The sequence below is a fragment of the Scomber scombrus genome, chromosome 23 (assembly GCF_963691925.1).
Source record: "Scomber scombrus chromosome 23, fScoSco1.1, whole genome shotgun sequence".
NCBI lineage: Eukaryota > Metazoa > Chordata > Actinopteri > Scombriformes > Scombridae > Scomber > Scomber scombrus.
In genome coordinates, this window is record NC_084992.1 from 14,833,924 (window position 1) to 14,906,012 (window position 72,089).

At 41.8% G+C, this 72,089-nt stretch overlaps 2 protein-coding genes across 2 annotated transcripts; one reads left to right on the forward strand and one right to left on the reverse strand.

The window, feature by feature from the left end:
• Window positions 1–13,955: 13,955 nt before the first annotated feature.
• Window positions 13,956–41,343, reverse strand: adgra3 (adhesion G protein-coupled receptor A3). The gene is made up of 19 exons (XM_062444847.1): window positions 40,352–41,343; window positions 32,660–32,731; window positions 27,351–27,422; window positions 23,433–23,504; window positions 23,243–23,314; window positions 22,903–23,063; window positions 21,983–22,196; window positions 21,715–21,879; window positions 20,932–21,133; window positions 20,607–20,756; window positions 19,745–19,903; window positions 19,493–19,660; window positions 19,092–19,296; window positions 18,764–18,972; window positions 18,230–18,354; window positions 17,880–18,003; window positions 17,176–17,321; window positions 16,443–16,538; window positions 13,956–15,724 (listed from the first exon to the last, which is right to left on the reverse strand). The coding sequence occupies exons 1-19, from the start codon at window positions 40,558–40,560 to the stop codon at window positions 14,278–14,280; spliced, it is 4,068 nt and encodes a 1,355-aa protein (XP_062300831.1). The 5' UTR covers window positions 40,561–41,343; the 3' UTR covers window positions 13,956–14,277.
• A 1,976-nt stretch (window positions 41,344–43,319) lies between these two features.
• LOC134005784 (cytosolic beta-glucosidase) lies at window positions 43,320–50,430 on the forward strand. The gene is made up of 5 exons (XM_062444777.1): window positions 43,320–43,474; window positions 44,257–44,481; window positions 44,593–45,395; window positions 45,931–46,054; window positions 50,096–50,430. Exons 1-5 carry the CDS (start codon window positions 43,420–43,422, stop codon window positions 50,296–50,298), a joined length of 1,410 nt encoding a protein of 469 aa, XP_062300761.1. The 5' UTR covers window positions 43,320–43,419; the 3' UTR covers window positions 50,299–50,430.
• Window positions 50,431–72,089: the final 21,659 nt, after the last annotated feature.

Sequence of the window (72,089 nt, forward strand, 5' to 3'; positions counted from 1 at the left end):
GGATATGTTTAGTGTTGTGTTGTTGTGGAGTCTATAATAAGTATTGGCAGTTCCCTGTAGGACGTGGAGTTTTTGGAGTGGCTCAAGGCCAGAACAGGCTTTTGAGCCCCCCTCTGTTGGGACGAGAAGAAAGACAGACGGACCCTCCAATTGGCTACTCGTGCCAAGCCTGCTTCCACATATGGCCTGTATGATGTTCAGCTCTGACAGTTGAGTTGGTGGAAAGGAGTATGCTTGTTAGCCATATGCCTAACAAGTATATTGCTACTACTTTAATGTTAGTCTTCTATGTAAAGCTTTTACTACGCATTACAGTGAAGAGTAATGATGGAGGAGTGAGATGTGACGAAGATCACAAACTAGAACTGAACTCAAAAGCACACAGCAATCCATTGTTTACACTTATTAATGGAATGACAATGATTCATGCGGGTGCAGTGATAAATACTAATGAATACTAATTTGTGCAGGTAAGATTTCAAGCCCCAGGATATTTTACCTCAAAGAAAAACAACAAAAAGAAAGATGACATGCAAAACGAGAGCTCATAAACTCATTAACAGGATCTGAATGCCAAGTTGCAAACAGGACACAAACATAGTGGAAAACAACAGGATGCATCTAATGATAAAGGGAATACAACAAATTAAATCTTAAAAGAACTTTGGGACAACAATATTTCCATCCAATCATTCACTTTCTATTGCTGAGCATCCTGAGCACTGGGAAAAATGGTTTACACCCTGGCCGTGATAAGCCATTGTTTGCAATAATTTGTGTTTACACTACAGATAAGAAAGTGATGAAAATTTAATCTCATCAGATAAATATTTGTTCACATGAGATGATGCAGGTCTTATATAATCACTTGAGGCAATCTATGAGGTTTTTATGAAAGCAATGCAATAGTGTTCCTAAAATGTCAGAACTGCTGCCATATAAGCAAACTTAAAATTGTAAAATATGTCAGCAGAGTTTAATTTATTCAAACTATCGGAATTACAAAAAAGAACATTTTAATATCTATAAAGATAAGATAAAACAATAAATTAAAAGTTGATGAGGAATATTGCAAAGTTACGAGAAGCTTCATCCTTCAAAATGTGTTATTTTCTATATTCTGAGACATCAGATCTGATGTGCACTGAGGAGAATGTGGCAGCAGAGTCCTGCCACAAACTATTCAACATTCAACTCCTGACAAAAAGCTGTTCCCCAGAGGTGCATTGTGGGGGGAAAAGTCGTGATTTACAGAGGCAAGACTTTTTTGAAGAAGTGCTCGAGATTTCAGACAGAGAGGTAAAGAGATGTCAGATTCTTCTCTCGGCTTCAGGGAATGCAGTTTATCCTCAATCTGACCTTGGCACGAGGAAAGAAAGACATTTTTAAGCTGAGGCCAAACATTGCCACCCAATTGGCATTGGCTGTTTGGCACTCTATCCAAGGAAGTCAAATAGAGTGAATCAGCAGCATAAACAAGCCTGCGGGTGGGAATATAAACATGAAAGACGGTCCACTTCTTTTAGCCTTCAGCAATCATAAACAAGCACCTTATGTTTCGCTATCCCTCCAGCTGGAGCTACAGCAACAGAGCTTTGTCCCCTCCGTTCCCCCTGTATCCTCACCTCACCCACTTTATTTCCACGTCTCCTTCCCTTCATTCTTCTCTGGCCGGAGTCCCAAGACAGATGGTCCGTGCAAGCAGATGCTCCCCACCCAGTCTCTCGAAGGGAAAAACAAAAGCTGGATCCAAAGCAAACAAAATCTGCTGCGGGGTGCCCGAGTGATGAGCAGGGAAGTTCACCCTGCAATTAATCCTAGATTGACCAATGATCACTTTTTAATCGACAGCTAGAGAGGACGCTCAAAGTTGGTCAAAAACAAAAACAAAAAATCTATCAACAAACAAACAAAGACAACCAACTTGATGACATGGACTACATTTAACCTCATAGCAGTTGGTATGTCATTAAGACCATCTGATGTCCCAGATCTGACTGTGTAATAAGTCAAACTGTCCAACTGTGAATATGTTCATAGAGAGGACATAAAACTAGGCAAACAGATCCCAAATATTACTGATCCTCATTAATATATTTAACACCAAACATTGACAGATTCTTTTAACCTCTCAGAGGTCCAAATAAGATCAAGTCTCATAATTAAAAACAAAACCTATGTTGTGAACAAGCGGTCACTTTCTAGATATGCCTTATTCCTTTAAAACATGCCTCTAATATACTTTAAAAATGTGTTAAATTAAAGGTGTAGTATAGAATTTAGTGGCATCTAGCGAAAATTAAAATGAGTCTTTTATATTGACATAGGGTCCTCTTCATGTTGCACCAACATGTTTCTACTGTAGCTGACAATGGACAAACCAAACACTGACTCTAGAGAGGACTTGCACATTTTTTTGTGAGTTTCACGGTCACTGTAGCTTCTCCTTCATGTTTAGAAAGGGAGGGAGACGGAGGGGTATTCAGTTGATTTCAATCTACAACCTCACTGCTAGATGCCACTCAGTTCTACTAAAGCCAGACCAATATATCAGTCTGCCAATATTGAGATATTAGTATCACCATATATGTTGTCTGATACAAACCAATATACATATTTTATTTTTTTACAAGTTATAAAGGCAACATTTTATTTCCCCTGTGAAGTTTGTTAAGCTGTAAAATATCCTGCCTCCATTACACATCTTTCTCACAAAAGTGTTTGATCGACACATTTAGGGATCATTTCAACAAAACGTGTGTTTACTGGTCCTTTAAGGTAATCTTTCCTTTATACTTTGTGGCTCTTTTTGCCTCATAACAAATCAAACCACACATTTTTTGTTGTTGGTGGAAACAAAAACAGAAAAACTGTAATATCGTGATCTAGAGCTACATACTGTCAGAACTTCTGTCTGAAAAGCTAAAGCACACCGCTCTGCTCTCTGACAGATTTGGAGCAGCTTCTTCAATCGGTACCTTTGCTTCACTGTGATCTCAGGACCCCTGGCTGACAGATGCTGAGAAAACTCACACACTCGAACGTGCACAAACACACATCACATGTGGTCAGTTCTCGACTCCACGGCAGCTCAAAGCCGACGTCTAAAAGAAACAACACACATCTAAACTCCTTGCGTGCCTCTACAAAACAAATACCCACCTTTCTTCACAAGGACTACACGTTCTTCAAGGACTTTCTCAACTGAAACATTTCACACAGAAATGACCATGTGTGTTTATATAAATGACTTGTATTCGATGAGGTATGATTAATTACATTTTTAGGCCACTTTCAGACCTGAAAACCAGGGCATTAATTGGTTTATGCGTTTGTTGATTTTTTTTCCCCATTTGATGGTGACTTCACAGTGAGAATGTTCAATACTTTAAAACCGCAGTCACTATTAGATGCTGCATCCTGAGATCTTGATGACTAAATGATAACATTCATAAATGCTCCAAATGGGTTATTGCACTCGGTTGCATCAAAGCCACAGTACATAACTCATTGGCTCATACATTAAAATCCTGACTCAGTATTGGTGTCCTAAATATTGATTATTGCACAAAGGACCTTATTTTTCTTGTCTGCATAGCTTCTGCACCTTTAATTCTCTACCGTGTGTTTGCATCACTAGTCTCCTTACATTGGATATTTCTTATGTTGTTTCTTGCCAAACAGTAATATGCAAGTAAGTTTTTCATTCATGAAGTACTTCTGTTGGAAAATATTATGCATGTAGCAAGAGAAGAAAGTCTGAGCCTAATTAAATGCAAATCAGAGTAAATGAAGCATTGATTCAACAGCTATGAGGTAATACCTCATGGTAGCATTTCTGTGGTTTATGTTTTATCACTTAATGTTGTTTAGTACTGTTCGAGGCCTTGGATATACAATATGAGGCGTAATTAATTAGCAAAGATAACTCATACTGACACAAAAAATAGGAAATCCATTACTAAAAAACCTGCAACGGACAGAGCTTCTTTCTCAACTATTTATGTGCAAAAGACAAAGGAGCTAGCCGTGGTGCTGAAAGTAGCTCGATCACAAACAACAAACCTTCCGGGGGCTGCATACATCAGAACTCTGAAAACTCGAGAATACGGTGCTGAAAGAGGGAAATGTCTAGGGGAGCCGCTGGCAGTCACCGACAGAAGCTGCAATGGTGATCTGAGAGAGCTGCGGGGCGCTGATGCAAAGAATCACTGCAACGAGGAAGCAGCTCTTGGGAGGATCAACTCACGGCTGGGTGGCTGTAGCATTTTATTATTATTATTTTTTTAATTTGTGGGTGATCTAAGATTTAGCTGGAGAGAGACCGTGATGTGGGAACCCACTGGGGACAGAATTTCGAGAGCGAGGATATAGAAAAGAATGACGAGCTGAGAAAAGGATGCATAAAGAGAAAGAATCATGCTTGGGAGATCATTTAGTTTAAATGCTCTACAAGAACTAGTGATTACCTAGCAGTGGAAGCTACAAACAATGCTGTGGATGTATCCAACCCCCCCGACCCACTATAAACCAAATGACATTTAAACCACCAGAATAATGAGAAACCTCATCAGGATATCGAATTAAATCAGGCAGCGGAGACAGTGGATCAGACACAAATTTCCACACAAATCCAAGTTAACAAGCATCCATTCTTTATAATAACCAGCTCTTGGGGCAGAGGACAGCACTCAGTATCCTTCAGTGACACCTAAAGAGTTCACTCAGTAAAACATCTGTCCTGTAATACCACAGGAGCCTGCAACTGATAATGAAGATAATGGTCTTCAGCACAACTAATGACTTATTCTGCTTTTTTCTTTTTTAAGTGAATTAGGTCTCAATGGGCCACTTAAGGGTTATTAAGTAGCATCTGTCAAAGTCTGCATACTCTTGTTAGTTGGCATAAATTCTGCTACTGAGCCGTTATTTTCGCAGTGGCATACAATTTTGTTCCCCATTCTTCATGTCCTGACTGAGAACTATTAATGCTGAATCAAAATAGCTGAGACACAACAGCTCAAATCTGTTTAAAACCCTTAACGAAGGATAATTAGAAATCAATTAGGTGTGCAAACAAATGTTAACCTGTGCCAGGAGTGATGAGCTGTTAACTGGTCTTCTGGCTTCTAGAGAGGCATTGAGCAGCCTGAGGGGAAACCTATGGACTATAACTGAGTGATCATTATTCTGGATTCCCGCCAAGTACTGTGGAAAGGAGAGCCCAGGAGAGGACTCATGCTGCTGAATTCTATTGTCTTTTTTTATTTTTTACTGTTGCCTGTGTGCCCATAAACTCAATCACAAAAGGGGTTCAGAAGTTGTGTGTGTGCAAAGTGCTGGCTACAGTGGCAGATAAATATGAAGTGAATTCATCCTTTATTCCACCAGGGATTTCTAGACCTTACCTAACACAGCATAAGTGGAATGCCTCATATGTGGAAATCATTCAATAGAAAACAGTGATAAAGAAAAGCAGGAAATTGCTGCTACCCAACTGAATTCTTAACAAACGTGGAAATAGTCGGCATTATATCATTAAATGAACAAAGCCAAACACATTATCATTTTTAAAAGAAGGCAAAAGTCGAGACATGACTCCACAAATAAAGCAATGACCAAAGAAAACTTAGAAATATATGTTGCAGAAGCATGCAGGTTAAATGCTGGCGTGAGAAAAGGTCAAACCAAACTCAATAAAAAAAAAAAAGCAGTTTAATGTTAGCCAGCAAACCAATTAGAACGACGGAACAACTCTTATTGATATGTCCAATGAGAGTAGTCATTAACCGTCAATCACTTCTTAACTTGCATGAATCTTTTACTTAGACCTAATTGGTGCTTTACAGCCTGCCGCCATTCACGTCGCATTTTATTGAGAAGATAGAGTGAAATAAGCAATTTTAAAACATTTTCAAAAGTGTTTCTTGCTGTATAAATGACATGCCGAATTAAGGAGTGGTCCTCTAAACAGGTAAATTGAAGTTATATTCTACCAGACATGTATGTTTGGATGAAAAACCAGAGCCAGTAATAATTAAATAGCTTTTTTTTTACTTGGAGTTTTGCTTGACGTTTTCTCCACGCGTGACCAAACACAACAGAACCATAAAATAGCCAAATTATCGATGAACGCGCCAAAACATGCGACCACTGTCCTACCAGGTGAAGAAACTGCAGCGTCCACCCGGGCAGAAATGGTGTCCACTCTTTTTTCATCCATAGTTTTTGTGTCGAATGTGGACTCTTTGTTTTTGAGGTGAAAGAGCTTCGCTTTGGTCGTGAGCGCTGACTTGTGGACGGCTGGTACTAGTTGCTGCTCATTCAACTCCCAAGTTTCGCAGCGTGTGTGAGAGACAGCGCTGGAGAGAGGCTCGTGCACCCGGTTCTTGGCGGGAGCGAGCGTAAGTGGGTGAGCTTGTGTGTGTGTGGTCTGTCATAGGCTACTTTTGGGGACAAATTTACGACTAGGTAATTGGGTATAGCTTGTCCAATTGGGGACAAAAGCTGTGTCCCCAATTTGGAAAAGGCTGGTTTTGAGGTCAGTGGTTAATGTTAGGGTAAGGTTAAGGTTAGAGTAAGTCTTCAGGAAATGAATGTAAGTGTAATGTCCCCAAAAGTGATTATGGTCTGATAAGTGTGTGTATGTGTGTGGTCTCTATTTCTCTGTGTTGAACACTTTGATTGCTCATGTTTGGTGATATGATTGATAAATATTTAAAACTGTGCCTCTGTTACTTTGTACTTATCAGGGGTTCAATTTAAAGGAACATTTCACCAATTTTACTAATAAAAATGAGTTAACTAGACATGGGGAGCATTAATCATCCTGTAAATATAGTTTTATCTATTGTGGTTTGTGGAGCTTTGTCATGTCTGAAGTCGGCTACAACAAACACCAAGCACATCATACTCACCTGACTTACAGTCAAAAGAAGTAGTTAAATTATGTTTCGTGAGGGTTGTCACTCATCAATGCTGGGAAATATGACAGTGGCATATCCCAGCAAGCTGATTGTCAACCTGTGATGACTCGCATCAAGACGGCACTTAAAAAACAATGACAAAATGTACAAGGCAGAAAGGAACACTAGAAAAAAGACTTAATCATTGCATTGTGTTAAGTGTGGGATCCAGCATTTTTGGACTAAAAGTCAGGATACTTTTTCCATGGCTGATCCAAATTGGACCATTCCAAATAAAAATCTTACCAGATGGTATATGACATAAAATGTGGCATTTCAATCAACTGACATAACCATCATTTATGATCTCTGTTACAGTGTGGCTTGTTTAGCATGCCATAGGCTATAATAGAGTTTTAAGAAGTGGGCTCAGGGACCACCAGGGGTCTTTGTGTTTGCAGCATAAATCTTCTCCAAGCTCGCCACAAACAGTTTAGACTGTTACATAAGTCTACACAGTCATAACTCTTTGGGGTGCCGTGTGATAAAATGTTAGTCTGCAGACAAACACACACATACAGTACCTGCAGTATAAACACTATATCAGCTGTTGGACAGAACAGTATGTCTGCGAACAGAACTGCAAGTAATCAAGTGGAGATTTTCGACACACATTGTGGTTGCACAATAAAAGTAGCTCCACTACCTCACAACAATAAAGACAAACCCGGAATAAACCAGACTGCTTCTTAGCAAGTCAAAACAACTGTCAGCCAGTCAGCCATTTTGAAGATAAGAAAGATTTTGAACAACAGAGCACATCTGTGTTGTGGCAGCAAAGAGAGTCTGCAAAAGCATTATTTAAATGTCTCCCAAAAATACCATAAAGGATAGTTTTCTGTCTCACTATAAAACACACAGGTCACTTAAACACATTAGACAGCTTCAGAGGACATTTGCTCAGCTGGTATAATAGAAAATTGCTGACACTTCACAAAAACAGGAGCTTTACCTTTAAATGGTTTTGATGAGTGTGCGTGCAAGTAGCTTCTTTGAACCATGGTGTAAGACATATTTTTAGATGCACTTACTTCTGGAATATGCATGCATGATATGTACTGTAGCTGAAAAAATTAAAGTATGTGCGTATGTGTTCCACATGCCTGATATGGATTTTAGCAGATTTAAACTTTAATGTTGCCTAATTATGCAGTGACTCATGAGGATTGGTCAGGTTGGCCAAGCTGACACAGACTCCAGACTGCCCAAAACAAGTTAATCATGGTTGTGTTAGAGTTATGTCCTTATATACATCTTAATTCGGTTTATTTTCAACAACTTAACTGGCTTCCAGTTGAGAAAAAGAGTCATATAAATCAAGCTTACCCATAAAATTCTTCATAATGAGCTCCCCAAATATTTGTCCAGCCACTTTAATTTAACTCCCCCCTCCCCTCCCCTTCCTCAGAGGATCACAAAGGAAATATGGCTGTGGGCTTTACTACGCAATTTAATCCTCGACAGTTTGTAAGTGTAAGCAATAACTGTCATCAGGTGAAGCAGTATTACATCTATCTATCTATCTATCTATCTATCTATCTATCTATCTATCTATCTATCTATCTATCTATCTATCTATCTATCATGTCCTAAAAGCGTCTTTCTAAAAGTCTTTTTAATATTAGATTAGCACCAAATTTTACATTCCAACCAACCACTGATATTAACTTCCTTTTGCCCCTAAAATAGTATTCTAGTAGCAGCAGATTGGAGTACAGCGATACAGTAGCATCATCTTTTGCATGCAATTATTATAGTTGGTCTCTTTTACAAGGAAGGGGGGAGTATGAGCTGTATTAAAGGACTATTTTGACATTTTGGGGAAATATTTTATTTGCTTTCTGGTGGAGATTCAGATGAGAAGATTTATACCACTCTCAAAAATATGAGCAGTATAGATGTTCTTACCTAACTCTCTTCCAGAAACCAAACAAGCTTATTTCCCAACACATTAAATGTTTTTCTAACTCTAAAATGACTTTATTTTGTATGTTGTATTTTATTATATCACTTTGACTTTACATTTACTCATTGTCTGAAATTCTCCATCTACATAAAGCTGCATCCCAAACCCACAGAAATACAGTAAGTGTGCTGACAAGACAAATGCATCCCAATAGACAACTGTCAATTTCCAAAGATATGTCCGTGAAGGCCAATGTCTAAAACTGTCACCGCAAACAATGTCTGATGCTGTTTTAAAGGCGGCTATAAATAACAGAACACCTGGACAGAAAGATGAAGCCAAACTCTACTGTGACAGACTGGCACAGGTAGATGGATGGCAATGTGAGGGCATTAATGAGAACGCAGGTCCGCCAACACATGGGGATGAGAGCTCTGCAGATGGCTTGATGTCATCATTATATGGCAGTGTGTGCATGTGTGACTTTATGAAAAAAAATGGAAACTGACATTGGAGAGTGATTGGCCCTCATTCTTCTTGCTTATCATTCAAAAAGTTGGGGGGGGGGGGGATTTATATTATTCAAAACAGAAATTTATCCATTTAGATCAGCTGAGAACTTTGATTTTAAGCATCATATATATCATTATAATATGTGGTTGAAGTCCAGACAAGTATTTTCAGCATGATTCTGATCTAATGATATCATCCAGCAGCAGAGCCCTCCTCTCCTCACACTGCCCCCCCCTTGAGATCATCAAATGAGCATCTATTTTGGTCCTGCTCTCTGATGGTGCCCAAAGTTTAATCACGATATATTTTGGTTTGCACAAGGTCTCTGTGCTGTGTTTAATGAGACTGCGCTGATATTAGAATTCCATCACTTTGATTCATCTAAACATACAGTTAAAATGAGTAATATCTTCATCAGGCACATTCCGGTAAGGAGGAAAAGTACTACAAGTGAAAATACCGAAGTCAAGGTTGAGGTTTTTTTGGCACTACGAGGAGGAAAATGTAACTGATTTTGCAGTCTCGGGTGATTTGACGGAATGAGATGTGGAGTTGCAATCTCTAGTCAATGACAGCTACCATTACTTAAGCTGGCAGTTAACAACCAGCTCTTCTGCCATTTGGACATCTTAAATAGTTTGAATGAAGTAAGACAGAGAGGTAAAGTATTAATCTTATTCAGGCTCAGTATTGAGTGTCACTCAGGGAATCTCAGAACCCTTTAATGCTCTGTTATCAAAGAGAGGTAAGAAAGGCTCCTTATCTGTCTGCTTTTGTCTCATGAGACTGTCAAACATGCTTGAACTTGAAGGACACATTATGACCAAGTGGGGTGGAGAAAAAAAAGAAGTTCAATATCTAAACTAAAACTACTAATTTGATCATTCACAACAAAGACATGACCTTAGAACAAGGCCCTTTTCACAGAGGAAAGGTCTTTGGCATTGCTTTGACCATGAGAATGAAAACTTGAGGTCAGAGTTCACCAAAGGCCGTGACGATTGTGGTCTTTGCCCCTAAAATCACAGACTAAAGAATAACTTTAGAAGAATCTGCATTTACCATCAATTTCAGTTATTTCCATGCGTTCCACTCTCAGTTATTTAAATCAGATTCATAACGTGGGCAGAAAAGTTTTCTCTATTTCTGATTCAGTTTCCCTAAAATGCCTCTTTAGCATTATCAGCATGAAAACCAAGTGGCATCGCAAAATGCTAATTTGCAGACGGTCACATGCTTTGGCCCCAGTCAGGATATGAATAAGCCATTTTCTTGTGGAAAACAATGTGCGAATGTAATATTCTGCAAGTATGAAAAAAAAAAACTGAGATGTATATTTATAATGTCAAAGTATCCCTGCTATGCGAAGGACTATTGTCATTTTCAGCTTAGCAAGCATGTATTTGCCTTATTATATAACTGTGTTAAAGTAAGCCCTGATCTCAGCCTAACTTGCATACTGATGTGGCTTTGCTTCAGTTTCAAATACTTAAAGAGTCCACATAAAGTTACCAAACTGCATTTATTCACCAATTATCTCTGATGACAGCTGCTTGACAGTCGCAATGATCATCAGGAACCCTGGATGCTAATTACTGCTTTAATCTATATGTCAGGCCTCGGAGGTTCATGGGTGATTAGCACACTGCAGGTAAAAATACTTCGGTTCCCCTGGACAGCCAAAGCCAGCTAATTACAATCAGCACAGTCACTTTCTAGGAAGTATCAATCTTCATTCCAGTGGCAAGTTTCCACAACAAAGCCAGATGCTTCCTCCAGACGCCACAAGCAGCGATTGGAAAATGTAAACAGCACATCACTTGTCTGATACTGGTTGTCTAAGGAAGCGTGCTCAGATACGCTCCACAGAGCGAACTAAGTGGAAACTGGGTGGAACCGAGTATAAGAGACGTCATGGAAGGATCATCAGTGTATCTGAAAATAGTCTGTTTATCAGCAAGTGAAGCTTCGGCTGTTTGAATATGATGTTCACATCTCTGATTTATTATTTCTGAGATGTTTAATCTGACCCTCAAACCTGTGAATGAGTCTAAGAATAGATCTAAATGACTTAATTTGTTTTATCTTAATTTATTATCGATTTCTGCCCAAGGTGTCCCTGTGATCTTAAAGCAGAGATACTATCAGTTTATTTGCCTTGATGAGCCTTTCCCCCACACGGCACAAACATCCTCAAACTGTCATTGCTTTTTCACTGACAAACCTCACACGAACTTTCTAACAGATGGAAGAGCTAAAAGAACATTGGTGATTATTTGAAGATCACTCTTGCCTCGAGGGAATCAGCGAGGCTGCCACTAATCAAGGCGTAACTACTCTCTACATAATTCAAAAGTCTTATTATAATTTGTCATATCCAAGATGGCTGGGCAATATATCTTTTCCTGAGTGAAATATGTGTTTTATTAATATGCCATTAATGAAAAATTGGAGCTATTGAAGCTGTGATGTCTGCTCATTCTGCCACTACGACGATCAGATTACTGATACTCATTTCTGAAACGTGCAAAATTGCAGGAATATTTTTCAGCATGACCTTCAAAATATCAAAATGGTCTGTTGGAGCCATGCTGATAATGATGATCTGATATCATTGTGACATCACTTTCAAAGGGCAGTATTTCCCTTATTTAATAAAGCAAAGAAACCCAAGTATACCATGGATCTTTTATAAAGTAAAACAAACACACAATGTGGTATATTTACTCCTACTGTGTATAAATTGAGGTATTTGTACCTCAATTTATGCTACTTGTCCTCCACTGCATTTCAGTGGCTAATTATAGTTACTTTCAGATTATTTTGCATTAAAACATATGGTAGGTTTATAAAAGACAACACATGTTAAAGACTAAACCAGTGATTTTGGCTCATGATGTCTAATTGGGGCCACTTGTCACATTTCAGCTGTCTTTTGCAGTTCTCCCTGTAAATCTCCTAATTGGCTTCATTTAGAAACCGTTTAATATGACCTTATTGAACCTCAATCAAAAATGCAATGATTAAATGATTAAATGTCCAAAAGCTAAATCTAACTTCTTAGCAGAATTCAGGGGGACAAGGAGAAACACTATATAATATTAAGCACTCCAGTACACCACCACCAGCCACTACGACCTCAACAACACAATAAAATAGAATAGAAAGTAGAAAGGGATGTGAGCCGAATAAACAAGTGAAATGTGAGTACTCTGTCCTCCTTGACTAGGAAATTTGAAATGTGCCACCTTTCCATATTTTTGGAACATGCTGACTGGATATATGGGTTTAGCACTCCACTGAGAATCCCTATTGTTGAAGCTCAACCTCCTCCTCCAATAAAGTTCTGGCAATGTCAACAAAAACTGAAAATGTAGAAGCTTCGTAAAAGTAGTATTTATGGCAGAGCTGCTGTGTTGGATTGTATTAGGTTGCACTGGAGTTCCTAATAAGGTGACCAGTGAGTACTTTTAGTTTTTGTACATTTTGCTGAAAATACTTCTGTACCTCTACTTAAGTAATGCAGATTTCATTCAATTTAAATACATTTTAAATGTAAATAAATTGTGTTCCTTACAGGAGCTAATCAGGAACTTACCCTGAGGTTTGCCATCAGGTTTGAAACCACTGACTGAAAAAAAAGTCCTGCTTTGGAGATAGTGCTTCTTAAAAGTTCAATCATAATCAATCATATAGGAAAACCTAATTGATCTAACACAGACCTGTGGCTGCTTCAACTTGTGTTCATTTAATATGTAAAATAAATCAGTGCTGCTTGCAACTAGTATTGATGTTAGCATGAAGAGTGGATGCACCTGTTGTTTATTAATTAAAATGAGTCTTTAACGCTTCCAGGCTTGTTTAAAAAAGAAATGAGTGAAAACAGTGAACACAAAGCTCCATCCCCAAAGTATTTTCTAACACTCCCCACCTACCCTAAATGGAATCAGCTGATCTAGTGTTAGGCTTGAATGGTCTGTTGCTGTTTACACAACCACTAAATCAGATACATTCACCCAGAAAAGTGATTCTAATCCATCTCCAGAGTACTCAGCAGTCAAATCATACTTGCTGTCTGTAATGCACTCTCTCCCCAATAGTGATGTCAAGCTGGGAGTGAAACTTTAGTTCAGCTGTCGGCTGTGGATGAGACAGAATGGAAGGAGGTGGAGGAGCAAGAAAATACACTCCTCTCATTATCCTTTCTTCTCATGGTGGATGTGCTGCCCTGTGAGTCAGCTGTCAATCACAGGCCGGGCATCGAGTCAGCGGGAGCCCAGCATGTGATGCACTCATCAAATCTGACAGCAGCCAGGGAGAAAACACCTACGGAGCCCAAAGCCACTGCAATTAAGGCGCTGTTCCGCTGCAGAGAAAGAGACCTGAGGCCACCTGAAGGTCAGTGAAAAACCCAATTATCAGCTTGTCATATATTGTCAGCAAGAGTAATTCTTAGAAACAAAACAGCTCTGACTCACCTTTGCACTGGCTGCAGAGACCCGAGAAGAGATTATGAGTGTGATAACAAAAAGAAAAAACTTTCAATTAGGTAAATGGAACTTTTTTTTATTATTGTTTGGACAAACTAGAAAATTGAAAAAAAGCCCCTCAGGGTATGAACAGGGCTACAGTTCAGACCATGCAGTTTCATGTACAGAACTCTCAAATGGAATAAAGGAGTTGGGATTAAAAGTTATAAAAATAGACCATTTACAAAAACATATCTACAAAGACAGTTCAGTGGTAGTAATGTGGGTAATTTTTCCAATTATCATTTTCAAAAGACTCTTTCCAAAAAAAAATGTACAATCCAAAAACGACAAAAAAAAAAGGCATTTCACAGTTTGAAGACGAGAGCATATTACTATGCAGTCTTTGGGACGGAAACTGTCGCTACACAGTAGTTTCATGTTTCCACAAGCCGGTTTTTATACTGGCTGCATTCTCTGAGTTAATTAAAGGCACAGGTTGTCCATTTTCTTTCAGTGTGCCACCGTTCTGAGTGATGAGGTTGAGCCCGTATGACTTAGGCTGGGTTTCTAGTTCTGTGCTGCTGGGCTGCTTTATGGGACCAGAGTCTTTACTGGAGCTTGATGCTACAGCTGCAGCCTCCTGCTCAGCCTCCACGGTCACCACTGTCCCATTACCTAGAGTGCTGCCGCCTCCCTTGTCTGCGTAGCGAGAGCGCCGTGGTAGGCTTGCGCTGTCGCTGCTGTCATGCTGTAGCTGGCTCTGATGTCGCTCTCTGTAGGCCATGTAGGCGGCCCGTCGGCTGTTGCGTGCTGCTATGTCATAATGGTGGTGCCGCCTGTGGGGGGCGCCCTGAACGCTGCCATCCACACTAGTGGGCACGTCGTAGGCATACTCTCGCAGCACTGTTAACCGGCTCGCCCGGTGCGCTCGTGCTCTGTTTTTGTGATGCCTGCCTGTGTGTCCGTTAGTGGCAGCTGCGGGATTGTTAATGTTGTTCATCGGGCGGAACTGCACCTCAACTGGTGCAACGTGCATTTTAATTTCATTGTCTACCGAATGCTCAGTCAGGCTGTTGTCCAAAACAGCAGCACCGTTGGCCGTCACTGGTGCCGAGACAGACTTGCACTGAGCTGCCTCTGCGTGCAGATTGGTCAGCTTGCTGCCGTGGGCAGAGTTGCGCACGCTCGGGGCGCTCTTAATTGTGTAAGAAGAGTCTGCGCTGCTGTGACCACACTTTGATGACTCCCCATCTGCCTTGTTAGCAGATCCTGCTGTGGATGTCATTGCCACGCCTGGCTGAGGCAGGAGGACATCCTCCTGTGCGGAGTAGGCTCGTCTCCCAGAGCAACAAGCCTGAGACCAATAGCGCCTCATATCCTGCCTGTTGACACAGTGATGTGCCAGTATGAACGCCCCGAGTGCCAGCGCAGCCACGCCAAACAGGCAGGTGAAAGCTAAGTCAAAAGGGTGGTCCTGTGACACAGCCATGGCTCCAAACACCCAGAGGGCTACATACAAACCTAACGCCCCTGCCGCGCCCATCAGCTGAGCAGGGAAGGTGTGCTCGTTCTCCAGGGCTGACAGGGGCACAGCGTGGGGAGCAGACACAATGGAGGACGCCGCCTCGTGCGACTGGAGCTGGAGAGTGAGGGGGTGGCAGTGGCTGCCAGGACCATCTGGTCCAGCCTCGCTGTTGGCTGAAGCCAGATGCTGCTGCTCTTCTGTCGGCTCCTTAAGCTCGTAACGGCGCTCAGGGTGCCGACGCAACTGGAGCAGGATGCTGAGGAAGTACATGCAGTCCACGAAGATGATGAATCCCACTGGGCCATAAAAAGCTCCGATACTGGGCTCCCATGCCATCCAGCAACTAGAGAGAGAACAGTAAGGCGAGCCAATCAGACAAATTCTTCCATCTCATGCAAGATACGAGTATTTTACAGTCACATCAGTATAATCTACTAGCGATAACTTACAATTTTATTGCAACTCCAAGCAGGAAAATTCAGCTCATTAAAAGAATACTTCATCTTTTCATCTTAATCTGTCATCGTGACTATTTTCTTCACAAACTGAAATGACTCTGGAAAACTTTGGTGTCTGACTTTTACAATAACTGTCCCGTTACATTTAATAACACAGGCTGGATTCGTCTTGCTTGCAAGAAATTAATTAAACTCCAAAGACTTCAGACAGATACGGGTCCAGATTTCTCAATTAGTCAGCCACAATGCAATCGAAACAGCTGCTGCTTGCAAAGAGAGGGAGGGTGGGGGGGTACGGAGAGCTCGCTGTAAACTGGCAGCAGTTGATTGTTGCTTGGATGCACATACCATTAATAGGACTCCATAATCAGAGCTTCAGGGAATAAACTTTCCCTACTTTCATATAAATATACATTTACCAAAGCAGTGCAGTCTGGCCAGTCAATAACAAGCCAATTCCTCCTGAAGACAGAGTGTAAAAGATGAAGCCTCGGATGTGTCTTTATTAAATACTGCTTTCCAGATAAAGTGACGCAGCATTTTTTCATGAGCACACACTGAGGCATAGGAACTCTAATAGCTTTCTATACAGGGACTACTTACTATGGCGCATTGGTCCGGCTGCCGTAGTTTTTGATGTTGGCTGCCGCAGTGATGCCACAAACAATGATGGGTATCCCTCCGCCAATTAAGTAGAACCTAATGGAGAGAGAGCACACAAACATGATCCTGCTTTAATCTTTGCAAGTTGTGTCAGTGTGCATGAACTGGACACTGAAGTTCAATGAAGTACCAGGCCTCTACACTGACACCATGTGGTAATCTCTGCAACACACACAAACACTTACATCCAAAGAAAGTCAAGTGACATACACCAACTAATATCTAAAAATCTAAATTATAAACATGTAAACATCACAGCCGTTGTTTGTATTGTATATAATATTTTGCAGAAATATACTCCTATTTTTCAGTTTTTATTGACATTACAAACACTGGTATAGATTTAAATTGTCAGAGTCATTTTGGGGACTTTTTTGAAGAAGATTTGATTTGATTTCAGCTTCTAAAATGTGAATTGTCTGGTCTTCTATGAGCGTAAACTGAATATCTTTAGGTTATGGACTGTTATTGACAAAACATTTTTCACCTTTTTCCAACATTTCATGGACCAAACTAATCAGTTAATTGAGAAAATAATCGTTCGTTGCAGCCCTACAAACAGCAACAGTACGATGATAGGAAAACAGACATGTCATATATATCCGCTTTATTTGCCCCAGATTACATTCTTGTGTTGTGTTCGAGCTGCATGTGGAGAGCTGCCGTGTCATACCTCAGCATAGGTCGTGGCGGCGGCGGCGGCTCGTCCAGCTCTTCGTAGCGTTTGGCTTTGCGCGTCACCTGCTTGTAAATGTTGCGCGCGGTCACACCCACCCACAGAGCTGTTGCCAGAGTTGAGTAGTGCAGCAAAATGCCCACCTGGAAGAGATTGCACATTCGTCAACACCAAAAAGACATCCAGTCGATCTCCTACAGCCGAATGACTGAATGCAACATGTGTGAAATCAAGTAACATCGATAAAAGTATAAATGATGTAATGCACTACATGATGATCCTTAACCATTTTTATATTGAGCATGTCATCATCATCAGCCCGGGATGAAAAATCATCTTGTGAAATATACAGTTGTTTGATGCCAGAGGGTTAGAGAGAGTTATATGCCAACATTTCATACAGGTGGGGGGAAAAATGATTAAGTTATAGGTCTCAACACAACACACCATGAGCGGAGATGTAGGATTGCCTCAAGCCATCTTTTTTTGTGTCTTTTACTGTTTCCACAAGTTGTACAAGCGGAGTAAACTTATCCAAAGGCAACTTTTTCAACCTTGTTTTTCCCCTTGAAAACATCCAAAGCACTTGTTCAATTTTGACTGTTGACTATTAAGCTTTAGGGCGTGAGGGGGTGAGTGTGTGTGGACGGGGGAAGCATGCACAGCAGGAGTGTTGGAGGTGTGCGGTGGTGTATACTCACTGCTTGGCAGACACTTGCATAGCGCGTCTGATTGATGCCACCGATAAAGACCCCGCAGGTGAGGGAGATGTGGAAGCAGAGGTTGACCAACATGTGCCAACACTTACGGCTGACACGGACAGACCTGAAGTGAGGACCGCATCACAGAGTTAGCAAAGATAGAACAAACTGTTATGCAGTGTAGTGTGAATATGGGGACTGAGGAGGTAGATACAATTCTTTTTAAAAAGACATTAATAAATGCATTAGCCTAATTACTCCAATACTATTACGCTATCTACCCATTACTGCATTCCTTTAAAATATGTGCTTCCATTTTCCAATTAGTGCAAAAAGAAAAAACCTCTTACCTGTGATGGTAGATGTAGCTGACAATAATAGTGAACAGGCAGAGTAGGAGTATGATAGTGGTGGCATAGATAACTGGATGCAGTGGCTGGATGCTGGGAGATAAATGCTCCTTACTGCTGAGGTCCTGCAAAAGAAATGGGATAACAAATCCACACTTTAAGTAATGATTTTATGCTGTGTCATTATATGTCACAACCCGTGAATGATAATGCTCATAGACAGAAGTGCAATGATTAGTTGATTAAATGACAGAATTCATCTTAATTGACTTCCTTAAACAATTAATCGATTTGAGTCATTTTTTATGAATACATTTTAGAATTCTCTGAAAATTAAATTACTGAAAGAAGTGTTTTATAAGAAAAACAAATATAATGAATGATATGGGATTATAATTAACAGTTATGCCACTGACTATCCCATCCTAACTGCTGCTGATCACTGGAAAAACATCACCTCACTAACAGCCAATCATTTCTATGCCATGCAATAAACATGATCATAAAGAAGAATAACCCAACTACAGTTCCTACCATTAGCAGGCCGTAGTTGCCCAGAGAGTTGCAGGATATGGTGGTGAAGTTGTCGTGATGGCCGAGGATGCGGCAGCCTTCGCTCTGCCATCCTCCGTGTCCTCCCGCCAGGCTGAAGTTCCAGCAGGCGGACACGGCGTCCGAGCCGCGGGCAAACCGTCTCAGGGTGATGTTAACAGGGGTCCGCAGTACACGCAGGGACATGCCGTCTGATAACACACACACGTTAGAAAATATGTAAGCTTTCTGTTGTAATTGAGATGAATGGTTATTTAATTTTTCTTGTGCTGTCTCATATTCAACACAATTGTAGAACATTCAGACTCACCTATCATGGCCATGATAACAGGGGTGGCCACACTCCTCTTCTTCCCTCCATCAGCTAGTTGGGAGGAGTTGCCGGTGGAGGGGAAAAACTTGCCGTTGCGGAAGCCCAGTAGGTGGAGCTTGACTGTGTCGTCTGCCTGCCCAGCGAGTGCAGACTGAGTGAAGATAGACTGAGGAAGCTGCAGGGACGCCTCCACTATGGTGCTCTACAAGGATAAAAGACAACACAGTAAGAATCTAACTATGATAGATTTTTAAAATACATATCTAAGTATTAATTAATTATTTTTAAGGTTGATGAATTGACCTAAAATATGTGCTTACAAGATGCAATAAGAACAAAACAACACCATCCCAAAAGACACTCCGAACAAAATGTAATTATCCCTGCTAGGAGCTGACCTTGTGAAGGATGCTGGAGAAGGGGCTGGTAGTGTTGCATTTGAAGGTGAGCTGGCGGTCCGGGCCGGGTGTGCGGTCAGGGCCGGGCCTCTGGAACAACATGCAGGTCATGCCGTTCCAGTCGTTGGCCCTGACGGTGTGGGCCTCCAGTGCAATGTTGGGGGAAGTCTGAGAGGACAACGGGAACAGTCAAATTTGACATCTTTAGAAAACGTAGAGCAACGTGACACAATGTTGTTAACGGGAACTAACCAGGGAGAAGGGCTGTGCCGTGGCCAGACGGTAGACGGCAATCTTCTGGAGGCAGGCGATGATGCGGGAGCAGGCCATTGCCTCGCGCTGAGCCATCCACAGCACCCTCTCATCCGCCAGCATCAAGTTACTGGCCATGCTTACCATCACCTCACCCAGCTAGGAGACAAGATAAATAGAAATAAATAAATACAGAAAAACACAGATGAGAAATTCAGTAGCATTGACTTGGAGCGGAAAAAAAGGCTAACCCAGCATCATAATTATCACTTCTGTCACCCACAAACATCCACTTATTATATTTACTAGCAGCTCAACAGCTCATAATCTTAATTACTGGAGTGAATACATAAGTATGACTTACAGCATAAAATATGAATGTGCTCACCCAGCATCTTGTTTGTATAACTCAGCACTAAACAGATGCTGGAAGGAGATGCTTGACATGACTCTTGTTGTAGCTAAGTGACTGTTAGAAAAGCCTTTCAAGCATGCTGTCATCATATTAAACTTTGATATGTTTTAAAAGTCTAAATCCTTGCCTACATCACTTACAACATGTCAGGTGCTCCATCACTTTAAAAACATTTTTTTTCTTTTGTCGGGCCTACAGCTGTGCTGAAAGTCATGACAAGACATCCTTTCTCATTAAACAAAGTGACAACAAACAGCTGTTGAGCATTAATCTATTTGTCCTTGAATGAGGTGATGTGCCAAATGCATGCCTCACATTCTGCTCTGAAGTTAAGCTTGTATAAAACATACCTACCTCTGACATTAAAGGTTACACTGTTTGTTTTCATTCATATTCACAAAGTGCTTTGCTTGATGCTGGGGTTGGAAATGTGGACACAATACTTACATCTTTAAACTTCTCAACGAACTTGCCAAACTTCTCAATCATCTCAGCCACAAAGATAATGTCCATCTTGTCTGAGAAGTTGGCAGCGTCGATTGTGTACACCAAGAGTCGACGAGCCCGGGCCACCACATTGCTCTCATTCAGAGGCATCTAGGAGAAAGATACGGGGAGAATATTAGGGTTGAAATGGTCAGAAGTGCAGCTGAGGACACGAGCTTCTCCGATCAACGTAGAGCAAAGACAGTGTACTGATGTAACTGATGTAAATTCTGACTGCACAGGGGAAGAGAATGAATAAACACAAGCCGCCCCAACAGACACACACCTGGTTGATGACATAGAGAAACCTAGTGACATCTTTTTGGAACTGGCAGCGGGAGTAATCCTCCTCCGCCCACAGTCCCTCGCGATCACAGAAGCGCCACGCCCGCTGCTCTTCACCGGAGCTGCCTGAGTAGGTGCCCGCGCTTGTCGGCAGTCTGTTGCAGGGGAGGTACGCTCTGATCCCTGCCAGGGTCCGCGGCCACCTGGAAAGCAGCCAAATAAATCACAGTCCAGCTGTTTCCGATCCTGATTAGCTTACATGTGCAGTGTCCTTATTTCCTCCTTACTTTGTATCATGTGGAGCCACGATGTGTATAACAAGCAGAAGCATCATCCTGTTCAACACTGTGATACTGCTTGGTAGTGCATGTGTTTAACCACAAGGTGGCAGTGCTGGCCCATCACAGCCAGAAACACTTAATTCTCATATAATAATGACAATATTGGTTCATACTTATGTAATATATTTAATTTCTGAGGACAAATCTTTATTTAGCTTGTACAATATGCAAATCACAAGGTCTGAAATATTTTATTCTGCAGGAGTTAAACCCACTTTTTATTATTTATAAATAAACACGCAATACTATTTGCTGATGTAATTGGTTTTCTAAATAGCACAGTGCACCACTTTTGGGTAGAAGGATAAACTGACTACAGAGATTATTGGGTGAAATGTGTCATTGGATTAATCTGACATCCATTTTACATTTATAGATAGTGGAGATCTGCATTCCTCTATTATGAAGTGAGCAGCTGTGTCTGGTTATGCGTGCGCACTAACCTGAACTCTCCCTTGTTGTTGGAGACGCGTTCGGGAACGCAGTACTTGGCCGAACTCTCCAACACCACGATGTGGACCATCCTGGTGTTGTTGCCCCTGCTCGTGCTGACCAGACACTCCCAGTCCCCGGTAAAACCCGGCTGGATGTTTGAGATAGTCAACGCGCTGATGGAAATAAAACATGACAAAAGAAAATGTTTTTATCATGTTCTCCTGTCAGATTTAATTCTGCATAAGCTGTAAGAAACGTGGATGTACATGGTAATACCTTGCAATCAGGGAGCAGTTCTGCACCATATGTTTCTCAATAAATATGCCTTGGGTGGCGTCGGACTTGACCATGCGGCCGTTCTGGTACCACAGCACCTGCATGTCCTCGGCTACAAAGGAGGCCTGACACTGGAAGGGCAGGCTGTCCCCCTGAAAGACGACCTGACGGTGGGATGGAGTGAGCTTGAAGGAGGGCAGCTCGAGCGGTGCATCTAGATGAATCAGACAGAAATGAATGCCTTGAAACAGGAGAGTCAGAAAATCACAGTATAATAAATGTTACCTGGTATTTATCACAAATCATTTTCAATATTTACTGAGGACATTTTATCTTTTTATTTCACTCTCAGCAGTTTTTGGACACACAAAGAATCTAAAAACAGTGCCTTAAATTCAGGCTACTTAACTGCTATTTCTCATTCGTGTCAGGCCACTGGCTCCTGCTATATGTGTGCCATGCATTTCATAATCCCCCCACAGTGATGAGTGCCAAACTGATAAGACATGAGCAAGTACAAACAAAGGCAGTACTGGCCCGGGCAGCCCTTCTCTTATAACCCATGTCATCCTGCTCCCCAAACACCGGCCTCGCTGATACCAAAACACAGAAATTAAAGAGACAATGTGCCCTTCTGACTGCACAATCTGCTCTGCGTGACTTATTTTAACCTTTCAAAATGTCTGTGACTGGACAAATGACACATCGGATCGTGTCACCGAGATGATGAATGATTCAGTTTTAAAGTGTTAGAAGTGCTGCTGCTCTGAGAATGATATGCAAAGTTGCTTGCGTTACAGCTTCTGAGATTTCAGGGTGATACATTTGTGCTGAGTCAAATCTGTGTAAATATATACACATGCCGTTTTTTGCAGTTTTTTTTAATTTTTTTTATTTTTTAGGTGTGTGTGTGTCCCTACCACAGGTGAGGAGCTCTGGTCTGATGGAGGTAATGAGTTGGCCCTGGAGGGACTGGGGATAGGAGCACTTTGTGTTTTTGACCGCGATGTTCCTTTCTTTGATCCAACGCAGCAGCCACAGAAGGTTGCAGTCACACAGCAGAAAAGGTGTCTGGAAGTCCCTAGAGACGTATAGAAACACACACACACACCCACACACAGAATGGAGGCTTAAGGGATGGGTCATAAGCAAATATTTAACTACAGTGACTAACAGGTGTTTGTCTGATGGGGAAAAAAATGTAACTTTGCTGTCATAATTTAGCGCATAGCGAAAATGCTGACTCGTCATTATACTTACAGTGACTTCAGAGACACCAGACTGTCAAAGGTCTCCTGAGCCAATGAAGAGAACATGTTCCCTGAAAGGTTTCTGGAAAGATGTCAAACATAATAATGATTATTTCTCCAAGTATATTATAAAGTTATGAATATACTGATTATTTTCATTCAACATTTCATCACACAATATAAAAACAGTATTAACTTACAGTTTGATCAGACTGGTAAGTCCCTTGAAAATGTCTACATTGAGGCAGCCGATGCTGTTGTTGGACAGGTCTCTGTAGTGAACACAGAAAAAGAGGTTTGGCTTATTTCGTCCATATTTCAGACATAATGCAAGATGACAGTTACAGTTGGTCTAAAAGTCCAATAATTAGCCAGCTGAATTAGGCCTGGGAATGTTTTACGACAAGGAAAGCTATAAAAAAAAAAATCTTATTGCCTCATGAGAAAAAGGGATAAATGGGAAAATGTTTAAGATGCAGAGATTAACAGAAAGAAAGAAAAAAAAGACAAGTTTACCAGAGGCAAGTTGAGGCAAAGAGCCCAAAAAAATTCAGCTGACAGCTTTACAACTTTCAAGGTGATTTTAGATAATGTCTGTGTGGGCCTCTGAGAGGGAACCTACACATCAAAAGGCAGAGGAACACACTGGGAGGTGATTAATCGCATGTGATTAATGTCAAACACGTCAGAAGTGTGTGTTTCTCTCCTCTGGATGTGACCTGACATGATGTCTCTGGCAAACATCAGATGGAAGTGTCTGAGACTCCTGACGCCTTTCAGGAGGAATCGCAGACGGCTTCACGGTCTAACTGATCCAGCGTCTGTGAATTACAGCCAGTGTGCAAACATTTAGAAATGGCTGCAAAGAGTAGATTCTAGATCAACTACACTCACCTATCTGATAATATACATTGAAGGGACTTTGCCACAGACTAGCTTTAACTTAATTATACCGAGTTAAACCTTAGTATTAAGAAAGTTGTCCTTTCTCCAAGGCCAAGAGTGAGAAAAACTACCGATAAGCAAACAAAAAAAAGTTCAATCAAGCTCCACTGACTAAATAGATTTGATAAGTTATCATACAAGGTTACTATCCGACAATCAAAATGAGCGTGATAACAGAATACATTTAAATTCGCAAAAAGATAACATTTTGAAGCAACTAGTCATAGTGACTGAGGTTCAAAGTCAAAGCACCTTAACAACAGCTCTAACACATGTTCCTCTGTGTATTATCCAATCATTGCAAGCTGCCAAGTCAAGAAACTAGAGCAGGGAAGAAAAAGGCAGATCATTTCTTCAACCTGCCAGCTTCAACTGTATCCTGAGGTGCTTGAGCAACGCGAGTGATACCTGGAAAATGGCTGTCAGGCATATGCTAACATCCAAGCATTTATGTAATTATTGGTGTTGGTCCTTAAGGTACCAGCTGGGGAATTTTACTGTGTGAGGTTATTAGTTCCACTTGGTAGAGAAGAAGGGAAAAAAATGAGCATTTTTGCAGGCTTGTCAATTTGTGCGAGCGTTTGTGTGTCAGGGGAAGGATAACGCAGTAGAAATGAGGGGGAGGAGGAGGTGGGGGGGCTTCCCTCACCACTTTCATCTCACTTTATCGCCTGGATTCAAACGCTCAACTTACAGTAATAGACGAAGAGATAGAAGAGTTTAGACAAGATAATGAATGCTGCTATTACTTCAATTAACTTTATCACAAGGGCTCTGTGCTAACATGTAACAATTTATTACAAACAAAGCAAATAAATCCACATATCACTGATTCCTCTTCTACAGCTATCTACCCATTACTGACTGAACTCTCAACTGCTCTTCCTCATGGGCACGGTGGACTTGTATTCATTACCAAAGACGCATCTCGAACGCACCATTCAGCCACAGGCATGTAGCAAATTAGCAGCACCGGTGACTGTTTCAGTGTGGCAGGGTCAGTTGCTGCGAACGATACGAGGAGTGGAGGCAAAAATAGCCCGATGTGATTAGGCTCCAGCAGGGAGCATTCAGCTGTCGGTGGAATGCGGAGTGAAGGGGTTTCAGGCAAGAGGGATCCATACGGTGCATGTGTATGTGTATAGTGCATGTGTATAGTGTCAGAGGAAGGATGTTTGCATGCTGTAGTGAGAAATCAGAGAGCCTGTATTAAAAACGGTAGGTTTGCAGTGAAGAAGTGGGAAGGATTCAGCATTTCTGGAGTGTGACCCATACTAGGAGCTAAAAAGTTAGGATCTTCAACCTTTTCTGCTTCTATTGTGACCATTCTTTAATCTAGTGTGGAGAGAGCTTTTTGGGAACCCTGATGTGATCAATACGACGTACAGAAGTGTAAATATGTTAACTTACTGATCCAACTTCCCCTTAACTGTGTTGACGCAAAAGCTGTTTGTTAATTCATCAGTAAAACTCATGTCTGACGTGTTGAACCCTTTTTTATCCAAACCTGTGCAGCTGTCTTTTTTAAATGTCCCTCTCACCGCTCTGTGACAAGACACATAAGATAAATAGGCCCTCCAAATGGCACGTCTTGAAGTGAGAAGAAATCGAGTCAGGTAAAACTGAGTTGGTGTTGGTGGGAGTTTGAACAGATGGGGGGAAAATTAAAGCCTGGTTAGAAGGGAGTCAAAGAAGGACAAAGAGGAAGGTGGTGGATTCTGTGCCCAAATGAATGCTGTATATCATCACAGAAAAAAGGTATTTGTGTGGATTCCTCCCTGCCAATTAACTCCACTCCCACTTCCCTAAAACTCAAGGAGAAAAAAAAAAAGTAGGGGTGGATGTGTAGCTGCAGATGCCAAACCTTGATGTAGGGCTTCTGTGTTTACATTCCCAGGGTCCAGCACTGCCTCATCGTCTCCTAAACTCTTCTTCTTCTTCTTTTCTGAGCTCCCTCCTTTTTACAGTCGAGCGAGCGTCTACCACCCTTTGAAATTAACTCAGACGAGTGGTGGGGGCCAATTAAACTTTGTTACCCTCAGGCGAAACCGAACTGTACTCTGGAACATGCATTTCCATGTGCGGTTGCCGATCGCTCCACGATAAGAGCAGCTTTTTTCCTGACTATCTTGCGCTGGCGGTAAAAGGCGTTAATATGCAAGAGACATATAGGCAGGCATGAGTCCATCTGAGTGTGGAATGAATATGCAACGCGCAGGAGGGGGAAATGAGGCAGGGTGTGAGCCAAGGAGCTGACTGCCTTCCTGTCTCGCTCTTATTGCTCTGCAGCAGCAGCCAAGCTCAAGTTTGTGTTGGCAGCGGGTGGGTACTGTCGGATGATTCCAATTCATGCTGTGTTCTTGCTCTCACTCATACTCAAAAGAGAAACACACGACTATACACAGTACACAGTTTTTGACCACAGACACACACCTACACACACACACACCACATATCCCAGATGTATTCATAACTAGATACATTCTCTGCACATCAAAATTATCCTCACGTGACATTCACAGACACCACACACACAGATGTTTTTATGTCCCCGCTCTCGCCCTCATTTTTGTGAGTGTGTGAAAGTATAGAAGGCCTCACGCTGTCTGCAGTGGTCTCTGGCACAAGGCCAGACAAAACAAGGCAGTAGGAATAGACTACTGCTTGACCATACTCCCTCATGGACACTGGATACACACTGGACCCGCTCGAACACAGCACAGCACATTGCAAATATAGATAAAAACAACAGCTGCTATAAACACAATATACGCCACAAGAGTCACCACAGGAAGTTCTCAAATAGTCCAGAATTCTATTAAATATAGAACGTGAACATCCCAAACACAACACTGACTGTAAAGGAATGTATTTTACAAAACACAACAGTTTAACCAATTTAAAAAAACCAAAAGAAAAAAGGCTTGAGGCACATTTCAAACACAAAATCACAAATTTCACTCGTAAAAGTCATAAAGAACTATTCTAACATGATAAATAATTAGAGCAAGTGCTCCAAACTGGCTTGCTATTAACAAAAAAATATTCAATTTAGATGTTTTGGATGCAATAAAAAAAACAGTTGAGTAAAAGGGAAGGGTAAATGTATACAGACACCTGTAGAAACCACAGTTAAGAAACAGTGAGGCTGCAGAATCTCAACCATTACTTACAGTCTTTTGAGCGACGGCAATCCAAGGAACGCGCCCGGTTCAATACGACTGATCATGTTACTCCGCAGGTCCCTGTAAAAAAAAAAAAAAAAAAAAAGAGGTCAAGAGCATGCAGCAACATAACTAAATGTAATAGAATGTAGATGACAAGATTCTTGCTTTGCATTGGATGGCAAATGAGATCTTTTCCCCCCCCTTATTTAAAATGTATTTCTGCTGACCTGTTTTAATCCTGAGCTACTCCTAATTAGCAGGTAAAACTTATAAGATATGCAGATATAAGGTTCATTACTGTGCACACACTGGACCTTGAATATTCCAGTTATATACCTAGAAATTAGGTCTATAACTGGGAAAAAAACTACTGGGCTACAGTACCATGTTTTAACATTAGTGTCATGGCAAGTGAAAGTGTCAAAAAAGGTCAAAGCTAGGGCCACACTTGTAGGGCTTCCTCAGGTCATCCACCCTAATGAAGGCCACAGGCTGAAATATGTTGGGCTAATAATAGGCCAAAACTTCTATATACTACAAATGTTGCTAGAGCTTCAACCTTTTTAGACCTTTTCCCCCTTCTCCATGCATCTTTTAGATAGGTGAAGTAGTGCCAAAAAACCCCACTCTGCTTCTAAAAAAAAGTGATAAGTAAGAACTTGCATTACCATCTATGTAACCTAATGATATACAATCACTGACACCTGTAATAATAATTATAATGAGGTTTTATTATACATAGCACATGCATTTCTTTTTTTATGAACACTCTTTGAGGAACACTCATACCTCTACCAGCCTTTCCCACCCATCATTACAACACAGCTGCTGTCATGGCAACTTGATTCTTAAAGGGTTTTTTAAGGGTCAGGTAGTCCCCCCTCCCCACCCACCACCACCTTCAGAACTCCCTCCCTTGAGGTTCAAAGGCTTGCGGTCACAGAATTCCTGCAGTGCTCACCTGTGCTGGCTCTACCTAGTCACTCATTACAGCGGATGTTCAGGAGGCTTTTTAGTCACCACCTGAACCCACACAAAGGGCCTCTGGGTAACTTTGCCTGTTTGATGTCGAGGAGCTGTCATCTGAAGGTGGGTAGGTGGCCACAGATAAGTCACAGACAAGAAAATCTATTGCTCGTTAAAGCTTTTGATGTGAGCTACAAGAACTGGCTTCCCCGCGAAGGAGTGTTGAGAGAAAAATGAGATGGCAGGACAAACACCCTGATAGCCAGTGGGAGCCAGTTTTCAGAGCGCGTATTGGGCAAAAAAACGGTGAAGGCTGCTAATTTGCTTGTTGCTGAAGATAATCCACTTTCATGTAAATTTTGTTTGGAGCTGTCACAGGTCACAGAAAGCAGGACACAAACACCATCAGCCCACGTCTCCTGACTCCACGTCCAGAATGTGACTGGCTGGTGAGTCAAGTGGTTCGACTCACAGCTCACATGTGCGAGCCACAAAATGTGCAGAAGGAAAAACAATGCCACTAGGAATACTGCCGATTTGCTGACATATTGTCCAGTCTGACTGATTTATGTTCTCCAAACAGGAACTGGTCGAAGGTTTTTAATTATGAGACTAAGACTGAAAGAGTGCGAGGCGTTCTGTTCCTTTCAGGCTTCACTTTCTCTTCTAGCTTAGCTTAACGGCTTCAGAAACCTTGTTTAAAGCATCGTCAGTCGTGATACTTAATGATTACTGCAGTTTGTCTTCACAGTTCAAATATCCGTCGCTCATAAACCTGCAAAATTGCAACAGCGCGAGCAACCGCTGCTAGGTTCTGATATTGGAATACTCTTGGATAAAATATGGAGAGTCGAGAACCAGCCCATGCTTAACCATCCATGACTGCACTTCAGATTCCAGAGACCGCTGACCACACATGACCTGGCAACTTTTAAATCTATTTGCAGGAAAGAAATGCCAGGCTTTTCTCGCCATACTTAAAACGAAATGGATGGCTGAATGTTTGCAAGTCGTTTCCAGAGCTCTTCTTTAACCGGGGCCCAAACTGAAGAGTGGGTTTAGCAACTGCTGAAACGTTATCGGGGGCACAAAGGCAGGTTTCCAATGGTGGTGTTCCTTTTTCTTTCTTTTTTTTAAAGACACATGTAACACACACTTTAGATTTAGAGAACTCCAAATCTTTTTCTGGTGTTGAATAACTATCCAGTTGAACACAATGATGGATGGCCTCTTTAATAGGTAAAAATGCCTTCAGGACCCATAAAAAGATGCCCCACTCAATTGTAATCAATATAAAATGTATCTTAAAACAAGACTGTGCTCCTATATAGCAGCACTATCAATCTCCCTTTAATCTCCAAAGATTCTCAAGTCAAAATAATGCCAATTTAATCCTTTAAGATATTATATGGAATCCTGACAACAAACATGTCTCCTGGTTAAATTCAGTGTGTTTATTTCTTATTTTATCATTGTGATAAAACCTGATAAGAACTAAGACGATAATTTGGACACACCTTTGCATTTCCTTCAATGAGAAAGTGTGTCCAAACCTTTGACTGGTACTTTACGTCAGTTGCACAGCATTATCTGATTAAAGTTTGTTTGGTAACTATAGCGACCACAAACCATTCCAAGTAAAGTTGTAGTGAAAAAAACAAACAAACATTGAGTTTGAGGGTGTATTTTATAGGTTAAGAATTCCACTTTTAATTTGTAAAAAGACTGTGTTCAAAAAGAAAAAAAGAAAAGAAAAAAGTTATAGGCTGGCTTTAATCTCACAAAAGCAAATTTGAGCTTCCTGATCATTGATCATTGACTCTCTTACATACTTCTTCTATACGTAATGTGCCATTCTTGAATAGACAACAATCGATTCTTTAGAAAAACACTCAACACTGGAGCTGTTATTCCTTCCCCTGTTTCCCACAATAAGCATTCCTCCACAGCCAGCGGATTTAGTGAGGAATTAGCATGTGACGGTCGCCTAGCTTGGCTCGTATTTCTATGAGCTGAGTGATAATGGGGATTCTGTGTGGCTTATATCCAAGCAGGGGGACACCTTTGGCCCCCCGACGAACACAGCGGTCTCCACAGTTACTTTGCAATTTCACGCGGGGTGCCGGATAGGCGTAATCGATTCTCTATTCCCCTCTTTCTCCCCCCCCCCCCCCTCTCTCTCTGGCACTCCCAAGCCAGCTGCTGTCTCAGTGTTTGCGACTGGATGTAGACAGTCCAAATGAGGGAGAGTTTCTTTGTGGAGTGGAGGGAGGGGGGGCTGTGAAGACGGGAGTAAGGAGTGGTGAAAGGCAAGATGGAGAGCCTCTAGAGTGCATTCAAAAAGACTCATGCTGGAGTTTTTTCCCCCTTCTTATAGAGTTTGAGGAGAAAGGAAGGGGAGTGTGATGGAAGGTGGGAGGGATGGTGTATATAGGAACATTTTGGAGAGGGAGAGGCCTCAGTGTGCCTAGTGTATGTGTGTGAGAGTGTGTGTGTGGGAATTGTATTGCTGACACCTCTGGCCTTGGCTTGGCCTCATTACAATGACAAAGCAAGCGAGCCATCCTTGCTTCACTGGTTGAGGGTGGACGGGAGTGGGGTGGGGCCTTTGAAGGCACAATGGGAGCTGCTTTCGGAGGTAAACTTGCCTGTGGATTGATGCGACGACAGGCAGAGCAGAGTTTACAACCGAGTCGGCCGGCCACTCGCAGACAAAAGCACACAAGTGCCTTAAAGGCTTTCTTGGTGTAGACAGATCAAAGCTTTCTTTTCCCCCCTCTTTTTAACACATTCAGCACAGAGTCTCCTGTTTATCCTCTAGGCTTGAGCTTTAAAAAAAAAAGAAAGGAAAAAAAGACTAACATCTGACCCAATTCAAGAGCCCACAGGGAAAACGCTTGCAAATCCATAAACAATCTAGAAGAACATGAACGTCTTATTAATATGGGAGTCGAGTCAAAGAAAGGCTTGCGGTGCAATTTTACGCAACTTAAAAACAACAAACTATAACCACAAGATGAGTAGGAGACAAAGCAGAATTATAGTTAAATACTGTTTTTGTCATGCAAGTTTAAAAAAAAAAAATGCTTTGTGCCAAAATCGGAAAGACTGAATCAACACTCTTTACGAGAATATGCGTCTTTTAATATAACCCAGAAAAACAGGATGTCGGGAAAGAAGACTCAAATCAACAAACCATAATCTGTGCTATCAAACAATTGAGGACATAAACTTGGCCATTATTTATGAACTCACACCACAAAGCGAAATGTGGCCAATACAATATGGCCTTATAGATTTCTGGTCTTTTCAGCCAGACAGGAGAAGAATAACATGAGAAACATGCCCTTAGAATTCCATATCAATGCAGACATGTGTTATTGTAGCCTTGGGTAAAAGCAAGGCCATTAATGGTCTGGTTATTTTATCTGCATGAAGCCATTCCAGGGTGATAAATCACCCATGGCCCATATGTGCGGGCGCAGAGCCATTTTCTTGAAATCTCTGTGGGAAGGAAACACGGGCAATGGCATTCCTATCTCTGAAGTCAGACTCACGTGGCACGAGCGACATCTCTCTGTCGTTCAACAAATCAGAGAACATACGCAGATACACCAATAAATGTCTTCACCAATCACTTTTAACTCCTTTCCATCTTCGCCATAGTTTCCCTCATTAGGTTCTCCCACAGAATAATAGACACAGCCTGTGTTAAATACTACTATTACTCTATCATGTGGGCGTTAAAGAAGTTGCCAATCTGACTCCTTTTTGAAGAAAGCGGGCCCCATCTCCAGAATACTCAGCTGTATGTTGAGTATGTCACCAGGCAGACAACAACTAACCGTGGGGGCTACACCTATAATTAGCCTTTTCTAGTGCCATCTCCGGTCCTCCATCATGGACTGATATTCTTAACTGGGGCAGAGTGCTGTTGCGGATGCCTTCTCATTTTCTATGACCTGGATGTTCCACTGGCGTGAAGCCAACGTGTGTTGTACAAACCTCACTACGCCACAAGCCAAAGCTTCACTAGAGGAGTGATTGATAACTCCTGCTAATGCGCTGGTACTGTAGATCTTACGTGAAGCACAGCAATGCTGACGTGAAGCACAGCACCACCATTAAAGAAAAATCCACTGGCAAGGATGAAAATAGCTTTGCAAGACACTGATAACTACTTTTTAAAGCCAGCATTATTTCCTCAAGTTGTACATGAATCTTAATCCAATCATATATTTAAACTGACAAGCAAAGTTCAAATCCATTCAAAACAGTAACAGAGACAAGAGTTGACGGTGAACATTGTTACATTACTATCATGAGCAGAAATAAATATATATACTTACAATTTTTCCAATGTAGACAATCCAAAAAAGGATCCATTTCTGAGTTCTTGAATCTTGTTGTTGTTTAAAATTCTGTGGAGGGAAAAATAAAGTAATAACATTAATGCAAAGCAAGAGAAAAGAACTGAAAGTGCAGCACATTTTTTGTTATCTTAATATATTAATACATGCTTCAAAACACTAACTCCTGTGTGTAATTCTATATTTACTCCTTAGCATAGCGTTGGCATCTTTGCGGCTTAGGTCAAATCCTCACACTAACGCGGACCTTCATTTCATGTTTGGCAGTGTCAACAATTTTTATATAGAAAAACAACCACAATGCTCATAGCATCAGCGAGGAATGTGTGTTAATTAAATTGGTAAAGCGCATTCAAAAAGAATGGAGCGCCTTTTTTCGACGGGCAGAATGGTGCCACACTGCTACTTGTTGACACATAACAATATTAAGTCTCAGTCTTTGTCCTCTAGCCACACTTAGCTCCCGGTCACAGAATGTACCCTGCCTGTAGGGAGACGATCAGACGGAAAACAAGTTGAACTTAAGCCGAGGGTTTCCTTTCATGTTAAATTGGCAGCATCTCTCGAGTCAGGTAGCCAAATGAGATAAGGAAAGATGTTTCTGTGAAGGCTTCTTTCGACTTTAATAGATATGAATAGGTGTATCATAATGTAATCTGTAGCGGAGCAGCATCACGACTCATTGTGGACACACACACATACATACACACACACACACACACAACCGCCACATTAACTAAAAGCTTATGGAACAATTAGAACAACCTTTTAGGTCATTAAATGTAGCCGTAAAGTGGGATCAAATTAAAAGAGGAAATGCTTATTTGCTGAGCATATTAAACCAAAGCAAACCTTTAATTAGTCTAGATCCAAAGAAAAAAGCTCTACGTACTTTTAACGATGAGTGATATAAACCACTAACATCGGATTCAATGCAATGCCATATGACCCAAAATAACCCGAACCTGAAATGAGTATTCTTTAGTTACCCCTTTAATGTAAATCTTGATTACTTCTTCCCTGCCTAATAAACCTGATTTTATTATCCAGTATATTCCCCGTGCAAAGTTGCACTTTAAAGCTCCACTTTCTATCCCCTGACAAGTTCCCCTCTTTTCCTTCCAACTCCTCCCAAAGGGTCTTTGCTCGCCTCCCAGCAGAACAATCCCCGGAGCAGCGACTCGCGGTAAGCATATGTTTCTGGCCCGGCAGGGAGGGGATGTGGTGGGTGACATGCTAGTGGCACCCGCAACCCGGGGCCAGATTGGAGTCATTATGGGGTGTTGAGAGGGGTTGTTTTATTACAGGGTTGGACAGCGGAGGCTCATTGGAGATTTGCTGCTTGGCTCCCTGCCTCTCAGGGGCGAGTGCTCACATACAAACAGTTCCTGTGTTTCACCATCTGCAGGCTCCTGAATGCTGAAATGGCAGATGTTTAAGCGCGACGACGGTCGGGGCTGCAAATTCTATCACTGCCCGTGCACACATGATGATCTGATGATAAAGACAGAGATGCCAGGCCTTCTGAGATATAGTATAAAAATAAAGAACACTTTACAATTCAATGGTGCTGCAGTGAATGCCAGCTTGAGGAAGCTGAAAAAATGCAGAAATTAAGGGAGCATCTTCTTTCAGCTGGATGCCAAATATCAGTATTTGTCATGTGTAATACAGCTCTGATAATCACCCTTTTTATATGGCATCATAAGAGAATTTCCAGAGGAGCAACTGCTTAATCATGTAACACAGTGACAGGAAAGTTTAACACATTATGATAACATTAGAAAAGAAATCAAGTAGCACCGACATTGACCGGGGTTCAATAGAAGAAGTTATTTGAGGTTATATGTAGCGCTGACGGCCCTTTTCATCTTCACAGAGAAATTGTATAATTAGGTTTACAGAGTAGATTATGAATTCAACACAACACGTCTTGGGAATCATTCAAGTGTAGCCGCGTAAATACACATTTCGAGCCTCGTGACTCTACGGGTCGTCAAAATAAATCGGTGAAAGAAAGTTCTCCTGAGAGTCATGAGCCCTTTTTTTTCTTGCCCTCTTTTCCCATCCCTCCCTTCTTTGCATGCTTACCCTCCTTCGCAAGCCCTGTCCCTCCCACCCTCCCTCCCTCCCGCTTTCCTCATGACAGGAGTGTGACCTCGGCATGTTGGAATATGCTTTGGCTGCAAAACCGAGTCTTCTTTACACCACCGGCGTTGGTGAGAGAGACGAAACTCTGCTATATTTTCTGCCAGTTGAGATATGGAAAATATGCAGTATCAGTCAAAGGTTTGGACACACCTTCCCAAGTGAGTCCAAACCTTTAACTGCTACCACATATATGTGAGTAGAATATGATGTGTGCTATAGTTGTGACATCCTGTTGGGTAACTGCACAAATTCCTATGCATGTCTACAGAGGTTTTGGGGTATATCCATGAGTAGACAGGCTTTATTTGCATCCATCAAAGCCTCCAATCTGTATGGAGATCACAGTCATTTAACAGTGAGTGTCCCCACCACCCTCAGGACGCCTGTAGCAAGACGGTCTGCTTCCTTACTGTCTGTCTGTCTCCGGCCTGAGGTCTATGGAATTTCTTTGGGCTGGGCCTCAAACGATGGCCGAGTGGAGTCTCCCTTATCTTGATGCATAGATAAGACCCGCTTGAGCTAGAGCCAGGAACAAGCTGCAGGGGGATCCTACCAAATCTCACATCCTGTCCCCTGATACTAATGCTACAGTATAAATCTCGGCGACATTTATGGAAAGCCATTGCTTGAAACCAGAATTTCTACTCTGAGTCACGGGGAAGCACATAAAAATGCATTGGCCTACATTTTGTCTTGCCTTCAGCGTCGAGTAAATCTGACACTTTTGAAGGTAGGCCTGGCTTCTTTTTCACTTAGGAAAATACACCTTCGAGAGTATACGCTTCTAGCTGTAGGCACAACATTAACCAGAGATGAGCTAAAAATGGCTAGCCGCTACACAAGCCCCTCACAGGCACATAGCGTTTTAAGGACAAAGCCAACTGCTTCTCTCTCAACACTTTCTTCATGCTCAGTGGGCTTTTAGACAAAGAACTCCCTCCAGCGCAGAGCTGCAAGTCTTTAAGGAGTGTTCGAATAAGTTTCAGGCTGCAGTTGAGCTCATAAAACCCGTCTAGAGTCACTTACTCTGAATATACTGAATGGAAAAACGGACCTCAGCTCAGGTGGAAAAGGGAACTGATCCAATGGCTGACGTGCTGCGGCTTGCCAAGGTAGTTGTTGGTGTTATCCAACGCTTTCTTGTTCCACCATTCATCAGTGTATGAAGATCTCTCTTTTTTATTTGGGTTTGTTTAGAGAATGGGCACCAAAGGGTTGAAAAGGAGGTTTTGTTCTACATGAGATACACTGGGGTATTATCTAGTCATGTAAAATGAATGTGTTTGTGTTGAGGATATCTGAAAAGAGCATCAGTCAAAATAGCTCTCTTTACCCCTTCATTCTTAGTCAAAGCCCTTGTAATATTCTCTTTAAGTATCCAACAGACCACCTTATAGCTCTCCGGCTGAATGCAAAAATGATCCACCATGCAACACCAGGATAAAAGCAGATGAGCAGTAAATGAACAGAGACAAGAAGACAACATTGCAAAGACTTAGCTCATGTCTGCGCACTAAACTGAACTGCTCTTCTGGGATTAACTGAGGCTTGGGGCGACCTGGCAAAGTCAAAGCTCAACAGGCCTGTGAAATGACAGGCTGAGAACTGACTAAACGCGCAGCTGTCAGTGTCTCGGCTTTGAGATTTTCATATCTTCTGTAAACACCTCTGAACTGCTAGGAAAAAAGACTGGAGCATTCCTTTAGACCGATGGCTTGTCTGGAAAGCAACAAAAAAACAACATCATCTTGCAGGCACCTGTGTTCTAGTTAAACAAGCACTTGAATGGCTCCCGGCGTGACACAGTAGCTTTGTAATGTTGTGGATTACAAACAAATTAGATGAGTGACACAGCATTCCAAACTGATGCGTCTGACTTCACCATCATCTCAACATTTAGAAGATGTGAAATCAAAACTACGACACAAGTCTGACCTGTGGGAAGCCAAGTTTCGAGGAAACCAGATGCGAACGTAACCCTAAGTCCCAGTTTGCTCTGCTGTGAAACACAACAGTTTACTGCACTCCGATGTGTCATCAAACGCGGCCAGCTTTTCCTGCAGCGAGGGAGGAAATCCCTGCTTTTCTTCCTGTCATTAATCCTGCACTGCTCCGTGGAAGCCAAAACCAGGTGCGCTTATTTGAACTGTCCAACCCCAGGTGCTCCTGTGAACAGATCCTGATTACACTAAACAAGCCCTGTGTAGAGAAATATGAGCCGGGTGAGTACAGCAAGCTTAGATGCAGTCAGTTCCTGCCTGCACAGGTATGTAGGCCTCAAACAGGTACACACAGAAATGAAAGCTCATGTGCATGCTATTCACACAAACCTTAATTATCCTCGCGTGTCAGGCAAAGGTTAAATTCCAGCCCTCGTATTTTAGCCAGATCCTACACTGACGTGGGAGGACAGGCCAGCTGTAAACACATTTGTGTCATTTCCTCTCAGATTACTTAGGCATGCGGTATTATTTGGAGCGCACAAACGCCGGGAATGCATCACTCTTCTTTTTCCTTTTTTCTCTACAGGGAGGCATTCAGAGCTGAATCGCGCGGAATAACTAACCCTAACCCTATGCATTCAAAGTCAAGGTAAACTAACACCACCAGCTCTTACCCAAGCCTGGTGAAATGATAGGTGCTTGACTGCTCATGTACAGGCACGGTTGAAAATAAAAAAGGCAAGCTAGGATGAGATCTGGCTGTTCTGCCCATATTTGTGGTAAGTATTCTGGCGTGGAGTCAAAGCAATTATCTCAGTGGTTCAATAAGTGCAGCATAGCCTGAAGACTTGCTCAAATTCTCAATGTGTGCTTGTGGATTTCTTCTCTTTTTTTTTTTTTTTCGTTCTCTGAAAAGCCTGGATTAAAAGTGTGCACATATTAGAATCCAGACCCCTGAAGAGGAAAACAGGAAATCTTAAGTACAAAAGGAGGAGGGATAAGTATGATGAATGGGATTGTTCTGTAATCAGAACTAACTCATACTGCCCAGTTCATCTGGTGGAGGATAGCTCTGTTGTTGTTGTTTCTTACTTTTCTTACAATGGATGAAAACAAATGTCCACAAATACAAAAAGTGCAGACTGGATGGAATCCCCTGAGAATTGCACCGCTTGGCATCCGTCCTCCCTAATTACATCTTTCTTGTTCTGTGGAGGCCATCCTCTGTATTTGCAGTGCTTTAAGCCCAATGCTAAAAATCACGAGGAACCTGGCTCAGCCTCTGATCCATCACTGTCACAGCGAGATGACAGACTCCCAGCTCGCTGAAGACACACAGACACAGCGAACAGCAGGACTGGAAGAGAGCCCAGCAGCCACTTCACTGTGACTTTAGAGCAGTTCATAGCTAAAATGAATTGGCATATTTTGAATTCTATAAATTTCTAAGAGGACACTGGTATGATTATATAACACAGAGAGTTGTGGGGATTTGAATTTTTTCTTTAAAAAAAAAAAAAGGTGCCACATTTTAGGATTCGTACATGTGTTTTAGTGTTTTACTGAGTTTAAGCCTTTTTTTTTTTTTTTTTTTTTACAACAAATCCTACTTGTCATTAGCAGTGACTGATTTCAGCACCATTTGTTGGTGATAAGCTCTCTATTTCAGTCAGTTATCAAATATAAGCCAAGACAGATAAGAGTTGGAGCTCATGTGGAAGTTCCTTACGATGCACTTCTATGGCTGTTTGACACTTTAATAAAGTGAGTAGAACTTGCAATCTCTCCTGAACTACAATGTTAACTTTCTTTCTTTCTTTTTTTGTTAACACAGAGAGGGTTTTTATTAGCAACGTTCACTTGTTCACATCTGTGGATTTGAATTAAAGGAAAATTGAGTCTTAAAAAGCAGCATGTCTTGGGTCATATCTACTTTACTGACCACGTTGAATGGTTACCATGTGTTTGACCAACCTCAGCTTCACCACATTGGCCTAATTTGAGCTTTTTGGCTCCAAAAACTCACAAAATGAGTGTGAATGCAACCCAAAATCCAAGCTTAACAACGTTCCCTTGGATAATTGATATCACAGACACTGTGGTCATGTTTTTCTACAGTTTGCAGCAATACAATCAAAGCAGGTTGGCAGGTTCGCATTTCAACAGATTAACTCGCCGGTACATTTTCCAAATTGCGTCTGCATTTCTATGCTACAAAAAATAAGACTAGAAACACTTCTTATTTAGGGATAACATTACTCAAGCATGTTTCATATCTCTGCAAATGTACTTCCACACTGTCCTGAAATGCTTACAAACCAATATGGCTGCATGAATGGTACTAGTACGTAGATATTGATGTTTTAATGTATTTACTATGACTCACATGTACATTACTTTGGAGCAAACACACAGAAAATGCTCTTCTAACTCCTACAGTACCAGCAAACTCTCTCCTTTCCTTTGCCTCCCTGGAGTCTATTATTTTCTTTCTGGTCCTGCACCCTGCCCTGGTATTCTCATATTTCCCCCCATCGCTCACCACCACCACAAAGCACAAGTGCTCTGGACGCACAACTCTGGATTTCTTTTTGCTAGTTTTTGTTCATGTCATTTGTTCTGTTCTGTCAAGCACTATGTGGTAAACCGACATCCAGACTGCTCTTTTATTGAATCTGGTATGACTTAAAATCACGTAACCCTAATAATACAAAGGCTTTGACAATTCAAAAAAATCTAATGACCTCAATCCATGTGCAGGTTTATAAGAGATATACACTTGTGCACAATCATGTTTGTGTTTCATCCTTTCTGAAGGTAAATGGCCACATAAATACAAACAAATGTATCACTAAAACTGATACCTGCTGCTCCTGAGATAAGAAAAGAACATTATCACTTGATCTTTGGTGATTATTTAGCAAGCAAAACAAGTATAATCATTGTCCTCTTAAAACACAAGAGGGGGTAATATATTAGGCTCACTGAGGTGTATTGTCAATCCGAAAACACTCCACATTAAAGTGTGTATTTCAGGGCCAGGTTTGCTTTTACACAGCCCTGCATTTAGGCTATTAAAATGCCTTAGAGATGTGGTAAGACAAATGAATAGCTCTTGCGTGTGAGCCCTGACTGAGTAGCCAAAACATCTTCCTGTGTGTGAATCACTACACTTCCAGGCAGCCAGGCGGTTACTGTTACACAGGGTTTACATTTACACCATTACAGTATGCAGCTGTGGAAGGGTGATGTATAGCTGACAAGCAGAAGACAGAAGTAAAGCCTCAGTCAAGTGTCATGCCATATATATCTTGTGTAACAGGAACAGGATACAACCTGATTAGGAGTTTTCCTCTTCATTATGAATATAGACTATGTGTAGAAACTGATGACACCGTTTTAGAAGGATTAACTTTTTTTTTTTTAAACAGTGACAAACTTGCAATGCAGAGAATAGAAGGTGTGCTATCTTCACTTAGAGATGTAAAAAAGAGTGATACAACTTCCAAGATGCAAAGTAAAGTGTAAAAACTGCATCAGTGGTGAAATCTATGTAATGCATGTCCTGTATACTCACAGTGTGACTGTTTTGTTGGGGAAGGAGTCCGGCGGTAACACCTGATGGAGCTCCATGTTGCTGCACACCACTTTCCTGTCGGTAGGCAGGCTCTTGCCAGAGCTTTTCGAGCGTTCATCATATGATTTGCAATCAGATGATACCGCAGAGCCTCCGCCGCCAACGAGCAGCAAAATCACAAACAACTGCAACAACAGATCCACCCTCATTTTTCACGCACGGCTAGAAAACCTCTGCAGCATTGTCGAAAGAGAAATTTAAAGAAAAAAACGCCAGACTGGCTGTTGATACGGAGTCGCTTTGTTATAAAAAGGTCACCTGGAAGCCGGGCCCTGTTAAAGAGAAAAATGAGACATTTGCCAGTATTTTGTTTGGCTCAAGTGAAGCTTCCTCCTCCATTTCTCACAAGGCTTTCCCCTCGCTCGGCGGTATTCAGTCCGACTGTCCTTCTTTGTTTGCCCCAACGACTCATTTATAATTCCCTTTCCATGCTGGCGCGATGTTCATTTCCTCCAACTCAGCTAATCCCCGAAATTTTCAAAAAAAAGCTGCGTACGCTAGCCGGTTACTAAATAACTTATCCAGTTGTTGAGAGGTTTTCTTTGTTGGACATAGCGTGGGTCCGAGTCAGAGTGGCTTTCCCACGGGAGGCGGCTGCAGTCATCCCGGGTTCCCCTCACTAACTTCAGCAACTCTCGCTTTACTTTTCCTCAGAGGACTGAAGTGAACCCAACAACAGGGAGAGACGTTTCCCTTCTCGTTCCTTCCCAAGACACAAATTACTCGGAGAAAAAAAAAAGCACACACAGACACACAAAAAGCGCAACAAACACAACAACAGCCCCTCCTCAGCTCAAAGTGCGTTGTAAATCTTCAAAAAACTAAACAAATTACTCGACAACACTTGACAAAAAGTATCCAAAGTGGCTGTTTTGTGTCTTTTGGTTCTCCTGTGTCTTTGTAAAGTATTCAAAGTAAGTTCCATTGAGAAGTCCCAGCTCTTCCCATCGTCCTGCCCCGTGCTCCATACTCTCGTCAAGTTCCATAAAATGTAAACTATATCCGGTTCGCATTTCATCCAAAATAAAAGATAACTCCTAAACAAATGCATTTCTGCTCGCCCACAGTCTGTATGCAGTTAGTTCACAGGCATAAAACGTGTTCTTCAGTTGTGAAACGGAAGTACATTTTGTCAGGTACTGTAATATTTCACACTTTTGAAGTATTTTACACGAGTTCAGCCCACTTCCGTGCTACTTTATTCTTCTGCTTTACTACATTTGAGAGACAACTGTTGTACTTTTTATTGCACACTATTTAACATGTATAAAGCTAATCTCAGTTCATAAAAATATGCATATGCTGTAAAGTACCTAGAATTATTGCTCCTCTTTGACCAACTAGGCTACTGCAGTAAAATGCTACTTGTATATAAATGCATTTGTAATGTGTACTATTAAAGTTTATAATAAACTGCTTTTCTGCCCAATGAGTACTTTGAATTTTGGCAATGCAAGGCAACTTTATTTATAGAGCACATTTCATTACAAGGAAACTCAATCTGTTTTACATTTAAAAAGAGGCATGAAAACATCAAGCATATGCAAAGCAGCGCTACAGAAGAAAAATGAAAGAGGAAAAGTAGATTCAAAGATAATAAATAAATAAAATGGTGGTAATAAAGAAACAATATGCATGTATACATACCCACAATGCCTACCTATATACTATACACATACTGTGTATCCTACATACACACATAATCAAGCAAGGTCATGTAGAGCAGCAGTCACACCACCAATACACACACACACTAACACTGTCCATTGGCCTAAGAAAACAGGAATGTTTTGAACTTAGCTTTCACTGTGGAGTTTTTATAGATTGCAGCTCATCAGGGTAGCTATTCTGGATGCAACCAGAAAGCCGCTGAAGGGAGTCTGATGGGAGTATGGTCAGTCACAATAAAGTTTTGAAAAGTTGTTTTTCCTCTCTATCACATTTACTCTAAAAAGGTTCAACATTTTCCTTCTGTAACATACGCAATACAATAGGCTATTGATAGCCTATCTATCTGCACTTATCACTTTGTTGTTTTAGTAAGGGTCAGTCTGTTGTAATGGCCATGAAGGAATAGCCTAAGTCACATGAGGGGGCAAAAATCCTTGTATCAGTAGCTTTGTGAGGAGGACGTGGAGTTGATAAGGATTTGCCCTTTGGCAAACAATCCATTTTCTTTGTTATGACCAGGTCGAGTGAGTCACTTAGGACTAGACGAGAGGACAGCATTGTAGTGTGAGCCATGTAACACTGCCTTCAGGCTATATGCTTTTACCTCTGCTAGTCCATTTGTTTTCTGGATCTGCCAGGCTTGACGTTCACTGGCGAACAACCTTTGACCTTTGACTTCACATTGTAATGGACTGTTTGCTACACAATAATATCATGTGTTTAATATGTGTATGTGTGCGCGTGTAATTACACATTTTAGCTAATTTGTTTGTATCCTTTAAGCAAAAACATAATTTAGCTAACGTTATAACAGCAAACATAATTGAAACATTTTCTAAACTTTAACATTTATTGTAATAATGTATGATACATCACTTCAGAATAGCTACATGTCATATTTTAAAATGTTTAATGTTCAAGTTTCACGTCCTCGATCAAGTCCAGTCTATACGTCATCACGCAGGACCGCAATTTACGTGCCGCCTTCAAGCGCTGTTTGTAAGATTTGTACACCGGGCAGTCGTGAACACAACTTTCAAGTGAAAGTCTTAAAAAATAACCCTATAACTGAAGTCGATGTGCTGATTATTATTTAGCGACACCGGACATGTTGTAACGTTACTGCGGTACCAAAATGTAGCAAAGAGAAAGCATGTTAAGTAATGGAGTAAGATTGCAAATTTGTTTTCCCTGCACATCACAAACGTCACACCTTAGAGTTGTTCCTGGTTTCCCACATTGCAAGAAGGTGAACAGTTAAAGAGCAATATTACACACACAAGGCAGTTATAATGCTGTGAAACATTACAGTTGCCTTTCTTAGTGTCTCGATAAAAATGTTCCCCTGTGACTTTGCGTGGGGAGCGGGAACTGCTGCGTATCAAATAGAAGGTAATGTAAACACAACCACGTTTATAGTCTGTTTTCGTAATACGTCAATATATTAAAGTGTAATATCATCACCACCTGTGGAGTTCAATATTATAACACTACAATAGAGACCATAGTTAATATTGAAGCCTTTCATTTAGACTAGAACTTTCTCTTAGTGTGTGTGTGTGTGTGTGTGTGTGTGTGTGTGTGTGTGTGTGTGTGTGTGTGTGTGTGTGTGTGTGTGTGTGTGTGTGTGTGTGTGTGTGTGTGTGTGTGTTTGGTTGAGTCAATTGTTTCAAGTCTGTTCTAACTTCAGCTCTGCCTTGGTTTGTGGTGATATTACAGTCATTGCATTAAGTTGCTATTTGAGTGATAACATGATCCACGGTCCAAACCACTGACAAACTGAAAATCATCGGCTTAGTAAAGATTTTACTTCTTGCAGAGATTTTGTATTATATTGCCCTAAACTGCACTGGTGTTGTGTTCACTTCTTGTAGATGGCACAAGATAGACAGAAAGCACAAGGCATGGTAATTTTCTCAAACCAGAGATTCTGCGGCTAAGTATCATATAGCCTATCCAACATCTTGACATTAGTGATTATTATGTTTGACTCTCAAAAGCTACAATAGAAGGAGTAAAATTAAAATGAGAATTTGTTGGAATATAGTCAAAATACATTCAATGAAATCCACAGACACACTTTAAGTCCCAACAGAGACATTACAGCGATTCTTATTTGTGTCAACATCCTACCTACTTTTATGATATGAAACAAACTTTATGTGTGTGTCTAGGTGGCTGGCAGGCAGATGGCAAGGGACCAAGTATCTGGGACACTTTTTGTCACAAGAAAGGCAGAGTGTTTGGGGATCAGAATGGAGATGTGGCCTGTAACAGCTACGAGCTGTGGGAGAAAGACCTGGAGTGTATCCAGCAGCTTGGACTGACACACTATCGCCTTTCTCTGTCGTGGGCCCGCCTCCTACCTGATGGGAGCACAGGACATGTCAATCAAAAAGGTATTTCCATTTTTCGTATACTCAAAAGACCAAGCACAAGTTTATTTGATTTAGATTCCATAGTTCTAGTGTTTTACCTTATAACCCATTGACAACCACCCTGTCCAACAGGTGTACAGTACTACAACAAGGTGATTGATGATTTGCTGGCCTGTAATGTATCACCTATGGTCACACTATACCACTTTGACCTACCTCAAGCTCTCCAAGACCAAGGGGGCTGGAAATCATTAAGTATAGCAACCTTCTTTGATAGCTATGCTCAGTTTTGTTTCCAAACATTTGGGGACCGGGTCAAACTTTGGATCACTATAAACGAGCCATATGTGTGCGCCAAACTGGGTCACGAAGACGGCATCCATGCCCCAGGGTTAAAAGAACCAGGAATTGCTGCCTATATGGTTGGCCATAACATGCTGCGTGCCCATGCTATGGCCTGGCATAGCTACAACTCCTTATACAGGCCTAAGCAGAGAGGTGCTGTGTCTTTGGCTATCAACAGTGACTGGCTTGAGCCACTACACTCAGACTGTGCCGAGGATATCGCTGCTGCTGAACGTTACCTTGCGTTTACGCTTGGATGGTTTGCCTGGCCGGTATTTGTCACTGGAGATTATCCAGAAATAATGAGATCTGCCATTGACGCTCAAAGTAAGAAGCTGGGATACAGTGGCGACTCGAGACTGCCCAGTTTCTCAAAGGATGAACCTGCAGTTTTGGGGACGGCAGACTTCTTCGCCTTGAACTATTACACATCTCGTAAAGTCAAGGCGAGAGGGGCTTGTGAGCAGGTGTTGTGCATGAAGAGCGACCGAGATGCAGAAGAAGTCTTGGATCCATCTTGGCCTATTTGTGGAGTGTCCTGGCTGGCTGTAGTGCCCCATGGCTTAAGGAAACTTCTCAAGTACATCAAGGTAAAATAACTACTAATAATTAATCTCTTTCACTCATTTTCAATTCATGTTTCAATGGAAGTCAACAGACATAGTCCATATCACTAAAAATCACCCCAAACAAGGCTCAACCACATCCTTTAATTGACCCTCAATTCAGTCAGTTGAAATGTGAAGTCATTTTTCTTATTTCTCTTTGCGTCAACCTGAATTGACCGACAAGAAAACAAATCGCCTCCAACCAAATGAGGAGAACACTGACATTTGTTTAGTGTCTTGCTATTGATTTTGTATGCAGTAATCTCCTTTTAACACCTCTAGAAACACATTGATGCTTCATTAGTGCTGTCACACTGAATGAAACAGTTACTTTGCTGAAAAGTGTTTGCAAACGAGCAATTTCCTGCTGTTGTGACTTGTCACAGACCATTAGCTTGAGCTTGGCACTGTTGAAATGGAGCTTAACGACACACCGTAGCCCAATCTGTCTCCTTCTAGAATGTCTGACAGCCGAGATGCCTTGTTTGATAACAATATTTGCCCCCTGACTTTCCAGGACACTTTCAACAACCCAGCAGTCTACATTACAGAGAATGGCTTCTCTCAGGTGGGGCCGCTGCAAATTGAGGATGATCAGCGCTCTGAGTTCTACAAGGACACCATCTTTGAAGTGGCTAAAGGTAACAGCTGGTAAATCTATACTACTAAATACACTAAAACAAGGAGATAGCCAGCAGCAGACAGTAGTTTGGTACAAGCCAATGGAGCATATGGCAGTTGAAATATGATTTATTTCAGCTTTTATAAACTTTTGCATATCATTTTGATGTGAGGCTTGCAGCTGCTAATACAAATATTGCCTGACAAGTTCACCTTTGCTTGGATCAAATGTTCTCTGATGCACCTTCAGTCTTCCTGCAGTCAAGTGTAATTGGTATAATACAGCATCATCGCTCACAAATCAAGAATACAAAGATTGACTTTTGTTACGAACATATTTGACAAAAAAGTTGTTTTCTGAATGCAGAATGTGTATTCTTTATTAACTTTGAATGAATTAGGTAGGTTTTGCATTCAATTCGAATTGGAGGAAAACTGTCATTGAGCCAAAAACACGTTATTTTAAGCCTTAAAGCATGAGACTGGCTTTATTCTATATATTTCTTATTTTTAACAAATAACATGAAAAGACCAAAACCCAGGAATTTGTCAGTCCGTCTATGCCATCTATGCACCTTGCCCGAGGCCCAACCATTCCTTCTAAAACACTTCCAAATCCGGTCACAAATACATAGTTTTCCTTTTTAAGGCTGGATTTCCTCTAACAGCTGGTAGTTTTCATTAAATGTTACTCAAGCAGGAGTAAAAAGGCCTTTTTAACAGCACACATTTTGACTTTTCATTTTGGCAAAAAGCACAGGTGTTACTCATAACATTAAAGACAGCTTCGTTCTGTTCAAGTGTCTCAGTAAGCCATGACATTGTGACAGTGAGCCAGCATCCACAATACCAGATGCCTGAGACTGAAAAAAGCTAAATGGAGTTCAGCCATCATTAATTATTTTGTTCACTCTTCTCTTTTGCCTATATTGCACTTTTTGTAGACTTCTTTAAGGGGTGGATGAATAAACATTTGGTACCTTAGTGGGTATTTACAGCTGCATTATGTGGAATTGTACTGATGAAATGATAGTGTTAGTGACGTCACAATACATGTGGCTCACTGGTGTGTTTTAACTAGTGTTTTACCAATATCAACCTTCACAATTCTCACACATTTAATTTCCCATTCCTTTTCTGTCTTATCATAAATAGTAGCTGGTCATATTGTAGAAATATATATTAGCTGACTATGGGCCAGTGTTGGGAGAATAAATCATACAGTAAGATATGTCCCCCGTAGTCGTGGACATATATATTACTGTTAAATATGTTTTAATTGCAATATTACAATAGAAATTACATTTGCTGGAAGGTATGATATCACTTTCCTAAACAGGGTTAAATGTAAAAATAAATAAAATATTCCGTTTTTAAAGAAACATACAATTTGCTCTTTTTTTTAATTAGGAGAAAACAATGATATTTGGATGCGGTTTTGATTTGTATATTATTGCCCCCTACTTAATTATTGAACACACAAGATTATATAACATATTTTACAGTTAGGGTTAGAAAAAAATGTGATTAGTCACACGTTCTTGAAGAAATACATCTTCAAAACCTTGAAGTTATAGAAAGAAAGAAAAACACTTATGAGAAGAAACATATGCATATAAATATGCCTTAACGAACAGTGAATCATTTCAAAAGAATGATTAGCCGAAGAGGTTTGGCGTTATAGCCATCTGTACAGCTCTTCATCTTCTGATTATAAAAACACCTAAAATAATGCAGAACAGCTGGAATGAGATGGGGCAGAATATGGGAGCTGAGGCCTCTAACTGTGCAGATAACACAGAAAGTATAACTGGCCAAGCACCTGTGAAATGCGCTTTTGCATTGCTAAATTAAAGTTGATGTAGAAGAATCTAAGTAAACCTTTAGAGGTGCGGCATAGGTGTAAAAAACAACAATTATTGAATTTGTGCTGCAGGTAGTAAGAATACAAAAACGCTTGTACCTTGCTGAACACCAACTGTACATTGGTAATTTTGTATAGGTTGGTAATTGTAAAAAATAATTAAGTAAGCTTTGATTTGACATCATCTTCACTCATGTAGAATTACTCCACTGAGGGGTTGGTACATTCCAGTTTTTCACAAGGACCATCATAGGATCTGTGGATGAAGGGTGTCTTCTCCAGGTTTGATGGCTCTTGTCTGCTGATCTCTTCAGCGCTCCACCAACACCATCTGCTGCCCCCTTGCCATGTCCTGTCTCAATGTGTTTCCAGTGGATACTTTCAAGTCTAGTCTGTGTAGTAGTTTAGTCTCTGTGGAGAGCAGGTAGAATTTCCTTTCTGCCGATACTGGGTGAATGACCTATGAAGAAATTTTGCCCACGTACAAGGTCCAAGTGGGCCCAAATAGCTGTAGGGTCATGCCATCGACTTGGAGAAATGGAGCAGAAGGCAAGAAGTAACTGAGATCCAGGAGTGTAAAGTACCCCTGTGTGGAGAGTTGCTTGTTGGTTTGATCCTCTAAAGTGGACCGATTGAATTTCTTGGCTGTATTTGCAGTCATTTTTGCTAAAATCAATGTGGAGCATGCACTCATCTCTTTTTACACTCTCCCTGATCTGCCTGCAGGCTGTTTATTGCCATCTGATGTTGAAGATGTAGCTTAAATGTGCTGAGCCTTTCTTGAAATTGCCTAACCAGGTCAGACTCTGTTGTTCCAACATCTCTCTTGACTGTAATCATGGAGGATTTTTCATCTTTATGGATCCTTTCTGTGGCCATTTGGCTGCACAAACCTCTACTTCCCCAGGTTGTTAAAGGGTTGTATATGTATTGAGGAGGCATATCTTACACTCACTTTTAGCACAGGCTTTGGCCTTTTAATCGCACAGGACTGAGTCAGACCTATCTTCACTGCTTTTGGTAGACAATACATCACAACTGTGGGGGACATTGGGTTGAGTAACAACATGTGTTGCGGTCATCCTATGTGGGCGCAACAACCCAAAGCGTGCTGCATGAACTGACCGCTGACTGCTCAGATAAAACATTTCTGCGTAGACTTTTGAAGTGCCTGTGAGTAATCTTTTTTGCATTGGTTTTCCTTTTGTTGTGTGACTGTGTTCAGCCCGGTGTCATAACATCATTATGGAGGAAAAAGGACCTCACTTTCCTCTTGATCTCCATGGCTGCACTGCTTTCTTTTTTCTCTTAACAGTAGCGTGAATACCTACACCAAAAACTTCTTTTTTTTCCAAGAAGTCATTCTGCATTTCTGTGTTTTTGTCAAATGTTCTCAACTAGGGTGGTGTGAAATAGCCATACTCTCTTAAAATTATGGCTTCTTACCAATTCACAGTTTTGAATGTGTAGACACTGATGGTGCTTCTCTCTTCCTCCTCAGGTGCCTCTTTTTATATTTTCTGCTTTTCTCTTTTCTGTTGCAAGACTGCCTTTCAGCTTTCTTTCATCATGGTCCTCTTCCCTCTTTCTCAAATACTTTCTCCTTGAAGGCGTTGACTAGAATATATAAGTTGTCGTCAGATTTTAGGGCTAATTAACTAATTCTATTATATATTCACGCCCAACAACAGCAACAAAATCACTCATACAAAAGACAGATATGCACTGAGATATAAACATTATGTACAGTGAATCATATTAGCATATTAACCTTCAACAGACTAACAAGCTAATCTGGTTGTTGAAGAGCAGAATAGCTCGTATAAAACATATTGTATTCTGTTCACTTCAGGTTTTGGCTACATAGACAATATTTGTTGACAGTAACAACAGTATAGAATACTGTAAATCTTATCCAAGGTTTAGGAATTTAAGTTGCTTGTTTTGGTGCCACCATCTGGCCAGTTAGTGTATTTTAATGCTCAGAATAATGGAAGGTTGTCAGCCAAATGTGGCTGCTCTAGGACTTATGGTCTGTGTAGGATAGCATAGCAGTCACTTAAGGATAGATAAAGAAGAATAGATAACATTGTTAGATGATCATGTCACAAAGATGGGATTGTTTTTCTTAAAAATACTACACTCTCATCAAGTCTTGTTATGAGTCTCTAAATTCTCTGTGGCCTTCCTTGTGCAGCTATTGGAGAGGATGGTGTCAACGTCCGTGGATATTTCACATGGTCACTGCTGGACAACTTTGAATGGTCTGATGGATTCAGCGTTCGTTTTGGATTGTTCCATGTGGACTTCTCTGATGCAAAGCTGAGCCGAGCCATGTACCACTCTGGACGGGAGTATGCAAAGATCATCTCAAAATACAAATCTAATCAATCCGGATGAGACAACGCAGGCATCAGTGTGCATGGATTTCTTAATTATGTACAACTGTTCAAGAATAAAGAAAATGTTTCATTCATATGTTTACATTTGCAGTAAACTATCAATTGATGTATTTTAGTTTGTTTGACCTCACTTTTTTTCAATGTATCACCTTCTTTTCAGTTTTGAAAATCTTCAGGAAAAAAAGCCACTGGTAGGCTGATTTGATTAGCTCTGTAGAAAATCTGACTTCAGCAGGGGATGTGAGGACATGGGCAGAGAGTGTTAAGTTGATTCAATGGAAAAGAAATTAGTATTCCGTCCTGCCCAACTCCCAGTCAATCTGCACAAGGTTGCTTGTGGAGAGGGGAGCGTTTCTGACTCAGAGGGCCAAGGCAGCTGTAAAATCTCCAGACCAAGCTGCTGCAGACAGTTCACAGGGCTTAAGAGGGAACTTGTAAGGGTTCTTTGTGTTTGTCGGGGGTTAAAAGTAATCTTCAACTGAATATAGAATACTTGCATTGTACACCAGAAATTTCTGGTTGACTGGAAGGTTACCTGACAATTGTAGATGTAATGACATGGTCTGCAGAGAACACACATTAGGACATGATGGGTTATTTTTGCTATTTACAGACAAAGGGATACAATAAATGTTAATATAGATGGCTTTAGTGAATTTAAACAAGTATAGCATGCCCACATGAGAATAACAGTGCCTGAGGAATGAAGATTGACTGTGCTCCAGGAGATATCTGACACACACTAACGGTTAAAGCCCAGAATGACTCATAATACAGGTTCTGATCAAATGATTTAATGACCTTTTGGATCAGGCTATTTAAAATACAAGGGGGAATTTAATCTCACATTATACAGTACATTTGGTCATCTTTTTTAAATTCGACATAAAACTGCTGTGCCAGCTCACCTACAATATTACATGGGAAAGCACCCATCAAAATACAAATAGCCGACTCAGTCATTATAATTCCGTCAGGCGGGTAAAGCACACTTCAGCAGACTCAGAAAGGATGCCAGCTGAAAGCAACAGATGTCCTACCACAGGAAGAGTGTGCGATGCCATTTGTGTGTGTTCTCGGACAGCTGTGCAAACTCTACTTTAAGAAAGAAAAAAGGGAACAAAGCAGAAAGCCTCCCTAAGGCCTTCTATTGATTATTTGTGCATACTGTGGTTAAGGTAGGATTATTTATATGGAGTGCTGAGCAATGGACTGTAAATGTACTAGGCTGAGAGCGCCATATTGAATATTAGGCTTTGATGTCTGTGTGTTCAGGTGTGTCTAAAAGGAAATTTGACATTGTAGACAATTTATTATTAATAAAACTCTAATGTAAACCAGCTTGATCTTTGTTCCCATCAGCAAACTATATGAGCAACCAGGGATGAACAGTTTGATGGTACTTGTTTATAAGCCTACATTGCCACCTTGTGGTATCAAAGGGAACTACAGTTTTGACTTAAACAGCTCAGTGCACACTGTGCTGTAGCCCTCCACAGTGTTGTGTCACATGATGTGCTGCTTTGATTAATAAAATGCATCCAGTTGGTGTAACAATAAACAACTAAAGCAGTTCCCTAACCACAATACATCATAGATTTAATACAATTAATATTTATGCTCTGATGTGAAGGAAAATGTCATTTATATTCTGTGTTGGGAGACTTTGTTTGCATTAATAAGCATAGTGTATCGTGACATCCAGTTGGCTGTGCATACTATTTTCAACAGATGTGAATAATACCCTTGTGGCCCTCCTCCATCTATGTCAAGCCGAGTGAGATTTTCCTTTGTCTTATGATGAATAACAAGCTATTGTGGAGCCATGAATAATGCCACTGCTGCTCGCATTAGAACTTCTTTGCAGGCTGCTTTGAAGCACAAAGTTGAAGCACATCTCGAGCTATTCCAACGCTAATGAAGTTCATCTAGTATCTGTGGCTCTGTTAGAAGCTGCTGTGATCTGTGTACAATAATGTTGAAGGAGCACTAAAGCTTTACAAAACATGCATCCTGCCAGGTAGAAACAGCTGCAAAAGGATATCTGATTGATACTCGAGCATGCCGTTGAAAAAATTGAGTCTCTTTTGCCAAAAAAAAAGAAAAAAAGAAAAGCAACAGAAACAGAAACAAAATCATAACTAAAGCAGATTTGGATCATGTTTCCAATGATTCATCAATGCAGCCTATGGGCAACTCAATTCCCAGCTAAGAGTTGATTAGTAATTCCACCAACTGTCTCCTAGTATTGATGGAATCCATCTCCCTCCATCACTGGCTAGAGGTAGCCGCATTGGTGAAAGAGGCACCACTGCTGTTGAATTGATTGAATGAAATATGAGCAAGAAGTTCCTCTGCACTTAGTCAATGTTGAAATTAGCCATTTGAGGGGAACTGAGGAATAATATGTGCCTATTGCAGGTTGGAAAGCTTAAAACATTAATTAGCATTTAAATAATTCACTCTTCCAGTCTCTTTAATAGCCCAACTACGAATATTCAACTTCAATTCATTACAGCGGGGCCGAATTTATTCTGATTAGGCCGTGATGTAGAAAGTCACAGTGGAAACCATTTTTAAATGTGCTTTCCAATTAAGCGCCAAATATATCATGTGTATAGATAAGTTGCTTTTGACAATGAATTAGTACGTTTAATTGTAACATTCAATCACATTCACTAGCGGAGATTTACCCTGAGGAACATTCTGGCAAATTACCAAGAGAGGCCCATTTGTATTTGACCAAACTTAACTCATTATATTTTGACAGGCACTATGAAATATTCAATAACTGGGAAATTAATTTACTTATTATAAATTAACTAAATAATTTAGCTGCTAATAAACTGTGTTCATTGTGAATTAGACGAAAAATCACAATCTCATGTGTTGGCGCATTGCTTACAGGTGCAAAGGGTATGACTTCTGGCAAATAATTACCTTTTTCTATTTACTGATTACCCTCATATGCATATTCCCTGGAGAAACGGTATAATTAGATTGTTGCTTCAATATCAAGATGAAGAGACATCAGCCACTCCCTTCCTCTAGAGCACAGATACAGATCTATCTCTTCTCTTCCTTCTCCTTCTTCCATTGTCTGGGTCTCAGTCAGCTGGTAAGGGACCCACGAGAGGCCCAAACCACCACTCAGCCAGTCTTCTGTCTTTCTCTCTCTCTCTCTGTCTGTTGCTCTTTTTCACTCTCTCTGTCTCTCTCTCTCTCTCTCTCTCTCTCAAGCTCATCATCTCCCCCACTCCTAATCGCATTGCTCATTTTCCAATGACAAGAGAGTATGAGGAGAGAGGGAGAAAGAAAAAAAAATACAGCACAAACTTCTGAAAATCCCATTGACCTACTTCGCCAGACATTTCACTGGGAATTCATATTAGTGCAAAAGAGTTAGAAGAAGAAATGTTTTCTCATTTTTCGCCCCTCCGTCTTCCACACAACCCCCGCCCTGTCTTTCTCTTTCAGCTGGAAGCCATTTTCCTCACATCCCGTATTTGATCCTGTATGTATGAGCACTACAGTACATTATAGAAGTGGATAAACGCCTTACCGTGGCATAACCAACGGTTTGGAAGCTCTGTCACCACTTTTGACAGTGGTGTAAGAAGCGTGACATCGGAGTTATAAAAATTGCTTTGGAAGACCTTGTCTATGATTGATGAATTTGGCGGCAGTGATTAGATTGAGGGGGATGAATATTGCTAGGCCTCAAAGACAGGAAGTGGAATTATGACAGACCCATACAGAGAACTAAAGCGGGGAGAAAGGGGAACTAAAAAGAGAGAAAGGCAATTCAAATCTTTTCTTTTAAGTCCCTCCCCGAGGGACTGCAGATGACCCTGCTAACGACTGTCGAAATTCTAACTCCCCTGAATATGATGGCGCTGTGTGATGGGAGGGGGTTCGCAGACCTGCCTGAAAAATTGAAAGCTCCTAGAATATTCAGCTAACCCTGTGCGCTCAGTTGGGGGTGGTGATGGGGGTGCACATGCTGAGATTGGTATTCAGGGTGTGTGTGTGTGTGTGTGTGTGGTGGGTAAGCCCAGCGGTGGTGGCAAGAGAGAACCCCCCTTCGTGTGTCTGTGTGTGTGTGTGTGTGGTGGCCAATGAGCTGAGTGCTGTGTCTCGTGGGAACAGTGGTAGGAGTGCGAGCGAACATAAGTGAGGAAGGGAAAGAGACAATTTATGAAACCTTTAGAACCGACTTGAATATAACTGCGATGGAGGTGTGGTTATCAGACCTGGATCCAAGCAGAGAGACTAATGACGTGGATATAACCTCATGCTCCCAATATGCAAACACAATGTCATCAACAAAGAAAGAGTGGAAAATTCATCTACTCTAAATCTCCTCAGAAACTTTAGAGACAGACGGCGGGTACCTGCGGGTCTTATCTGTCTGCAAATAATAGAACGAATACAGGGGGCATATGCTTCATTCCACATTTACTTTGGCCTTTCATGTCCTTCTACAATCATAGATTTAAAGTAAAATCCCAGTTTCGTATAACCTGAGTCCAAGTTTTGGTCATCATTCAGGCTTTTTTTAAAACTTTATCTGACAGACAGTGTCCAGGCAGGAATGGAGGGTGGAGAGAGCCGTAGGCCACTGGGCCCCTAGCTGGAAGGAAAGCCATGGACATTGCAGTTATGTGGTAGGCCACCAGAGTGCCCCCCATCATTCTTATTGATAGTAATAATACTAAATTAATTTCTGAGATTTGGACCCACAGTAACATCGCTAAAAAGAGGTTAGACAGGGCAACAAACACAGGCAATAAGATGGCCTAACTTAGAGTAACATGCAAGCTATCCATTGTAAACAATCACAGTTTACAGACCAATTTCCTATTTAATTTAGTCTTGAACTTAATAAAGTTGTGAGGTATTATTACCAATATTTTAGGGAGCGCAATGTTGATGTAACCTTCAAATAAGGTGGATCAGTGATTCCCAACCTTTAGGACCCAGAAAGGGTACCTGCTGGCAGAGTATGTGATCCAAGGCTGTGTGGAAACAATATGCTTCAGCAAAAAAGCTGAATAATTGAACTTTATAGGCTGTTAGTGCGGTAGTTACCTTGAATATGGCATGGTCTGTCAGTGCAGCATTTTTCTTCATTACTCGCTGTCATGCCTACAAAAACAGGACTCAAGTGCATTATCCATACCTGAGATAATCAGTTTGTCATCACCTCCTTAGCTAAGCTATCTGCATGTGTTGAATTTTCCTGATGCTATAAGCTAGCAGCTAACGAGCAAAAAGGGGCCTAAGAATTTGAGAGAGCTTAAAAGTCTGTGGGATGTAGTGGAAATAAAGTTTAGTGCTTGTTATACATATCCAAACATTGGTTTAGACAATCCTTGGTTTAGATTACTTGTTAGCATGTTTATGGTCAGACCTCTTGTGTGTCTTGCCCAGTTGGGTTTCAACGTTGCTATGTTGGTGTGTTACTTTGGTAAGTAAATCAGTAAATCACCCTAACCCTAACCCACAAATGATGGCCAAAACTATGAAAAAAGGTTTGAGTTGTAAAAAACGTTCCTTTGAATGTTAAATAACTCGTTCAAGGAAAGAGGTAGCTTAGGGACAGCTCATCCCAAGTTACAATCAGCAAATCTAACAAATCTGACAGGTCATCTTTTTCTTGCAGATTGAAAAAAAATGCATTTATTTCCAGAGACAACAAGTGGTTCCTCTGGAAAACTCCACATCTCATCTTTGATTAACTGCAGACGCTTTAGGTTCAGGCCATTTCTAGACAAGGAGGAGAGAACGGATGCATGAGGCGCAGAGCAACAGTGCACGAGGACTAATTAACTCTAAGTGTTGTACGACATGCTCCCTTCTCACCCGTGTTGTCACTCAGGGTTTGAGTGGCGCTAATGAGAGAATTATCTAGCCTCGGACCCTGGTAATGCATTCAAATGAACACCAGCTGACCTGACCTATGAGATGGCTTTTTAATCTCACCACTTAATACCAATCAGACCTGCTTTCTCATGTGCCCACAGTGGGAGGGCCCTCTGGTCCAAACGCCGCCATCCACTATTATTTTTTTTTTAGCTGTTGATCTAAGGGAGAGCATTAATTGTCTTGGATGACTTAAGGGCCTTTGCTGATATTATGCAGAGAACCTCAGGTGTGAGGGATAAAACAGGTGGATATGGCTTCTAAAGAGTTTCCTGGGCATCAAAGTCAAAGTGTTTGGGTGTGTGTGCATGTTTGTGTGTGTGTGTGTGTGTGTGTGTGTGTGTGTGTGTGTGTGTGTGTGTGTGTGTGTGTGTGTGTGTGTGTGTGTGTGTGTGTGTAAGCCCCTTATCATGAGAACCCAGTTGAGGATTAAGAAGGTTAATAAGGTCATGAGTTTGCAACAAAAGTCTGTGACATACAATAGAGCTTTGGCATTGTTGGATTACCATAATCATCATCCTTTGGTGCCCGAACCTGTGACTCAATTGTTGTGTTCACAGTGTTTCTAGATGCAACACAAATGTTCTGCAGGGGGTGGGTTGGGGGAATTTAATAATTACCTGCTGGTATTACCAATTTAAGCATTTATACTTGAGCAAATAAGCCTGTGTTTCTAATTGGATCAAGGTATTTTCTGTTTGTTGTCGAGCAAGCTTAACAGTGATGGTTTGTTTCAGCCAGACGGCGCTGAACTTGTGGGCAATATGAGCAATAAGCCCTTTCAAGTGTTTGGGCTGTAGCCGTTTTTGTTTTGCCAAGTGCTCGAGGTAACAAATAGCAGATCAGCCAGAGTTCAAGGCTGCTCGCAAAATGGTTGGTGCGTTTCAATGCCTTTTGGGGAGACTTTTATTGTTATAAATCTTGTGGCGTACTCGGAGCGTATATGTTTGAGCGAGTGTGTTTGTGTGTGCCAGGGAGTCTAACGCAAGCTTGGGTACAGCATCTGCTTGTGTAAATGGAGGATTAGAAGGCAAGTGCACCATCCTGGCCTGCAACTATCCCACACAGTGCAGACAGAAGTGTGTTAGGATAGGAAGGGGGGGGGGGGGGGGGGGGGGAACAATTGACGAGTCTAATGTGCAAGGTCTTTCCACCTCCCTGAAGTCATAAGAATCTATATTTTTATATTGTTCACAAGCAGCCAGGATTTGCCTGAATGGGGCCCAATTAAAAGGGATTTAGTAGGATTTGTATTGCTGATTCAAGAAGGTGGTTGCAATACCTTAGGTAGCAATTTTACTCTGAAATGTGAACTTCTAATTTCTAGTATTAACTCAGGAGTAAGCCTTTTGGAGAGTGTCATCTTGAAGGAAACTGTAAAAGATGTTACACTAAATGGATACAGTAGCTTGATTTCAACTAGTTTGGATCACTGCTGATGGTATTTTTGACTGCTCTGCATGTGTAATCAAACCTAGTGTCAGAATAGTGTTGTAATTATGGTGGTTGAAAAGTTTTGTGGTGATGACTTGTCCAGACACACATGAAAACAGTATTTAATTACGTGTTACAAGGTTGGGTGTATTGTATAGCACATCTTTACATGGCACTGCTTGACAGCTAATTGCGCAGCAGACAATACAGATCAGCTGGTGCGTTGTGTCATGCACGTGTGTGGCAGAGTTGCAGCTTTTGTCTCTCTATCTCGGCCCACAGGCCCATTGTCATGCAGGCGCTCAGGTAACAGGCCCAGTCGTCACTCATCTGCCTGACGGCCGCTGCTATCTGTCCTGACGGTGACTGATGATGGGAGTTTGGGATGGGAGTGTGTGTTCGCACCAGACAGTGTGTCATACCAAGGGGGGTCCATGGCAGGGAGGCAGGGAGGCAGGCAGGAAGGGAGGTGAGATGGATACCACCATAGCTGAGTGCTGGGTTAGAGGCCAGTGGGTTGTGCTGCATTCACTGACCGTGCCTGTGAGCAGTACAGGGGGGCTATTGGGCACAGCAACCAAGCAAGAACAGTGCTGGGGAGATGGATCAGTTGTGACATGGACAGCATGACACTGAAAAGAAAGTTGGAGTCGGCAAGCTGGCACTCTGTAATTCGATGGCATGGAGTGCTAACAAACAAATGTGATATGGTTTGAATTCACCAGTAGATGGAAGGATTGTCACACACTTTACTATTACATCTTTACTATTACCCTAAAGCAGTGGAACTAAAGTTGAATGCATTTGTTTTTTGAGGCAACATCACACAAGAGTGCTCTCTTGCGAGTAACGCTAACAAGATTGCGGGTAGCACAATTTTTCGGACAGCAAAATTTAAGACAGGTAGGACAAGAAAAACAGGTGAACACGTCAGTTGAAACTTAAAACAAAATATGTCCTATCTTTAGAATTCGTTGTCTACATACTGAGCGGGAAGACCTTGTCTTTTATGTCTGAAAACTAGCCCTCCGTCAACTTAGGTACATTTTTACTTGTTAAGTTGTTTAACATCATATTTCAATGAAATAAGGTTGAATTTGACTTTTTTTCCCAGCACTGAAAATAATTAAATTGTTTTTCTTCTTGCTGCCAAGAAAAAGTTTGGCATTTTTTAAAGACTGAGGAAATGCCAAATATCCTTATAAGTTGACACGTGCATTTTTACATATATGCACGTCAATGCACACTTGAATTACATGAATGCATGTGGACTTTCGTGTGTGTTCTTATGCGCCTGCTGTCCGAGAAGATCAATGCGTCCCCGGTGATGTTGTCTTGCCCTCCACACGTGAAGTGAATGGAGGGGGAGGTGGGGGGAGAGTGGGACGAGAGGCGCGCACTAAATGGATGCGATGCAAATGGCACTAGAGGACATAGGAATCAATTTACCTTATTGAAATAAATGAGAGCAGCTCAGCCCTGCCATGGCGTGTGTTCTTTTTTTTTTTTGGCCGCCCCCATTGTTATTGTAATTAACCCACCCAACCCAAATCCCTGACCCTCCCTTCTACAAACACAGCCAACCCCCCTGACAACCCTGTCTGTGCCTGCCTAGGGTCCCTTTTACCCTAATGAAAAAGCCTTAGAGGTGCCCAGGTAAAAATGTAGGTGCTGTAATGGTGATTCATGGCCCTGGGTGACATGCTAAAAGGCATGAGAGATCTGCCTAGGAGAGTATTTGGAAAGGGTATTCCATGTATGAGTACCAACACCCACACTTTAACACCCACACACACACACACACGCACACACACACACACACACACGCACACACACACACTCTCACAGAACCTCCACCTGTAATGACTTACGGTCATTCCCTTTTACCAACATGCTCTCATGTTTATAAACTCCCCACTCTCCACATTCACGGAATCTCAATAACCAAAATGGACTCCACGTATCGTTGGAATGACCTCAGACGTAAGTGACCAACGCAATGTATATTTTATATAGTGATGCGTGACATCCTATTGAAAATTTGCCATTCTTTTGTTTAAGGGTAGGCCACATTGACGCCTGAGCTATAATTCCCAATGGCATGGGCATTGTATAGGGGTCTTGTGGAATGGATCAATAGTTAGAGAGAGCGATGGGGTCACGATGGAATCAATGCTTTGGACAAACGACCTCCAGCTGCCGCCTGCACCTTCCAAGCCGCTAGACACCTGAGGCGATCTTTACTGAAATGTCCTCTGCTGAAATGCCACAGGGCCACGGGCTGCTGAGCAGTCACTCATGCAGGGCTCCCGAATCAAGCGGTGTATGCAAACCGGGTCTGCTGTCATCCACAGTGAAAGGCCTTGGCTCAGCATTACTACATAAACAAAACTCATGCACCTGAGAATGTCAATTACTTGCCGCCTGCCCCTTTTGACGGCCCCGTGCTTGATGGCCAAATTGGGATTAATTTGGGGAGGATGGGGGCCAGTTTAGAGGTGACACCGTGTCGTTCCACCCTAAAGAGAGAAAGGCGGCGGTGGCATGGAGAACAGGAGCAGCGGGCCGGCTTGATTGTTCCCCTATTACCCTGCACACCGTTTTGCATAAGCGGCAAAAGGCGCTGATGAAAACAAGTGGTGGTTTCAGGTCGGAAGCAGACACCCAGAAAATGAGCTTTTTTTCCCCCTTTCCCTTCTTACCCTTCCGCTGGGCCGCATAATTCAGAAGAGCCATCTTGTGGAAATGTCATCGTGTGGCGGCGGTGGAGCAAGCAGTGTGACAGAATGCTGTAACGCCTCCCGGGCTGGGGCCCTCGCCACGCTGCCACGCCCGAGTCGGCCTGACCTTGCAGGTGCTGATATATGCCGCCACACTGGTGTCAAAAAATGGACCTTGTATGCCTCTTCTTCCTGGAAGGTTTTAGCCACCGACAGCTAAACTTCTTTCCTCAATTTGGGTTCATGGAAAGGTGGATGCATATTTCACAGCAAGGCTATATGTTTATTTGCTTGAGGATATAGATTTCTTTCCTTTTTTCTTCCTCTTCTTTTTTGAATAGAGGTCAATTCCCCACCGTGCATTCCCTTTATGCACCCACTCCCTATTCTTCATTCATCTTACCTGCTGACACATCTGACAACATGCTGCTGTATTACCATCTCCCAACCCCCAGCTCTATACCTTCCACAACAACACAGGGCTGGCTCGACTCTTCCACCCCTTCTCTTTCTCCTTTAGAAAACTGATTATAAATGGTCAATTTGAAAATAGACTGGAAAGTCCCCAAGGCTGCTTGCCTTGTCAAATTGAAAAGGGACAAGGACAAGTCAGTCGGCTTGCCCCCTGTCCGCCGTCCTGATATGTCTGAGGCAGGCATACGAGAGGGAACATAACAAATTCCCCCCATGCGGCGGGTAAGGCGATGGCGGATGACGAGGGAGGGTGGGGCGGCAGCGAGCTGAGGATCTTCAACATCTAGCCCTCAGCATTTATATCACAAGTCTCTACAAAGAGTCTATGGATCACTCCAGTGGGCTGGTGTTGGCAGTATCAGGAAAAGCCATAGGCTGTCAGGGAGTATGTGCCTTTCATATTTCACTGTAGACAGCCTTCCCTTCTCCCGGCCTCACTCACAGCAGCCTTTGAGGATAATATCTTCAAATATCTCCTTGCCATGCTGAGAGGCTATTTTTAAATAGATATTTATTTCACTCTCTCAAATGGTCTTCCTCTCTCTCCCCCCTCTCTCCTACAGGTATAGCTTTACCGCTCGTGACCGGTGGAAAAATCGGCCCAAAACAGAGAAATGCTTGTGGCAAGGCAAGTATTTCTGTCAACACAAACCTATGAGTCTTTTTTTTCTCCTCCATTTTCCTCTCCCATTCACTTTTCTAAAGAGGAAACTCTTTATATATTTTTTCTCTTTAGGAAAAGCTGAAAAAAAAGGATCTTTGTAGAAATGAGCTTTGGCGCTGCATCCTATTATGTTAAGTTCTTGTCTCATCAACAGAGTGGGTAAATACTTGATTTCCAGAGTCTTTTAGTGATTTGCAGTGACTTCTTGTGTTAACTGTAAAGTCCTTTTCTGATTAATCACACCCGTGAGATGGAAAGCACCCTTCGATATAGCTGAGATGTCCATTGCAGCATGATTCATCAGTGAAGACCTTGCAATCAGATGGGACGTGGGCTTTTTCCCCAACACATATCCCCTCTCTCCACAGAATACATTAGAAGAGTGTGAGCGACGGAATCATCAGATACCAGGAGGTGAATTGAAGTGGTCATGAACCTAGTGTCAAACTCAAATAGCTGAATGGCGATAGATAAAACAAACAAGGAACGTGAACTGCTTGCAGAGGGAGTCGAGGAGCCGCGTGCTGCGCTGTCGAGAACTTTTACAGATAAGGCCTGCTAGCCCTGCATCGCAATTGGGCTATTATCGAGCGTGACCCCTGCTGGAACTGTAACATATGACCCGAAATTTATGTATTGCATGAACTTTCTCCCCACGTAGCATGACATGAGTTATGTTTCATGTTGAATTGTGAGCTGTCCTGCTTTCCCCCTGGGTGCACCTTCCTCCTGACCCACTGCAAAAAGAAAAAGGTGGATGGAAATTTATGTGCAGTGACTTTCCCTTTGGGCCGAATGTTGCTATTAGCAATATGACCACGCTTCAGGTTGAATACGGCAGAGATAGAATTCACAGTGATAGAATACACAATAAAGACTGTTCAATCAAAAGCTTTTTACTCTTAGTCCTTCTAGGTGGGCCTCACAAATTGACAGCTTTTCCATCTGAAGTGATTTTACTTTCATGTTTACTATTGCAGACACAAAAATATGAGATAAAAACAAGATGCTACAACCTAATGCTTTATTAGCCTCTTCCTGTATTCCCTGACGATTGCCCCTTGCACAGTAAGCACATTTGAAGTTGTTGCCTGTTATTCTTTATCTTATTTGGTCTTCTAACCATGGTTAATAGCAGTTTTTCCTATCTTCCTCCATTTCTGGGCTAAGCCGGGTCTTAGAGCTGGCCCTCCGTTTTACAGAGAGGCAGAAAATGCTTGGGTAAGCAACGAAAGGATTCCTCCGTTGCTACTTCAGGTAGTCCCCTCCCTCGCTTTAGCTGAGATTTCTATCCCAGGCCCTTATTATCACCAAACAAGCACTTTTTGATGATGATAAGTAATAGCCACATCCCTGCGTGTAGGACTCACTTCTCAGGGGAGTAAGGAGAGCATGCTGGTCATTTTTCTTGCCTGTTTGGCGTTCAGCGATCCTGGGGAAAATAGAGGCTGCATAGAGAGGGGGTGATTCTGTGTTTGTGCAGCAGTATTCACAACTGGAGGAATGAACTGAAGACTGCATGAGAGTAATGCTTTTTGATATTTTTCAGCGCATTTAACTGGTTGGGGAGCGGGGGACAGAACAAAAACACGACTTATTCACACATTATAACGCCGATCTCTGAAGACACCATATCTCTCAAGGAAAATGCAAGCAAAGTGAGGCATTCATAGGTTTACCCGTCACATTACTGATGAAATAAGCCTGAAATGGCCACAGTTCCACATTAAATATTTCAACATTATCCAAATTTACAATGTGGCTGTCAAGTGATATGGAAAATCCCACGGATAAATCCCCCTTTTGATTGTTTGGAGCAACAATGATGGAGAAGGAACACATCAAAAGAGAAGACGACATAGGGGTCAGTGTTTCCTGACAGAAGTTTTGTAGCCACTAATAGTGTAGTTGGGTAACTGTATAGTTGGGTTGAGGAAGGGGATGATAAGCTGCGGACAAGAGAAGATATCCTGCGAATGAGCGGACACAAATAAACAGCTTCTCGGGGTCTTCTAATCCTCTAGACGTGCTCGACAGTGGCCTGTCAAATTGCGCGGACCAATTTGAATGCCCAGCAGGGGAACTCCCCTCTTCTCAAATTGGTGGGCATCTTGTTTATTTCTTGCTATAACTACGTCTTACTGCCAAACACACCACCCCCACCCCCAGAAACTCTATAATTCAGTAGGATTTGTGAGACAGTTCGATATTATAGTCCGCTAAAGAAGGAAAATTAAGGGATGGGTGATGGTGACAGGACAAAGAAAGGGGGAAATGACAGACATAAGGAGGATGGAAGTCAAAAAATATGAAACCAAGTCATGACTCCAAAGGTTTACATATATTGCAAAGAAAATGAGATGAAAGAGTAAAGCTAGACATGCCAAATGCAACTGGTTTTTGTACCAAGAGTTGAAGGTTTATACCCTGTGGACAGGATGTTCCTTTGTTGGTTTGCCTTCTATAAAAGCTGCGGCCTCGGGTGTGGTCTGCCAAGTATGCCACTCAACAGAAGTGGTATTCAAAGCAGGTGTCCAGACCAATATATCAACAGCTCTGTCCCTGAGCCAATGTAGCCTTTGTGCGGAGATGAGTATTGAGAAGAGAGGCAATGCTGTTGCTTCCATCTGTGACAAATTGGTATATCTCTCAAATTCATGGGGATTGGAAGCTGTCCGGTTACCAATGGATGTCCAATTGACATATCTTAAATGCCTAACATATTTTCGGAATCTAGTTCAACACTTTTTTGAAACTTTTTCAAAACATACAAATGCAGAGGGGTGTTCAGAGCGCTGTCTGTGGTCTAAATATATAGCTATAGTGTGTGCGGTCACATATAGGTTGTGGCTCTCCCCCCTCCTGGTGGCTGTCACAGTGAATCCCCGAGCTGCCACTGAGCAGCCTGACCTTTGGCTCTGCCTTTTAGTGCATTGATCCGCCGGTCACTTTGAGCCAAGGTGGCTTCCCTTGTCTTGCTTGCTCCCACCCAGTTAACCTGAGTGGACTCTGGACTGCCCGGACCCTCGCCCTGTGGCCTCTGATGTGTGTTTGTCCCCATTGAACGTCTTCTGTGCACACCTGTCTCAAGATGATGCTTTTAAAAAATGTTTTAAAATGTATTCGGCAAAAAGGGAGGGAGGCTTTCTTTCCAGGCCAGATGCACAGTGTCATGCGTTCTAATATTAGGTGGTGTTAATTATGGCCCTCTCAAGTGTCCTCACTGCCACCTTTGACAAAAGCACCATTCATAGGCAGGGCGGCCAGGCGGTCTGGCAGGATGCCCACTTTGCCAGTTGTTGCTGACACCTCCTTGGCAGCGCCAGGCTGGCTCTGAATGAGGTGTCTGCTAATACTGTCTTGTCAATATGTATGCCTCATGGTGCATGTTCTATAAGTTAAAAATGTTGCATGCTATGTAATATATAATTCACACCATGTCAGTCCTCTGCTGGATTTCAATAATAAGTTGCTAAATATTACAGCATGACAGATCCTAAGAGGTGTGTGGTAATTTCTAGATAAGTTTGATATGATCAAGTCGCAGCGTGTGAACGACAGAAATGGCACAGATCATGTGTAGTCCATAAAATATTGCGGCTGTCTTGATCTAAGTGAGGGCATTTTGTCACTTTAAGGCCTGGGAGTTCACCTCTGAGTCGGGCCTCGTAAACATGCTCCCTGCAAAGGCAATAGAGGAGCGGCACGTGCAGCACAAAGCAATTCAGCATTCTAACGCCCTGTCACTGGGCTCACATTTCAACCATTCTTTATTCTCTGCCACAGTTCCAGCAGGGTGTAAATTGTGCGGGTTGTAATTAATCCATGTCGGGTCAGAGAAGAAGGAGGAAAAACGAATGGAAACGAGCTGAAGTATGAGGTGCCTTTGATGATAGCACACCCCACCCCACTTTACACACACACACACACGTGCCTGTGCTATATTGTTTTACATTCATGAAGGAAATCTGGGACCCCCAAGGAGCTGGGGCCCTCCTACATTACTTTCATGTTTCTAAAGCCTGCTAAAGCTCTATTTGTCCCATTGTACTCCTTAACGACTATAGGACAGAAGCAGTCTTCTAGCGGGGGTGGAACAAAATATATATCTTCAAAAGACAATTCATGCTGGGCTCATATATGTGACCAGAGTATAACCCCAATTTCATCTCGCACCATCAAATCAGGAGTGTAGAAATAACTGAAATTAAAATGTGCGATCCATATAAAATATAGAAAGCAACGTAAAAATCCTCTCCCCTGCTACAAAAGTTCCAGCGCAAAGTTATGATGTTTGGAGAATAAAAGGCTCTACAACCAATTTTCAGGTTTAATGGAGGTGAAAAGGTTCATTACACTCCCACCTTTGGTGATATAATGAAAGTTCACCCATTTCAATAGCGAGCTTTTTGAATTAGCCTGATCGGAAGTGCTGCTGTCAATCATGTTGACAAACACTTGCATTTGAGGACGGGAGAACGCTCACCCTGAATTGAAGTAGTAGTATTTGCCAACATGATTGACATTTGTTGGAGTTGAATGCCCTAGACTTTTTTTTTTTTTTTTTCAAAGAGACTAAAATAAAATCAGCACATAAACACGTTTAGAATGTACCATACAGTTGGTGTCTTAATTGTGTCAGGGATTTTTTTGTTGTTGTTGTTTTTTGAATGTCCCCCTCCTTAATGACATCAGTCTCAGCTGTACTTTGTGTTTAGTGATAATTACCATATGTTTGCATACTAAATAAGCACAGATGCCTCCATGTTTACCAAAGAATCCATGCTTATCCTGGGGCTTTATTAATCTAGTTCATAAACGTGAGACAAAAGGAAAAAGGAGAGACTGGAGGGATATAACAAATAACTGGAGTGCTTTGTGAGTTTACACATATAGCATTGGTATTTGTAGTTAGCTTACAGCTAACATTTGTACAGTTGGTACATTGGATGTTTGGGGTGACCGATCCAGCGGTCAAATATTGTGAATATCACTAGCCTGAATGCACCTTTAGTTTTCTTCATAGCATAACTCTCCTGTACTATTGTTCTGAGAGAAACTCTTAAAGCTCCATGGTGTTTCCTATGGCCCTTTCTCTAGTTTGTGTATCCAGCATAGTTGGCCCATACATTTTAATCAATAAATGCTTCTGGTATGAAAGGGATCTGTACCATGCTGGAACTACCAAATCAAAGAAAATTTGAAACTTTTGCAGCCAAAGACTGAATACAGTTAAATAATCCTAAAGGGCTTCTTCTTATCTCATTTCGGGTTTTTTTCCCCTTGCAGAGCCTCACAAGTTTTGCTTCATTATTACTTCTTCTGAACATCTCTTTCTTAGTCTGGTGAACAGAGAGATGAGCAGGGGGGGGGGATTTGAGTCTGTTGGGGGGGAGAAACGAGCAGAGGAGCCACAGCGTAGGAACTTTTTTCAGGCTCCATTTAAACTTTGAACAGATACTGTAATGTGTTTCAGGCCAGACTCTCAAAGGATGAGGGATTTTGGGTTTCAGTTCTTGCCCTGGTGCTCATTTAGACCTTATTAATCTAATTACTTGCCCAATTGTACATATTTAACATCGCCCCGGTCCTCTCCCAGTTCGACTATAAGATGCCCGACGAACTCAGCTGGATATACCTTTATAAGGAAAATTGCTGAAGCTTGCAGATAGAGGGTGGAAAAAAACTAAATGGCTGCAATTCATCACATGATTACACCAATTATGTCACTGAAATTTGGACGGGCTCAGATCGCAGACCTCTCCGTCTGGGATTCCTGGCAGCCAATCCCATGTGCACACAAGTCTGAGATACTAGGGCCCATTTATCTACCTTTGGGGAAGTGTGAGCCAATATTAATGCCCTGACCGTGATTCCCCATCATCTGCTTCACCCGGTTGGTGACACTAGCGGTTTACACATACGTTATTAATGGACTATAAATATTCACTTGATGTTTAGTGGGACTTTGTAGCGGCCATTAGCAGAAGACGTTTGTGTCGGGCGTGGAGGCAGACGGGAGTTTTTTATTTCTTGACGTGACAGCGCAATGGGGTGGCTAACCTTGGGGATCTGGCCTGATGGGGAATTGGACCTTGGTTTGAGTCACTACTTTTATTCGCTGGCTTTTCATGATTAGTGAGGCAGTGAATGATGAGCTGCATGCTTCAGACCCCTCATTCTTATCTTCCCAAAATACAAGGTTAGGGAGGGAAGGACCCCCGCCCCCCTTTTCTTCATGCACACAAACATGCGCAGGTACACTCCTTCTTTGAGCAAAACAAATCCATCAAAACTTAAATAAACATCCCTATCTGAAAAATATCTGCAGAAATACTACAAAAATCAAAGAGGAGAAATTAAAGTACATTGTGAAAAACGACTCAGCTGTCTCTTTCTGTGTATTTTTTACTCTCTCTACAAGTGAGCAGCAACCAGATCTGCACAAATCCAAATGCAATCAGACAGCTTCCTGGAACATACGCAGCGTTACATACACCTTGCTCACCATGGATTAAATTGCCATCGACAAAGTCTTGTTGTTGCTCCCTCTTTTCTGGATATGATTTGAATTGGATCCATGTTGACGTCCCTGACACGGTGAAATGGAGGGAGGAAGAGAGGGAGGAAGGAACAGGCGCTAAGGGAGAGGAAAGGTGAAAACAGGAAGACACAGGGGCAATCAGAGACTGAGAGGGAGAGAGCAGGAGGAGAGATAAAAAGAAAGAAACCACAAAAAGGGGGCTGGGCGAGCGAGGGACAGAGACAGAAGAAGAAGAAGAAGAAGAAGGGGTAAAAGAGAAAGAGAGCATGTCTGACTGTTTCACAGGTTTATTCTGATGCATGGAGACAGACAGGAGAATAGATTGGTAGCCTTGGGTGGATAAGGACAGAACCATTCCCCAGAGAGATGGATTAGACCAAGGAGTGGAAATAAATGATCGCAGATTTTAATGGCCTTTTGGCTTGCTGTCCCCCCGCACCTCACCCCCCCTTTCTCATTTCCGTGTGTGGGTGGGTGGGTGTTGGGGAGTTTTACAGTGATGACATTTTCACATGCCAACTGTCTACCTTTCGCAGTTTAACTCAAAAACAATCATCACGGTGTTCTCCGGTCGTATAGGGGTCGAGGGAATGTGGAAGAAGCGTGTCTGTCTTCGAGTTACAGATGAATGGCGAGATATGGAGAAATGGGCTCCTGAGCTAGAGTTGCATGTAGTGTCGGTGACCTACACAAATCAGGATGTTTGCGCAACCGCCACCACTCCCTCTTTCAATCCAGAGGTCATTATACAGTGTAGAAGGAAATTTCCTTTATCCTTAACTGGGACATACACTGCCCATGTTTCCCCTCCTTTTGGGGTTAGCTAAAAAGAGTGGGGATATTGAATTGTGAATATTAGTATATTGTATACTAATTTGCATGTATTTAACTACAGAATCATTTTGTCTAATGAACCAAAACAGCCAAAATACCAACTTCACAAGCTAGCTGGCAACACTCACTATGTCAGGTTGTATGCCTGAGTGTCCAAAGTTCATGTTCAAAGTTCTTTTTGGTCACAGAGCATACAATGCAATGTGCTGTGAAATCAACTTCAGGCCCTCCTAGATTAGCTTATAACGGGTAAGATAAAAGAATAAAAGATAAGATGAATAGTAGATAAATGACAGAGATAAAAATTTATATTAAACATATTACAATCAAATATTAATAATGATAATAATAATGACTGATAATGTAAATCTGCAGCATGAGTGTCTTATGTTTAGAGTTTAAAGTGCAAAGAGTAACTAATTTATTGCAGTTCAATATTCTGACTGCATGGGGAAGGAAAGCTTCTCCTCAGCCTCTCTGCTGCCTTTAGGCTGCATAGGCGTCTTCCTAACCTCAGCAGCCTGAACTTATGGTTGTGCAGGTGTGTGGGGTGGTCAGTTCAGACTCTGACTGAACTCAGAACTCACCAGAGACTCAATTTTTCCCCTCTTATTTCCATCCAGTCTCTGTCCCTTTCCCTCTCATCTCTGCACGTTTATAAAGCACATTTAGGAAAGCCGCGGGATAAGCAGAAACTTTTTTGCTCAAGTTGAAACATTTCCAACTCGTGCAGACACTTCAATTTATGCTGCTTGGGCAAATGTGTGTCTACTCCTGTCTTTGTATTGATTTTGTATTGATAAGATACAAAGGGCCATCTGAATGTGAACCATGCGTAAGTGAACCATTACCCCTCATGAAAAATAGCAGATGGTCGATGGACTACTGTTTCATTGAGGGATGACAACTTGAATTGGAAACATGTGCTCTTTATTTTAGGGGCAGACTATGGTAGATACACTGTGTGCATCTCTCAGCTGATCAGAGGCAGAGATATCCACCACAGCTGTTATAGAATGCATATCTATTCATACAGTAATGTTCCCCTTTCCATGAGGGTGCGAACGTGGACTACCACTCCCATCTGCCAGCGCCTTCTTTTTTCCTGTGCCAAGAGGTGCGAAGGGCATTGCACATTAATGACATATCTGTTCATATTACCCTGCTCCACCTTATCTCAAAATGCAGCACCACATTAATCTTAGGAGTTTTAACATTATATATATATATGTATATTTAAAATACAGGGGAGCCAGCACATAAGTCAGTATAGTTGAATAATATACTTGGCCATTAGTTTTTATGGAAATATAGCCTTGGGTTGTGGAATAAAAAATGGCTCTCACTCCTAATTTCTGTTATGATAAGTTCCATACCTGATTGCCTCCATAAGAGGCAGATCTGTCTTCATAAGGCCTTGTGAGGCTCCTGACAACTATTTAGCTCTGCTAATCCATTTGTTTGATTTATTTCTTACAGTATGTGGCTAATGTCTTTTAAAGATCTAGCAGCTACAGAGAGATGAAGGAAAACCAATTGCTGACAGATAGCATCAAATTTTGAGCATCTAATCATTCTTGCATATCTTCCTCTCCTCAGAATTCCTTTTGGTTAATAAATGAGATGCCTTGATGAGCACAAGAGATACGGATGCTATTCTACGCCAGTCTCGACAAGATAGTGATTCTGAGGGCGAGATAAGCATCATCTAAATAATGCAATGCACTACTCAGAATAAATTGATGACATGAAACAAATCGCACCACTCCAGCAGCTTAAACTCTGCTAGAGGAACACAGAGGAAACAAAGGCTGTTGAGAGCACCCAAGGAGGATTTAGTTAACTTTTTCTTACTCCAACAGTCTTTCCTCTGCATTTCTCTCAAAGTGCTTACCTGTCTTACTCTGACTAACAGTTCCTTCCATCACTCTCTGACCTCTAACCTGTAGAGGCCTTGCTGTGGGACCCAGCCAGCAGGTTGAGGCCAGGGCTGAGATGACTTTGGGGGGGTCTCGAGCCCTGTCCGACCAGGAACATCCGTCACCGTCAGAGTGACCACAACCAGAGCTCAGTCTAGCATACGGGGAGGCGGTGGTGGTGGCGGCGGTGGAAGTGGGGGAGGGCATAAGTGAGAGATAAAGACTGATGGGTAAGGGGCTCATGCTCCTCTATCATCATTTCACAGGTCTGGGACTGTGAGACATCAGCCTCTCACACTGGGAATCACTGCTGGTTTGGGAATGGATGGGAGATGGTAAAAGAAGAAAAGTAGGATGCTACAAGAAGGAGGAATGCAGCCAGTTTTAGGGACTAGACTGCTGTTTAAAGAATCACTGACTAAAGCCAGCGAGTGAGTTGACAGACTGATAGAAATTGTACACAACAGCATTTGAGAAGCACTTGAATGGAAATGTATTTGGAATGCTTAGTGAGATGCCGGACGGCTTTCCTCAATTTCTGTGCAAAAACATGCAAATGCAACTCTGTGAGGGCACGCACATACATTTTACACAATGTGAAGACTTATCCTCTAAAAGACATAATGTAGGGCAAAATACATACACATGCACACATATAAATCCAAGTACACTCAAACGCCACACACAAATAAGTATTTACTCTCCCTTAAGTAAATACACAACTACACATTTGGAGTGCACATATAAATGAATACATACACACAGGTGCTTTCACAATCACGCATGCACACACACACACACGCACACACACACACTGACACACACACACACACACACACACACACACACACACACACACACACATACTGCTGGGACTGAGGGAAATGGCTTTAGGAGACCCATGGCAGCGGCTGTGGTTCCCTGTCTCTGGCTTAGACACAGCCACGTCGATAACTAATCCTGACCTTTCCCCAGCCACCAAATTGAAAAATAAGAATAAGAAAAAATAAAATAGATGGCGGATGCTATCGAGATGGCCTCTGCTACTTCCTGTGGGTGTAAGAAGCGCCCCATCTAATGGATCGGGAGGAGGGGGAAGGAAAGCGAGAGGGGTTGAGTGTTGGGTTGGCCATATCTGCTTTTCACAAGGTCCCTTCACATGGGCTGGGGACTAATTCTATCCTTGGTTTGCCCCACTGGCCCAATCCAAACCTGGAGAGCCAGTCATGAGGTGGATCCCAGTCGGTCATGTCATGTCAATCTGTCTCCCAAGCA

Coding starts and splice junctions, on each gene's coding strand:
- adgra3 (XM_062444847.1), bottom strand. CDS start 40,560: ATGAGGGTGGATCTGTTGTTGCAGTTGTTTGTGATTTTGCTGCTCGTT. Junction 21,134..21,714: donor AACAACAAGGGAGAGTTCAG/GTTAGTGCGCAC, acceptor GCTGCTTTCCAG/GTGGCCGCGGACCCTGGCAG. Junction 16,539..17,175: donor CCGCCACGACCTATGCTGAG/GTATGACACGGC, acceptor TCTCTCCATTAG/GTTCTACTTAATTGGCGGAG.
- LOC134005784 (XM_062444777.1), top strand. CDS start 43,420: ATGTTCCCCTGTGACTTTGCGTGGGGAGCGGGAACTGCTGCGTATCAA. Junction 44,482..44,592: donor AGGACATGTCAATCAAAAAG/GTATTTCCATTT, acceptor CCTGTCCAACAG/GTGTACAGTACTACAACAAG. Junction 46,055..50,095: donor CATCTTTGAAGTGGCTAAAG/GTAACAGCTGGT, acceptor TTCCTTGTGCAG/CTATTGGAGAGGATGGTGTC.